The sequence below is a fragment of the Panthera pardus genome, unplaced genomic scaffold (genome assembly GCF_024362965.1).
Source record: "Panthera pardus isolate Hobbes unplaced genomic scaffold, ASM2436296v1 HiC_scaffold_12, whole genome shotgun sequence".
Taxonomy (NCBI): domain Eukaryota; kingdom Metazoa; phylum Chordata; class Mammalia; order Carnivora; family Felidae; genus Panthera; species Panthera pardus.
Window position 1 is genome coordinate 92,367,662 of NW_026526677.1, and position 72,089 is coordinate 92,439,750.

General features: G+C 40.1%; 1 protein-coding gene, 1 long non-coding RNA gene and 1 pseudogene across 2 annotated transcripts; 2 read left to right on the plus strand and 1 right to left on the minus strand.

Annotated features, from left to right (window-relative positions):
- The first annotated feature begins 8,150 nt into the window (after positions 1-8,150).
- LOC128776199 (dnaJ homolog subfamily A member 1-like) lies at positions 8,151-9,661 on the plus strand (annotated as a pseudogene).
- An 11,413-nt stretch (positions 9,662-21,074) lies between these two features.
- On the plus strand, positions 21,075-26,888 carry LOC128776201 (uncharacterized). Its single transcript, XR_008421258.1, has 3 exons — positions 21,075-21,545; positions 21,863-22,054; positions 26,778-26,888. It is a non-coding gene; the product is annotated as an uncharacterized LOC128776201 (long non-coding RNA).
- An 11,344-nt stretch (positions 26,889-38,232) lies between these two features.
- Positions 38,233-40,852, minus strand: PATE3 (prostate and testis expressed 3). The gene is made up of 3 exons (XM_019421329.2): positions 40,804-40,852; positions 38,863-38,985; positions 38,233-38,357 (listed from the first exon to the last, which is right to left on the minus strand). Exons 1-3 carry the CDS (start codon positions 40,850-40,852, stop codon positions 38,233-38,235), a joined length of 297 nt encoding a protein of 98 aa, XP_019276874.1.
- Between the last annotated feature and the right edge of the window lie 31,237 nt (positions 40,853-72,089).

Consider the following 72,089-nt stretch of genomic DNA (forward strand, 5'->3'; position numbering starts at 1 on the left):
GAATATGAAGATAGCTTATAAACTCACAACTCAGACATGTAGTATTTTGTTAAAGGATGTAGATTCTCATCTAGAAACAGAAAGAAGGTCTGTAGCACTTAGGTTTGGGTTCTGTCTTAGATCTAGAACACCAGCTGTTATAGCAGACTTTCCTGGGACCTCAGCTAAAATCCTGAGACAGGCAGCAGGGCAGAGTGTCTGCCTTTGATCCTTGCCACAAAATACTGAAAATTTCATGTTTCCAGGGGTACAGGGCCAGTGCCTGAGAAGGAGGATTTGAACTTTGGCTAGGCACCATTACCAAGGTATTTCGAGTGACAGGGAAAGAGAAGGCGAGTAACCAAATGTATTCAGATGATGTAGATATGAGTATGGAAATGATGTCATTAAGAACAGCTAACATCTGGGGCGCCTGGGTGGCGCAGTCGGTTAAGCGTCCGACTTCAGCCAGGTCACGATCTCGCGGTCCGTGAGTTCGAGCCCCGCGTCAGGCTCTGGGCTGATGGCTCGGAACCTGGAGCCTGTTTCCGATTCTGTGTCTCCCTCTCTCTCTCTGCCCCTCCCCCGTTCATGCTCTGTCTCTCTCTGTCCCAAAAATAAATTAAAAAAAAAAAAGTTGAAAAAAAAAATTAAAAAAAAAAAAAAAAGAACAGCTAACATCTGTGGAGAAATTCTGACGTACCAGTCGCTGTAGCAAGCTCTTTAGGGGTATATTATCTCGTGTAACTATTACCACAGTCCTAAGATAGTATTATCCTGTTTTATAGATGAAGAAATAGGGGCACAGAAGCCACACATCTACTAAATGAGGAGTGGAGTTTGAAGTTAGGAATTATGCCTCAAAAACTCACTCTTGTACCTTCCACTCTCACTATACTCCTTTCTGCTATACATGTCTGATATCATCTCTTAGGTCAGACCCAAGCTCAAATGCCAACAAATAATGTAAATTAGATTTAATTAGTTATATCTGGGAGAAAATATAGAGTAGTGGAGGCTGTAAGAAACCGGGTGACCCTAGTTGGAAAGGACAGCAGGTATTGAGTTCTGGTGGATTGTAGCCATGGGGTATTTCGGGTTCAGTATTGACAAATCCTTGATGCTTAAAAATACCACATGTGTGCTGTAAAATATCTAGAAATCTGGATATTTATGTGAATTCTTCTTGTATTTCTTATTTAAAAAATTTTATTATTATAAAACTACTGTGCCATGCAGACCTAACAAAGCACATCTGGTAGCAAAATGTGAAAGCTGGAAAAGGGAGGCCATTTATTTTTACTTCCTCTAAATCACACATACCCTTCTATGACAGAGTGGACCTGGACATCACAGTCTTATAGGACAGTCATTCTGTATCATGAAGGAATTTTTGCTGAGTTCTCCATTTTTAGTTGTTGGATTGTTAAAGGAGGAGCCAAAGAGAATTTACAAATCCCTTTCCTTTTCCTTTCTTCCCCGAACAATTATCTGGCTTCTAAAACTGTTGTCTTCTACATAATCTCATTTTGAATGTCAATCTTTGAGTATTATCTCCTGACTTTGTTCTGCTCTCCTTGTGAAACAAATACCAATTCACCCATGGGCAATAAAGTTGGCTATTGCAGGAGCCAACAGTAAAATAAATTTTATTCTTTTTTATTCTTTCTCCCAGGCTCAGAAGCCTCAGGACCTGTGTGCAGGACCTCAGTGCCCAGGCGATGTCTATCTACCTTAGCTCCTGTCAAGAAAGCTAAGCTTAAGAGGTTGGCTGGGAAAATGACAGAGTAGAAGGACCATAAGCTTGCCTTGTCCCACAGATACAACTAGATAACACTCTCATCAGCATAAATCACTCAGAAAAATGATCCGAAGACTGGCAGAACAAACTCCAAAATCAAAATTAGGCCACATCAAAGAAGGTAAGAAGGGCAAAGATGCAGTCTGGGAGTGAAATGGATCATGACCATACAAGGTGGGGAGGGAGCTGGTGGCACAGAGAAGGGCAAAAGACAGACGTTCACACTGAAGAGCCCATGAGCAGGGAGGACATTTGCCTTTGAAAGCAAGAGGGGCTGAATTTCATGAGTTTTTATAACCAGCAGGACTTAAAGCTTGGAATCTTAAAAATTGGTGGGCTTGGCTCTGGGAGATCCCAGAGGGTTTTAGGAAATGGAATCCCTATCCTTAAAGAGACAGCATGACAAACAGCCTGTGCAGATACGCTGTAGGACCAGGACTTGGGAAAATGCTGGGAGAAGATGAGAGGGAGAGTGTTTGCTCATCTCAGAGCATGACCTGGAGAGACCCCTCCAGGAACAAAGGAGCTAGCAGCATCATTTCCCTCCCCTGCTGCTCAGCACAAACACACAGCCACCCGCAGGAACCGGCAGGGCTGGGACACTCACTACCTAACTTGCTTACATCAAGCAGTGCTTGCTTCAGCAGATCTGCCCTTCCCAGTCATGCCTGCCTCAGTCTTGGTGCTGTGGGCCCTTCTCATGCAAACCCTGCCAGTACCACATCTAACCTGTGTGTATTGCGGGACCTTAATTCTGGCAGCAGCAGGGGCAGGTCTCATTTTGTAAGCAGACTACCACACACCTTGCTAAAATGCACCCCACCCCTGCTGGGGACCAATAGACAAAGAGAGCCTCTGTAGACAATGGTACTGAAGGAAAAAGAGGCAAAACTCAAAAGCAGAGCCCATGCAACACACATAGGAGACACTCCCTGAAGCCCCAGGCCCTGAGGAACATGGGACACTGCATTGCGGGGCACTACAGGACTTCTTTATAAGGCTGTTATTGTTAAGAGCAAGAGAAGTGGCTGACTTTCGTAACACACAGAAACAGACACAGAAAGTTAGACAAAATGAGACAGAGAAATATGTCCCAAATGAAAGAATAGGAGCAAACCACAGTGAGAGACCTAAGCGAAATGGACATAAGTAATATGCCCGATAAGATAATTTAAAATAATGGTTATAAAGATACTCGACTGGAGAAGAGTGGAAGACATCTGTGAGACCCTTAACACAGATATAAAAAAGAACCAATCAGAGATCAAGAACACAATAAATGAAATTTAAAATACACTTGAGGCTCTCGCTCTCTTAACATAAACAAATAAATAAACTTAACAAAAATTTTTTTATAAAGGGGGCACTTGGGTGACTCAGTCGGTTAAGCATCCAACTCTTGGTTTGGGCTTAGGTCATGATCTCACAGTTTGTGAGTTCAAGCCCCACTTCAGGAAAGCTATCCTAGGTTCTCCTTTTGCTGCTTATGCTTTGCCACCATGGTCACCACCAAAAGCAGTCCACAAGCAGGATTCTTTCTCCCTCTCTCTCTGCCCCCTCCCCTGCTTATGCGCGCACTCTCTCTCTCTCTCTCTCCCTCAAAATAAATGAATAAATAATACACTTGATGGAATAAATAGTAGACTAAATGAAACAGAGGAACAAATTAATGATCTCTAAGACAGAGTAATGGAAAATAACTAAGCTGAGCAAAGAAGAGGAAAGAAAATTATGCAAATTGAGAATACTCTTAGGGAACTCAGTGATTCTATCAAACATAGTAACATTCACATTATAGGGGTCTCAGAAGAAGAAGAGAGAGAAAAGGGAATAGAAAATTTATTTGAAGAAATAATAGCTGAAAACTAATCTGGGAAAGGAAATAAGAGGCACGGAGATTCCCCCCAGAAATTCAATCCAAGGAGGTCTACACCAAGACATATAATAATTAAAATAGCAGAAAGTAATGGCAAAGAAAAACATTTTTAAAGCAGCAAGAGAAAAGAAGTAGTTACATATGGGAAAACCCTATTAGGCTATCAGTAGATTTTTCAGCAGACAGTTTTCAGGCCAAAGGGAGTGGCATAATATATTCAAAAGCACCGAGAGAGAAAAATCTGCAGCCAAGAATACTCTATCCAGCAAGGTTATCATTCAGAGTAGAAAGAAAGATAAAGAGTTTCTCAGACAATAACTATTAGAGTTTGTGACCAATAAACCAGCCCTACAAGAAATATTAAAAGTGACTCTTTGAGTGGAAAGGAAAGACCATAAGAGTATGAAAAGTAGAAACACAAAATCAGTGAAAACAAGTACTTCTCTAAAAATCAGTCAAGAGATTCATAAAATAAAAGGAAGTAAATATCTATAGATATAGGACATATATTTAAAATGTGGGGGGCGCCTGGGTGGCGCAGTCGGTTAAGTGTCCGACTTCAGCCAGGTCACAATCTCGCGGTCCGTGAGTTCGAGCCCCGCGTCAGGCTCTGGGCTGATGGCTCGGAGCCTGGAGCCTGTTTCCAATTCTGTATCTCCCTCTCTCTCTGCCCCTCCCCCGTTCATGCTCTGTCTCTCTCTGTCCCAAAAATAAATAAAAAACGTTGAAAAAAAAATTTAAAAAATAAAAAAATAAAAAAAAAATGTGGGAGGGAGAAGAGTACAGAATGGGTTAAGAGTACAGATGGTTAAGTAACCATCAACTTAATATAAACTGCTATATGCAGAAGAGCTTAAGTACACGCCTAATGGTAACCACAAATCAAAACCCACTAATAGATACGTAAGAATAAAGAGAAAGGAATCCAAGTATATCACTAAAAAAGTCAACTTATCATGAGAAGAGAACAAGGGCGAAAGGATTAGAGAAAATCTATAGGAAAAAATAACAACACTGAACAAGTAACTAAATAGCACTAAGTACATACCTATCAGTAATTAGTTTGAATGTTAATGGACCAAATGGTCCAACCAAAAGACATAGAGTGACAGAATGGATAAACAAAACAAAACAAAACAAAACACAAGACCTGTCTATAGGCTGCTTACAAGAGATTTATTTCAGACCTACAGGCACCTGCATATTGGAAGTGAGGGGTTGGAGAAACATTTTTCATACAAATGGATGTCAAGAGAAAGCCAGAGTAGCAATACTTTTATCAGACAAAATAAACATTAAAACAAAGACTGTAACAAGAGACAAAGAGGGACACTGTATAATAATAAAAGGGACAATCCAACAAGAGAATATAACAATTACAAATATTTATACACCCAACATGAAAGCACCCCAATACATAAAAACAGTTACTAACAAACGAAAGAATAGATAATAATATAATAATAGTAGGAGACTTGAACACTGCACTTACATTGATGGACAGATAATACAAACAGGAAATCAACAAGGAAACAGTGGCTTTGAATGACACACTGGACCAGATAGATTTAACAGGTATATTGAGAACATTCCATCCTAAAACAACAGAATACACATTCTTTCCAAGTGCACACAGAACATTCTCCAGAATAGATCACATATTAGGTCACAAAACAAGCCTTAACAAATTCAAGAAAATCAAAGTCATACTATGCATCTTTTCTGACCACAATGCTCTGAAACTAGAAATTAACCACAAGAAAAAATCTGGAAAGAGCACAAATACACGGAGGTTAAATAACATGCTACTAAACAACGAATGGGTTGGGGCGCCTGGGTGGCGCAGTCGGTTAAGCGTCCGACTTCAGCCAGGTCACGATCTCGCGGTCCGTGGGTTCGAGCCCCGCGTCAGGCTCTGGGCTGATGGCTTGGAGCCTGGAGCCTGTTTCCGATTCTGTGTCTCCCTCTCTCTCTGCCCCTCCCCCGTTCATGCTCTGTCTCTCTCTGTCCCAAAAATAAATAAAAAACGTTGAAAAAAAAATTAAAACAAACAAACAAACAAAAAACAACGAATGGGTTAACCAAGAAATCAAAAGTTACATGGAAACAAGTAAAATCAATGGTCCGAAATTTGGGGGATACAACAAAAGTAGTTCTAAGAAGGAAGTTTATAGGAAGACAAGCGTACCTCAAGAAGCAAAAAAAAAATAAAAATAAAAAATCTCGGATCCAACAAAACATTAAAAAAATTATTCACCATGACCAAGCGGGATTTATACCTGGGATGCAGGGCTGGTTCAATATCCGCAAAACGACATGATTCATCACATCAATAAAAGAAAGGACAAGAACCATATGATCCTCTCAATAGATTCAGAGAAAGCATTTGACAGAATATAGCATCCTTTCTTGATAAAAACCCTCAAGAAAGTAGGGCTAGAAGGAGCATACCTCGAGAAAAGCCATATATGAATGACCCAATGCTAATATCATCCTCAATGGGGAAAAACTGAGAGCTTTCCCCGTAAGATCAGGAACAAGACAGGGATGTCCACTCTCACCACTGTTATTCAACATAGTATTGGAAGTCTTAGCCTCTGCAATCAGACAACACAAAGAAATAAAAGGCACCCAAATTGGCCAGGAGGAGGTCAAACTTTCACTCTTCGCAGATGACATGATACTTTACATGGAAAACCCAAAAGATTCCACCAAAAAACTGCTAGAACTGATTCATGAATTCAGCAAAGTTGCAGGATATAAAATCAACACACGGAAATCGGGTGCATTCCTATACACCAACAATGAAGTGACAGAAAGAGAAACCAAGGAATAGATCCCATTTACAGTTGCACAAAAGACCATAAAATGCCTAGGAATAAATCTAACCAAAGAGGTGAAAAATCTATACACTGAAAACTATAGAAAGCTTATGAAAGAAATTGAAGAAGACACAAAAAAAATGGAAAAAGATTCCATGCTCCTGGATAGGAAGAACAAATGTTGTTAAACTGTCGATACTACCCAAAGCAATCTACATATTCAATGCAATCCCTATCAAAGTAACACCAGCATTCTTCACAGAACTAGAATAAATAATCCTAAAATTTGTATGGAACCAGAAAAGACCCCGAATAGCCAAAGCAATCTTGAAAAAGAAAGCCAAAGCAGGAGGCATCACAATCCCAGACTTCAAGCTGTATTACAAAGCTGTAATCACCAACACAGTATGGTACTGGCACAAGAACAGATACTCAGATCAATGGAACAGAATAGAGAACCCAGAAATGGACCCACAAATGTATGGCTAACTAATCTTTGACAAAGCAGGAAAGAATATCCAATGGAATCAAGACAGTCTCTTCAGCAAGTGGTGCTGGGAAAACTGGACAGCGACATGCAGAAGAATGAACCCGGACCACTTATACTATACACAAAAATAAACTCAAAATGGATGAAAGACCTAAATGTAAGACAGGAAGCCATCAAAATCCTCAAGGATAAAGCAGGCAAAAACCTCTTTGATCTTGGCCGCAGCAACTTCTTACTCAACACGTCTCCGGAAGCAAGGGAAACCAAAGCAAACATGAACTACTGGGACCTCATGAAAATAAAACTCTTCTGCACAGTGAAGGAAACAGTCAGCAAAACTAGAAGGCAACCGACAGAATGGGAGAAGATATTTGCAAATGACATATCAGATAAAGGGTTAGTATCCAAAATCTATAAAGGACTTATCAAACTCAACACCCAAAAAACAAACAATCCAGTGAATAAATGGGCAAAAGACATGAATAGACACTTCTCCAAAGAAGACATCCAGATGGCCAACTGACACATGAAAAAATGTTCATCACTCCTCATCAGGGAAATACAAAGCAAAACCACAATGAGATACTACCTTACACCTGTCAGAATGGCTAACATTAACAACTCAGACAACAACAGATGTTGGCAAGGATGGGGAGAAAGAGGATCCCTTTCACACTGCTGGTTGGAATGCAAGCTGGTGCAGCCAGTCTGGAAAACAGTATGGAGTTTCCTCAAAAAAACTAAAAATATAACTACCCTACGACCCAGCAATTGCACTACTAGGCATTTATCCAAGGGATACAGATGTGCTATTTTGAAGGGACATATGCACCCCTCATGTTTATAGCAGCACTATCAACAATAGCCAAAGTATGAAAAGAGCCCACATGTCCATCAATGGATGAATGGATAAAGAAGATGTGGTATATATATATACAATGGAGTATTACTCGGCAATGAAAAAGAATGAAATCTTGCCATTTGCAACTACGTGGATGGAACTGGAGGGTATTATGCTAAGTGAAATTAGTCAGAGAAAAACAAAAATCATATGACTTCTCTCATATGAGGACTTTAAGAGAAAAAAAAGATGAACATAAGGGAAAGGAAACAAAAATAATATAAAAACAGGCAGGGGGACAAAGCAGAAGAGACTCATAAATATGGAGAACGGGGCTACAAAAGACGACGGCTGCGGCGCGCCGGGCGGAACTTTCCAGAACGGTCGCTGAAAAGCGGAGGAGCGGCGGCTGCCCGAGCTGCGCCCAGCAACGCGCTTCTTCCTGCTCCCCCACACCGGCCTCGGCCCCCTCACCGGCTGTAGAAAATGGTGAAAGAAACTACTTACTATGATGTTTTGGGGGTCAAACCCAATGCCATCCAGGAAGAATTGAAAAAGGCTTACAGGAAATTGGCTTTGAAGTACCACCCTGACAAGAATCCAAATGAAGGAGAGAAGTTTAAACAGACTTCTCAAGCTTATGAAGTGCTCTCTGATGTGAAGAAAAGGGAATTATATGACAAAGGAGGAGAACAGGCAATTAAAGAAGGTGGAGCAGGTGGTAGTTTTGGCTCCCCCATGGACATCTTTGATATGTTTTTTGGAGGAGGAGGAAGGATGCAGAGAGAGAGGAGAGGTAAAAATGTTGTGCATCAGCTCTCTGTAACCTTAGAAGATTTATATAATGGTGCAACAAGAAAACTAGCTCTGCAAAAGAATGTGATTTGCGACAAATGTGAAGGCCAAGATGGTAAGAAAGGAGCGGTAGAATGTTGTCCCAATTGCCGAGGTACTGGAATGCAAATAAGAATTCATCAGATAGGACCTGGAATGGTTCAGCAAATTCAATCTGTGTGCATGGAGTGCCAGGGCCATGGGAAACGGATCAGTCCTAAAGATAGATGTAAAAGCTGCAATGGAAGGAAGATAGTTCAAGAAAAGAAGATTCTAGAAGTTCATATTGACAAAGGCATGAAAGATGGCCAGAAGATAACATTCCATGGTGAAGGAGACCAAGAACCTGGACTGGAACCAGGAGATATTATCATTGTTTTAGATCAGAAGGACCATGCTGTTTTTACTAGGCGAGGAGAGGATCTTTTCATGTGTATGGACATACAGCTGATTGAAGCACTGTGTGGCTTTCAAAAGCCAATCTACTCTAGACAACAGAACCATTGTCATTACCTCTCATCCAGGTCAGATTGTCAAGCATGGAGATATCAAGTGTGTGCTGAATGAAGGCATGCCAATTTATCGTAGACCATACGAAAAGGGTCACCTAATCATCGAATTTAAGGTAAACTTCCCTGAGAATGGCTTTCTCTCTCCTAATAAACTGTCTTTGCTGGAAAAGCGCCTACCTGAGAGGAAGGAAGTAGAAGAGACTGATGAAATGGACCAGGTAGAACTGGTGGACTTTGATCCAAATCAGGAAAGAAGGCGCCATTACAATGGAGAAGCGTATGAGGATGATGAACATCATCCTAGGGGAGGTGTTCAGTGTCAGACCTCTTAATGGGGCCAGTGAAGAACACTGCTGGCATTTTATATGCAGTAGTGAATGAATGAAGGACTATAATCATAGCTCACTACTTGCTATTATTGTTTTTGTTTTAATATTCAACTATAGTAGTGTTTTAAAAGTTAAATGAAGAATAAAAAATATAAAAGCTCAAAAAAAAATATGGAGAACAAACTGAGGGTTATGGGAGGGGTTGTGGGAAGGGGGATGGGCTAAATGGGTAAGGGACACTAAGGAATCTACTCCTGAAATCATTGTTGCACTGTATGCTAACTAATTTGGATGTAAATTTTAAAAATAAAAAATAAAATTAAAAAAATAAAAAATCTCAAATAAACAACATAATTTATACCTAAAGGAGCTAGAAAGAGAAAAAGAAAACCCAAAACTAAAAAAATAATAGTAATAATAGAACAGATCAATGAAACCAGGAGCTGGTTCTTTGAAATGATCAACACAATAGATAAATCTCTAGCCACACTCATCAAACAAGATCCAAATAAGCAAAATCACCAATGACAGAGGAGAAATAACCAACACTACAGAAATACAATTGTAACAGATTATGAAAACCTATATGCCAACAAATTGAACAACTTAGAAGAAATGGATAAGTTCCTAGAAACCTAACAAAACTAAAACAGGAAGAAAGAAAAATTTGAACAGAGCAATTACCAGCAATGAAATTGAATCAGTAATTTTAAAAACTTCCCAAAAAACAAAAGTCCAGGACCAGAGAGCTTCACAGCCAAATTCTATCAAACATTTAAAGAAGAGTTAATACCTGTTCTCAAACTATTCCCCAAAAAAATAGAAGAGGAAGGAAAACTTCCAAATTCATTCTATGAGGCCAGTATCACCCTGACATCAAAACCATATAAAGACACCACAGAAAAAGAGAACTACAGGCCAATATCTCTCATGAATATAGAGGCAAAAATCCTCAACAAAATATTAGCAAACCAAATCCAACAATACATTTAAAAAAATCATACACAATGATAAATAGGATTTATTCCCGGGATACAAGGATGGTTTAATATTTGCAAAACAATCAACAGGATATGTCACATCAATAAGAGAATAAAAACCATATGATTATTTCAATGGTTTCATAAAAAAACATTTGACAAAGTACAACATCCATTCATGATAAAAACCCTATACTAGGTAGGTTTAGAGGGAACATAACTCAACATAATAAAGGCCATATATGAAAAAACCCCAGTGAATATCATACTCAATGGTGAAAACTGATCTTTTCCCCTAAGATCATGAACAAGACAAGGATGCCCACTTTCAACACTTATATTCAACCTAGTACTAGAAATCCTAGTTGCAGCTATGAGACAACATGAAGAAATAAAAGACATCCAAATTGGTAAGGAAGAACTAAAACCATCGCTATTTGCATATGATGTGATACTATGTATAGAAAATGTTAAAAAATCCACCAAAAAACTACTTACTAGAACTGATAAATGAATTCAATAAAGTTGCAGGATACAAAAATCAATGTACAGAAATTTCTTGCATTCCTATACACTACTGATGAAGCAGCAGAAAGTGAAATTAAGAAAATCCCATTTACAGTTGCATCCAAAACAATCATATATCTAGGAATAAACTTAACCAACAAGATGAAAGACCTATACTCTGAAACTATAAAACACTGATGACAGAAATTCATGACAATGCCAAGAAATGGAAAAACATTCCATGCTCATGGATCGGAAGAACAAATAGTGTTAAAATGTCTGTACTAACCAAAGCAATCTGCAGATTTAATGCACTTCCTATCAAAATATCAACAGGATTTTTCACAGAACTAGAATAAACAGTCCTAAAATTTGTATGGAACCATAAAAGACCTCAAGTAGCTAAAGCAGTCTTGAAAAAAAAACAAAACAAAACTGGAGGGATCACAATTTCAGACTTCAAGTTATATTACAAAGTGGTAGTAATTAAAACAGTATAGTACTGGCATAAAAATACTTATATAGATCAATGGGGCAATAGAAAATCCATAAATAAACCCATAATTATATGGTCAGTTAATCTTTGACAAACGAGGAATGAATATACAATGAATAAAAATAGTCTCCTCAACAAATGGTGTTGAGAAAACTGGAAAGTCCCATGGAAAATAATGAAACTAGACCACTTTCTTACACCATACACAAAAATAAACTCAAAATGGATTAAAGACCTAAATGTGAGACCTGAAACCATAAAAATCCGTGAAGAGAGCACAGGCAGTTATTTCTCTGACATTGGCCATAGAAACATTTTTGTAGGTGTGTCTCCTGATGAAAGGGAGATAAAAGCAAAAATAAACTATTGGAACTACATCAAGATAAGAAGCTTCTGCACAGTGAGGGAAATAATCCACAAAACTAAAAGGCAACCTACTGAACGGAAGAAGATATTTGCAAACGGCATATCTGCTAAAGGATTGGTATCCAAAATAAATAAAGAACTGATACAAGTTAATACCCCCAAAATGAATAATCCATTTAAAAAATGGGCAGAAGACATGAACAGACATTTGTCCAAAGAAGATATACAGATGGCCAGTGGACACATGAAAAGATGCTGAGCATCATCCATCATGAGGGAAATGCAAATGAAAACTGCAAAGAGATAATCATCTTACATCTGTTAGAATGGTAAAAATAAAAAAACACAAGTAACAACAAGTGTTTGTGAGGATGTGGAGAAAAAGGAACCCTCTTGCAAACTGGTGCAGCCACTGTGGAAGACAACATATGGAGGTTCCTCAAAATTGAAAATACCCTATGATCCAGTAATTGCACTACTGGGTATTTACCCAAAAAATACAAAAACACTAATTCAAAAGGATATACATACCCCTATGTTTATTGCAGCATTATTTACAATAGCCAAGGTAAGCAAGCAGCCTAAGTATGCATCAATTGATGAATGGATAAGGAGGATGTGTTGTATATATACACACACACACACACACATACACAACATACACATATATACAATGGCATATTATTCAGTCATAAAAGAGAATGGAATCTTGTCATTTGTGATGACATGGATAGAATATAATGCTAAGCAAAAGAAGTCAGAAAAAGACAAATACCATATGATTTCACTCATATGGAATTTAAGAAACAAACATGCAAAGGAAAAAGAGAAACCAAGAAACAGACTCTTAACTATAGAGAACCAACTGATGGTTACCAGAAGGGAGGCGGGTGGAGGGATGGGTGAAATAGGTGAATAGGACTGAAGAGTACACTTACCATGATGAAAAAAATAAAATAAAAAAATAAGATAAAAAAGAAAGCTAAGCTTAAGACTGTGATGTCAACTCTAAGCCTTATATATTCTCCTCCAAGTCAATGTCCTATCTCTTCTCTCTTTCTCCTCAAATTAACAAATTATCAGAGCACTTCATGAGACATCTAAATTTCCATAATAATATTTTACTGTCATAACCATCAGCCATTACTTTCTCCAGTGCTATGCTGTGTGGCCCTCTCCTCTGCCTCCTCTACCTTTTCTCTAACCTCAATAACTACACAGGGAATTTTTTTTCTCTCTCAGATAAGTGGTCAGAAATTGAACATGTCGATATCTGTAACTATTTGTAAGACCAAAAACTCACCCCAGGGCTATTGGTGATGGGTGTTAGGAGGGCACTTGTTGTGATGAGCACTGAGTGTTTTATGTAAGTGATGAATCACCGAATTATACTCCTGAAACCAATATTGCACTGTATGCTGATTAACTAAAATTTACATTTAAAAAAATGTTATTTTCAGGAGAGAAAAAAAGGATTGTCATCAGTCGCTTTGAAATCATAGGCAGCGTCTAATCCAGGTCTCAGAGGCTTTCTCTCACTCTCAGCTGCCCCTCTGCCTCAGGCCTGACCACTTCAGTGGCTTGATCCAGGAGCGATTCAAACATCTCTCTGGGCTTTGAGTCTGTGCTCCTTGTAAATGCCCCTTCAGAGGGCTTCTGCTGCAAGTTTATTTGAGAGTAAAAGGGATTTGTGTTATCATATTCACTTCTATGCCAGTTAAATGCGGTAGCTGATGTTCCACGTTCGCTTCACCTCCACCGGAACTCTTATTCAACTACATCTTAGCCACTTCCTGGAATTCTTTGGCTGTATAGTTGACCCTTGAACAACATAGGTTTGAACTGCACTTATATGCAGACTTTTTAAAATAAGTATTCCTATAGTACTATAAATGTGTTTTGTCTTCCTTATGAGTTTCTTAATAACATTTTCTTTTCTCCAGCTTACTTTATTGTAAGAATACAGTATAATGCTTGTAACATACAAAACGCGTATTGGTCAAGCTTTCAATCAACAGTAGGTTATTAGTAGTTAAGTTTTGGGGAAGTCAAAGTTACATGCATACTTTTGATTGAGCAGGGCGTTGGTGCTGCTAACCTCCACGTTGTTCAAGCGTCAGCTATACTAATCATAATCATAAGCATCTAATGAGCATTTTCTTGTAGTAGACATTATTTACGTGCATCATCAAATTTCATTGTCACAAAATCCCTATGAGGTGAATATAATTATTTTTTAAATTAACCCAGTTATTAGTATGAATTTATACTGTAATTCGTGTAATTATCTTTCTTAATAAGAAAAGGAAGGCACAGAAACATTAGCCAACTTGGGCATGATTGCATCATTAGTAAAAGACAGACCGGGGATTCGAACCCAGGTGGTCTGAAGCATAATGCTCAACTGAGAAGAAGCTGCTGTCATGGTTCATGGCTCAGCTGAGGCATAGAAGTGGGGGGGCTGCACTTCTGTGCCATTCATTTATTCCTAGTAATACCACAGTAAAGGGGTGTATGGAAGTTTGAAACTTTAGAATGTTATGATAGTTGAGAAGGATTGTTTGACAAGGGAAACAAAAATTTTCACCTGTACACAGGCTATGCCTATTCTCATGGTTCAAGGGATGTAACACAAACCAAAGGAAAATCTGTTACCAGTGGGGCCTTCATGGGCACAACCCAATTCCTGACTACGGTTGTCTGTCTTCAGGTTCATACCTTTCTTAAATCCTCCATAGTATAAATCCCCCCCCTTTAGAACAGGTATCCTCAGGTGCCCTACTTCCTGCCATCAGCAGCAGATCTACTTTCTCCACACTAGTATATATCCTGACATATAATAATCTACAGGTTGTTTCCCCCAAAGTGAATTATTCAGGTAGCCATAGGGATTGTATTTAAGGAAAAGATCCTCTGTAATCTAGAGGAGAACAATAGAAGCAGTCCGTGGTCCAGAGGTCTTTACCACTGGCATGCCATTCAAGAGGGGTTTGGGTCTCTGCACCCATGGAACCGGTCCTAGGTGGTGTTTCTGTGCCAAGTTGCTTCCCCTTTAAGACTGCTCATCAGCATGAGGTGTATATTTCCTCCTCAGTCTTCTCATTCAGCAGGAAAATAATGGTATGCATGCACCTGCACACACACATGTATGTACACACATGCACACACATCCTGATGAACAGAAAAATGAGGCCATGGATCTTACTATCTTTTTCAAGCAACAGAGTATCTGGTGCTCGATTGCCAACCAATGGCTACCAAAAGACCTGGCTGAAATCCTGAAACTGCTGTTTTTAGAACCACATTTTAAGACTGGATATTCTTTTTAAAAAATGTTTGTTTATTTTTGAGAGAGAGAGAGAGAGAGAGAGAGAGAGTGGGGGAGGGGCAAAGGGGGGGAGGAACAGCGAGGATCCGAAGCGGGCTCTGTGCTGACAGCAGAGAGTTCAATGCAGGGCTCAAACTCTCACACTGTGAGATCGTGACCTGAGTCAAAGTCAGATGCATAACTGACTTAGCTACCCAGGTGTTCCAAGACTGGATATTCTTGATATTCTCTTTCAAAGAGGGAACACAGAAAGATGGATCATCACTCTCATCTCCCAAATCAAAAAGGTAGATGGAGGAGCTGCTTTTTCAATTTGTGTAAAAATTTGTGACTCACAATGGTTATGGGACGATCGACCTTTCTTATGCAAACAACAGCTTCTAAAGCAGCTGCTTTAAATTTATGGAGCTTGGCTGTCCAAAGAAGAAGCAGTTTTGATTCTTAAATGGTCTCTGTGCCCTAGGGCAGAACGTGTTGTTTGTAGTAACAGGAAAAATTTGTGGTCCAGAAGTCCTCCTCTTTGGCAGCCAGGTAAGCAGAGAAGAAACTATTGTTAACCTCACCCTTGCTGCACCCTGGTTTCAGTGGGAATACACATATTACTTAGAAAAGTCCCTGTCAAGAAAGAAAGGTCAGGGAAGTACAGGCAAGGAGACAAAACAAAGGTGCAGTGGTACCACTGAGTGAGACCCTGGAAGGTGAGCATTGCACAAAGCTTGGTATTTTAGATGCCATAATTGCAGCATTTAAGAATTATGCCCCTCTGTGCTCAGTCTTTCTCTGACTTGGATGCTCTCATGCAGTCAGTCATTGTGGGAAGGGTTGAGGAGTTGAATTTTATCTTTCAAAGACAAAATAGGGGCAAATAGGGAGATCTGGGAGACCCAGGGTCAGGCCTTTGGGAAAGCAAGGGGAGAGTGGTAGAATTGACTCAGCATTCAAAATCCTGGAAGCTGTGCCTGACTCTGGGTTTGGTCTGGGAATAGAGTCCTTCTGATAATCCTGAACCAGGCTCTTTATGCCCTTTCCTAGAAGAAACTACTTGTGCCTAGGACTTTGGGATCTAGAAAAGCACTTGGAGATGCTCAGAAAATCACAATGAGAGGGGAGGTCTGGAGATGGGGGAAGAGATACAAGGAGAACATACCCAGAACGTTTCAGTTGAGATTCATTTAGAGATTTTACACAATCCCTTAGATATTCCTTCAATTTGTGGTCACCCTGCTTTTAGAACTCCAGATCTCCCCTTGTTTTTGGTAAATTGGAATTCATTTAATTTTCTTGCTGCTCACTCATCCGAGAGAAGCCAGTCTGTTCTGAACCGGAGTCTCTGACTTCAAAGGCCATTCTAGAAGAAATTGTTCTTGATCTTCTCTTCCTGCTTACTCCCAGACAAGATGACTCTAAGCCTTAAAGATAGTTAACCTTTAGCAGGTCACTCCTGCACTAACCCCACTGCCAGCTTTGTCTCCTTGCCATGCTAGAGCCTCAGCTGCAGCGCCTGGGCTATGGCCCTCTTTGGACAGGTGACCTCTGAGAGTAGTCTGTTGGCTGATGCATCTGACACCTACTCAGGCTAGGGGGGTGTGTGTGACTCCTGAGATTCCCACACACCCAAATCTTCCATTATCTTACCTCAGTTATGTTCTTGTACTTTGGCATTGGGGGAACATATATGACAGAACATTCTGTTCACTTTTGCTTGGGAAATAGAAATAGTGAATTTCATAGAGTTATGCTGCACAGTGGTGGGTCCAAGTTTTCCCAGTATAACTTTCTAACAAATTTGTGTGAACCTAGGTCAATATTCTCACTCTCCTGCACACCAGGGTTTTCTTGGGTAGATGAGAACAGGCAGAAGTTATACTGCTCCCGAGCAGAATAACTCGGGAGCACTATAACTTCTAGTCCCCCTTCTCCAGACTGACTGGTCAATGTCCTAGCAGCCTGTCGAGGGAAGCACACTAAATAGGTAATGGGTATTAAGGAGGGCACTTGTTATGTTGACACTTGGGTATTATATGTAAGCGATGAATCACTAAATTCTACACCTGAAACCAATATTACACTATATGTTAACGAATTAGAACTTAACTTACATTTTGAAAAAGAAAAAAAAAAAAAAAAAAAAAGCACATGAGCATTTACTGTGACCGCAGTCCTGGAAGTTGGGCAAGAACTGCTGTTAGGGGTGGCTTGCAGCAGCCTTCCATCCCGTACTCATCACTCCAAAACGGGGTGGGCAACTACTGGAACAGGGGGCTGTTAGGCAGTGGGCTGGGGCAATGGAACAGGACTTCAGGGCAAAGCCCTCACTGCCTTAGAGACTGAGATCCTGCTGACTCAGTGTAAGAAAAGCCTCGGGAAATAGGGGCTTTTGAGGAGGAGTCCTCTTGAAGAAGTCCATTGTCACTCCTGGCCTCCCCACAATCCATCCGCTGTCAACTCGGTTAGATGAGTTAAGCTCCAAAGCAGGGCATGTGGTAGGAGCCGAATCGATGGGAAGTGGTGACCCAGAATCCATGTCTGACGCTGAATTCCCGTTTCTTGCTCTGTTAGCACCGATCAGACATGATCCCTGACCTGACAGCTGAGAGCACCCAGATCAGGATCTCCCTCTGTCTTCACACTGCGGGGAAATTGCAATTCAGTCCTGTTTCTTAGGCGTAAAATAAAGACATGGGGCTCTATTGCTTCCATGCCCAACTCCTCCATTTGACCCACTGGGGAAAACGGTACCTTCAAGGCTGCCCACAGCGAGAAAGTCTGAAGGACAGTGAAAGGAGGGAAGTGGGGCTGCTTTGGGTTGAGTATGGGGGGACGGCAAGGGTTTCTGGAGTGAGACCCAGGCATGCAGGGCAGTGATGTGGGGTGGGTCCAGCTACTAGAGGGAGTGCGGTTCTGAGGCAGGCCTGGGTGAAGGGCCAGCCAGGAGAACGAGTCAGCCAGACCCCATGTCCCCTGCTGGCCCGGCAGTGAGGCAGGTTTGCACTGCGTGCAAGGGAAATGGTCATGGAGGAGAAACGTGCCTGGACCTCCGTCACACATGTCCTTTTTTCTGGGTGTGTGGGGCTCAGATGGAGTCCTGTAATAAAGCAAGGCTCCCTCTTGTCGTGGACTCACCTGGGACCAGATGATCCCACCCTCAGGTGTGTTCCCTGCTGAGCAGGGCCAGGGAAAGTGCTTGTCTGAGGTTGGCAGAAATGGTTGAAGGGGATATTGCTCTATGCAGGGAACTTTCTCTGTGTGAGTGGGGTGGTGTTCTGCTTTTATTTTCTTTTTCCCTGTATCCTTTGCCCCTTCGCTGCCCTCCTGCAGAGACAAAGTGAGCCCAACCAGGGGCTGACTACAAAGGAGCCAGATGTGGCCTCAAGTCCATTACCTTCTCCTCTGTCTGCAGAGATAGGACGTGGGTACAGGTTGAGCCTCTGGGAGGGCGGGAGCAACAAAGAGCAGGACAGCGAGTCCTTCAACCACCCATCTAGGAAGGGGCAGCAGGCTGGAAAGGCTTTGAATAGGAGCCAGGGGTGGAGGGGAGAAGGTTCAGACCCTCAGCCCTAGGAGAGGCCCCAGGGGAGGGCTGGGAACCTAGTTCTGGGGGCTCAGATATGGAGGCGGGGAGGAAAGAATGCCCAGACAGCACATCCTCTCTCTCTGTGGGAGGGAGAGGTGGCCACGGGTGTCCAAGGTTTGTCGGAGGCACACACTAAGATCCTGAGGACAGAAGTGTTGAAAGGCTAAGCAGCTAGCCAAAGCTTCTGGCTGAGTCTGGAAGGCAACTCAGGTGTTAGCCCATTTAAAGGGATTTACCAGGGCACCGGCTCCTGAATCTCCCACCATTTCTGGGCCTCACATTCAACAGGGAAGACAGGTACACTGATAAAGTCACAATTTTCACAATGAGAAACCAGAATCTCATACATATCATGTACAACCCTTCTCGGATTATAAAGAGAAAGAAACAGCATGATATAGTGGAAGGATATGCTCACCGCGTCCAACCTTGTTCCCTGGGGAATAATACTTCATCTCTAAGTGTACTTGGGCTTCAAGCACACTTGCAGATGAGGTCAATTATTTCTAAGCTATGTGGTTGTTCAGAGAAGTCAAAGAAATCAAGAATGTTTGCCACCAAGTAGGGTCTTACTGACCATTATCATATGTGAATTTATTAAGTCCTAATAACTACAGCTGATATACCTCTGACAGCCCTTGATTTCACCTGTGAGGTCCCAGATCCCAGAGAAATGAGTAACTTGTTTAAGGTCACGTAGCAGGTAGGTAGCACCCTTGGGCCTCCATCCCAGATGTACAGGGAGTACCCTCCTGGCGAAGATTATGTGAGGGATCGTACTTGGGAATAGCATGTGTCTGGCTCTGGGAATAAGTCCACTCAGATAAGTGGGCCCCACACTCACTCTGTCCCCAAGACAGGGGAATCTGCCGTTGCCATCGCCTGTCTTCTCTGTGGTGATCACCAACCACAGGTCATCCCGCAACTTGGTACTAGGAGCTTTTCACCGTTCCCTCGTGTCTCAGGTTAACCACACCAACGATGCATTCACTTTTTCATCAGATAGTCTTGCCTATCTGATAATTGCAAAGCACCAAGTGCTGAGGAGAAAGCAGCAAACACAACACAGGGAAATCTTGCATTCAGGGCGCTTTCGTTCTTGAGAGGGGAAAGAGGCAAGAAAACATAAATAAGGAAAGTCTTAGAATGACAAAGCAGCTTGAGCATGCCGGAGAAAACGGGAAAGGGACGTGGCAAGCGTGGAAAGGGAGTTTTGCACGTATGTACAAATATTTCCTATTTACATGGGTGTACATTGGAAAGCCTCGGTGATAAAGTGACACTTAGTAGATGAAGGAGGGAGGCACAAATGTGTGGCACCATCTGGAGGAAGTGAGGCAAAGGCAGGGGACTGATGGGAAAGCTCATTTCCAGCCCTCCCTGCTCCCTTCCCCCCTCTGTCACCTTTCTAGTGATTAATCCAAATATGTCTTCCTCTCTCCCCATAATCCCCAGTGTACGTCTCCCCACTGGAATCGTTTCCGGTCTTTGTCTCCCTTGAACAAATTAGTGAATAAAGCTGAAGGGAAATTGATCATCTTCACCTCTGCATCCCCCTTTCTTGTGCTGCCCCATCCATCTCTCAGAGGGGTGTTAACGCTGGGCGGTCAGACCACATCTGGGGTATCCTGGTGGCAGTGACGACTCGCTTTGGGAGGGAGGGAGGGAGTACCGCTGGAGGTCATGCTGAGGCCAGTGTCTGGATGGTTATGGTACCTGAAAGGGACTGAGCCACTCCCTCGCAAGGCTCAGGGCCCCCAGATTTGCTACATGTGAAAGGCTGTCCTGGAACGTGGGCTTAGACATGCTCCGTGTAGGCCAACGAATAGAACAAGCGAAGTGAAGAGGTACTAGGGAGAGAGATTCTACACCAACGTTAATCAGTTCCTTATACTAGATCTACCAAAGTGAAGTGAGCTGTCTGGGTGGGCTGAGTTCCAAGTATCTGGAGAAATGCAAATGCAGACAGGATGTACCGTCTCCTGGGAACGTTGTAGAGAGGATTCAGGTGGCTTGATCTGAAATCATGTGATCTAGTGGGATGCCTGAGGGCAAGTGATGGGAATAAATAAAGCTGGGACATCTCACTGGGACCATCTTAGGAATGGGCCCCGGGATGTTCCAGTTGCTTCTGCTGGGCATATTCACAGTGCTCTTCATGGATGAAGGTAAAACCTGTGAGGGAGGCAGTGATGGGTGGTGAGAGGCTATATGGGGAGGAAACCGAGGTGGTTTCTCAACTTGACTTTTGAGCTACTGTAAAATGGCTGATAGAGAATTTTTCTTCTTCTCCTCATAGGAGACAGAGTCCTGACATCAAAAGGTATGGTGTAGTTGGTTTGCAGTTTTTGGATAAATAATGGCACAATGAGAGGGGACATTCCTGATTTTTTCACAGATTTTCTACCCTCCCTGACTATATTCCACTCTCTGCACTCAGTGCTCTAATGTCTTCTTTATGCCCCCAGACTTCGGTGAAGGGGAGAGGAGTCTTGAATCCTTGGAGTCATAGCTGTCACCCACTCAGGGGAGTAAGGACCCCTGGCAGAAGTTGGGAAGGGTGTCAGCTTCCTTCTTTGACATCTATACCTCACCAGTGTAAATGTTGACAGGAGAGGTAGCAGAATTACTTTCCCTAGAGCTCTGCTTTAAATCTTTTCTCTCTTTAGGGATTCGGTTTTGCTATCACTGTGACTTCTTTGATGGATTCAAATGCCTCACTCACTTGAAAAAGTGCTGGAAGTTCAATCTAATGATATATAACAGGAGTTGTACCATAGATCACTATTACTATAATGATAAAATTACAGGTAAGTAAGAGGTAGAGAGAGACACAAGACAATTACCAGTGGTGCCCACCTTCCTTGAGGTCAAGGTGTGGAGGGAACAGGGACCATGAGAGAGGCTGGGAAAATGGAATTCTCCATACCCCAACCTCGGGTGGAGCCTGTGTGGGAGGCAGATGTCTTTTGCCTGATCCTGTCTAGAGAGACCGAGATGAGATGCAGGCACAGTTTGGGGCTCATCCGTGGCTACAGAAAACCAATGAGATTTTTGAGAGCCATCATTGCCAGGGAAACAGTGTGATTAAGTAAGGCAATTACCTTTATTTTTCTTCTCTCTTTAGGGAGATATCTGTACCGATATACAAAACTGTCTTGTAATCCTTGTGAAGAGGGAATGTTCCAAGTATACCATGACTTACTGAGAGAAACATTTTGCTGCAATCATGCTGACTTGTGTAATAATGGCAACATAAATATGGATACTACAGTGAAATTTGGAAAAGGGATAGATTTGATGGTTGAAAAGTCATGAGGTAAATCAAGATAAACATGTGCTTAAGATTTTTAAACTATATGGGAATACACATCTTCTTAAATAATACTCTCCCCCTGAACTAGAAAAAGAGATAATATAGGGGCTGGCTTAGTCAGAAGAACATGGGGCTCTGGATTTTGGGTTATGAGTTCAAACCCACGTTGTGTGTAGAGATTACATAAACAAACAAACAAACAAACAAACAAAAAAGAGAGAGAAAAAAAGAGATAGTATAAATGGAAACAGACCATAAAGTAGAAAAGATACACACAAACACACGCACCATAAAACAACATGACTGCACTGACTAAACATATCAGCCAAATTAATTTAAAAAAAGATTTTAGTTTGGTAAACAGAGCAAAATCCAACTCTATGATGTTTCAGAAATATGGCCAAATAGTCAGCGTTGGTGGTATAGTGGTGAGCATAGCTGCCTTCCAGAAATATGGCCAAATCAAAGCAATTAAAAATGTGCAAATATAAATGCATGGGAAAATATATATTAAAAATTAATATGGATCATGAGCCTATATTTTATGCTCCAGATCATCAAAAGAGAGAATATATACTTCATGTTATTAAAGCCACTAATCTACAATAAAGATATAAATTATTAAAATTGAGGCAGCCAATACCACAGCCATGACTTTTGGTAACAACTCTTCTATAGAAATTATAGGAGTTATGATGAGAAAAAGAATGCATGCTAATCACCAGATCATGTGGGTAAATAATTAGCAAGGAGATTAAACACATATATAATACCATTATTAAGGTGGATCTTATAAACCTACATCTAATCCTGAACTCAGATAATAGAGTGCCCATGGAACATTCACAAAGATTGGTCACATATATTAGCCCTTTGGAGGATAGAGTTGATTTACATATGAACTGTAAAAGGCTATATTTTTCTCAGTAGATGCTTGGACTTTTGGCCAGGATAAAAATACATTTATGTTGTTCTCTTTAAAGTCTGAAACTCCCCCGGTGACTCCCAGTGTCATTTTATTTGCTGATATAAATAAACTGTTTCCCAACATGGCTTGATCACATGGTCAGAGAGGCATTATAACCACACCCCACCCTACCAACCACATGCACCCTCATTAAGAACTTCTGTTTAAAGTACTCCTGAAGCTGAGATCCCTCACATAAATTGTGATTGTTCAATCCAGTGACAGAGGGCAATCTGTATGTATGTAAATGATGAGTCCTGGGAGCTTGCACATGGAATGTCTCCCAGATTTCCCTAAAGTTTGTCTGCCCTCTCTTTTTTTTTGCTGCACTGTATCCTTTGTCTTTAAATAAAATCTGTATTCAGTATGCTAAGTATGTTCTTAGAGAATATGTATGTTCTATGAAGTCTGATGAGTTCTTTCAAATATCTAAACTTGGGAAATCCTTGCAAGTCCTCAAAGAAATACTCAAATTCCAAGAAATAGAAATAATATAACAATATTCACTTACCACACGCAATAAAGTGGAAGCTGAAAACAAGACCAAAAATGTGTCACCGCCTGGAAATATAGAAACATGTTATTAAGCAACTCTTATATTGAAAGGAAAATCCAGGACGCACGCACAAAAATGCAGAATTTCTTAACAGAAAACATGATATATCCAAAACTATGGAATACAGCAGTAGCATTTATCAGAGGAAAATTCATAGCATTAAACACACATAAAATTTTAAAAGTAAGAAATTAATTAAACATGCAACTCAAAGTAGCAGACCAAGAACAAAGTAAATAGAAAAGAGAAAGAACCATCAATAAGTAAAAACAGAAATCTAAGAGGTGGTGTATTTGTTACATATGGCTGTGTTACTTTCTGTGCTTTGTGCCATAGACTTAGTGGCTTAAACACACACATTATCTCACAGTTTCTATAGGTCAGAAGTCCAGACATAGCTTAGCTGGGTCCTCAGCTCAGAATCTCACAAGGCTGCAGTCAAGGGGTAGACCAGGCCATGTTCTCATTTGAAGACTTAATTTAGGAAGAAGCTACTTCTAAACTCTTGGCCTGTTGATAGAATTCATCTCTTTGTAGTGTGTCTGGGCTGCAGGGCTGGTTCAATATTCACAAATGAATCGATGTGATGCATCACATTAATAGAAGAAAGGATAAGAACTATATGATCCTGTCAATAGATGCAGAAAGAGCATTTGACAAAATACAGCATCCTTCATAAAAACCCTCAAGAAAGTCAGGATAGAAGGAACATACCTTAACATCATAAAAGCCATATATGAAAAGCCCACAGCTAGTATCATCCTTAATGGAGAAAAACTGAGAGCTTTCCCCCTGAGATCAGGAACACAACAGGGATGTCCACTCTCACCACTGTTGTTTAATATGGTGTTGGAAGTCCTAGCCTCAGCAATCAGACAACAAAATGAAATAAAAGGCATCCAAATTGGCAAAGAAGTCAAACTTTCACTTTTCGCAGATGACATGATGCTCTACATGGAAAACCTGAAAGACTCCACCAAAAAGCTGCTAGAACTGACACATGAACTCAGCAGAGTCGCAGGATACAAAATCAATGTACAGAAATGGGTTGCATTTCTATACACCAATAATGAAGCAACTGAAAGAAAATCCATCCCATTTATGATTGCACCAAGAACCATAAAATACCTAGGAATAAACCTGACCAAAGATGTAAAAGATCTGTATGCTGAAAACTATAGAAAACTTATGAAAGAAATTGAAGAAGATACAATGAAATGGAAAAACACTCCATGCTCATGGATTGGAAGAATAAATATTGTTCAAATGTCAATACTACCCAAAGCAATCTACACATTCAATGCAATCCCAATAAAAATTGCACCTGCATTCTTCTCAAAGCTAGAACAAACAATCCCAAAATTTGTATGGAACCAGAAAAGACCCCGAAAAGCCAAAGTAATGTTGAAAAAGAAAACCAAAGCGGGAGGCATCACAATCCCAGACTTTAGCCTGTACTATAAAGCTGTAATCATCAAGACAGTATGGTATTGGCACAAAAACAGACACATAGACCAATGGAATAGAAGAGAGAGCCCAGAACTGGACCCACAAATGTATGGCCAACTAACCTTTTACAAACAGGAAAGAATATCCAATGGAATAAAGACACTCTCTTTAGCAAATGGTGCTGGGAGAACTGGACAGCAACATGCAGAAGAATGAAACTAGACCCCTTTCTTACACCGTACACAAAAATAAATTCAAAATGGATGAAAGACCTAAGTGTGAGAAGGAAACCATAAAAACCTAGAGGAGAAAACAGGCAACAACCTCTTTGACCTCAGGCACAGCAATTTCTTGCTCAACAAGTCTCTGAAGGCAAGGGAAATAAAAGCAAAAATGAACTATTGAGACCTCATCAAGATAAAAAGCTTCTGCACTGCAAAGGAAACAATCAACAAAACTAAAAGACAACTGATGGAATGGGAGAAGATATTTGCAAATGACATATCGGATAAAGGGTTAGTATCCAAAATCTATAAAGAATTTACCAAATTCAACACCCATAAAACAAATAATCCAGCAAAGAAATGGGCAGAAGACATGAATAGACACTTTCCAAAGAAGACATCCAGATGGCTCACAGACACACAAAAGATGCTCAACATCACTCATTATCAAGAAATACAAATCAAAACCGCCTTGAGATATCACCTCAAACCAGTCAGAGTGGCTAAAATTAACAACTCAGGAAGCAACAGATGCTGGCGAGGATGTGGAGAAATGGGAATCCTCTTGCACTGTTGGTGGGAATGCAAGCTGGTGCAGCCACTCTGAAAAACAGTATGGAGGTTCCTCAAAAAATTAAAAATAGAACTACCCTATGACCCAGTGATAGCACTACTAGGAATTTATCCAAAGGATACTGGAGTGCTGATTCATAGGGGCACATGTACCCCAATGTTTATAGCAGTGCTTTCAACAATAGCCAAATTATGGAAAGAGCCTAAATGTCCATCAACTGATGAATGGATGGAGAAGATGTGGTTTACATATACAATGGGATACTACTTGGCAATGAGAAAGAATAAAATCCTGCCATTTTCAACAACGTGGATGGAACTGGAGGGTATTATGCTAAGTGAAATAAGTCAGTGAGAGAAAGACAGATATCATATGTTTTCACTCATATATGGAACTTGAGAAACTTAACAGAAGACCATGAGTGGGGGGAAGTGTGGGGAGGGGGGGAAGTTACAGAGAGAGAGGGAGGCAAACCATAAGAGACTCTTAAATACAGAGAACAAATTGAGGGTTGATGGGGGGTGGGGTCGGGGAGAGGGGAAAATGGGTGATGGGCATTGAGGAGGGCACTTGTTGGTTTGAGTGCTGTGTGTTGTATGTAAACAATGAATCACAGGAATCTATCCCCAAAACCAAGAGCACATTGTGAACACTGTATCTTAGCCAACTTGACAATAAATTATATTTTAAAAAAAAGAAGAATTTATCTCTTTGTAGTAGTAGAACTGAGGTTCTGGTTTTCTTTCTGGCTATTGCTTAGGGCCTCTTTCAGTTCCAAGAGGCCATTCACAGTTCTCTGCAACACGGTTATTCCCATAGTCAATTTACAATATGACTGCTTCTTCAAGGCCAGTGGGAAGGTCTCTCTCCTAATTGCTAAGATTAAATCTATATTATATAATGAAACATAATAATATGTATAATATTCCATCACCTTTGGTAATTCTATTGGTTAGAAGCAAGACACAAGTTCTGCTTACGCTCAAGGGGAGAGGGCTATTCAAGGCTGTGACTCACTGGATACATCCCATTCCTTAGGATATGTCTGCCACAGGTAGAAAACAGGAAGTAAGTACAACAAATGAGTTAAAAATTTTATCTAAATAAGCAAATCACAAGTTAACCTGTTACTTAAAGAAGAAGACTGCACAGGACGCCTGGGTGGCTCAGTCGGTTGAGCATCTGACTTCGGCTCAGGTCATGATCTCATGGTTTGTGAGTTCGAGCCCCTCATCAGGCTCTGTGCTAACAGCTCAGAGCCTGGAGCCTGCTTCAGATTCTGTGTCCCCCCCACCCCCACCCCACCCCTGCTTGTGCTCTTCTCTGTCTTTCAAAAATGAATAAACATTAAAAAAATTAAAAAAAAGAAGACTGCACAAATACAAATATTAGAGATTGCAAAGGAGAAATAAACATCCAAAACAAGGAAATTTTTAAAAATATGTAAGTTTCATGGGGCACTTTGGTGGTTCAGTCGTTGAAGTGTCTGACTTCAGCTCAGATCATGATCTCACTTTGTGGGTTCGAGCCCCATGTCGGGCTCTCTGCTGACAGCTCAGAGCCTGAAGCCTGCTTCAGATCCTGTGTCTTCCTCTCTTTCTGTCTCTCCCCCATTCATGCTCTATCTCTCTCAAAAACAAATAAACATTAAACAAAATTTAAAAAAAATTAAGTTTCGAAACTAATTTGTATAATCCTATGCAAATGAATATAAACATCTAGTTGAAATAAGTAATTTTCTAGGAAAATAGATTTTTACCAAACTGACCCAAGCAGAATTAGAAAATCTACACAAACTGATTTCTATTTAAAAAAAAATAGATAAAATTATAAAAGAGCTCTTGTCATTTCCCAAAAAAGCACTAGATCCACATGGTTTCACAGAAGAATTCCAAAAAAATCTTTAAAAAGTAGATGATCCCAATGCTATTTAAACTATGTCAGAGTATAGTGACACCTGGTTGGCCTCCTGGGTGGCTCAGTCAGTTGACTCTTGGTTTCAACTCAGGTCATGATCTCATGGTTCATGAGATCAAGCCCTGTGTTGGGCTCTGCACTGCGCATGCGGTCTGCTTGGGATTCTCTCTCTGCCCGTCTCCCCTGCTTACATGTGCTCTCTTTCAAAATAAATAAATAAATAAATAAATAAATAAACAAACAAACAAACAATTTAGAAAGAACTATTTCAGAGTATAGATAAGGAAAGGAGACTTATTCCTTCTATTAAACAAAATAATGTTAATCTCCAAATCCAAATGAGATTATGAAATAGCCTTATAAAAATCTCACTTATAAACATCAATTTAAAAATCTATGACAAAGTATTAGCAAGCAGATCTCAATGGCAGATAAAAGGATAATATAGAATGAATTATTTCATCTTTGTTGAGTAACAAGCCATTCATTCAAAGACTGAGTGGCTTAAAACAATAAACAATTATTTTCCTGTGTTTGAGGAATTCAGATAATCCCAATGTGCTCAGCTGAGTAGCTCTGCTAATCTCAGTGAACTAGACTCCTATGTCTAGGGGGTATCTGGAAATTTTTTGATTTAGTCACCCTTGGCTAGGGTGACTCAGCTCTGCTCTACATGCTCATTTCCCCCTAGGACTAATCCACTAGCTTAGACACGCCTTATTCATGACAATGGCAGAAGCATAAAGAGCAAGATCCAAGCCCATTTTGAACCTCTGCTTCCATTAAGTTTGCTAACATCCCCAATGGCCAAAGCAAGTTACAAGGCCATGCCTAGAGTCAGGAAACTGGGCAGGTAATCCCACCGGCAGTGGGAGGACGTTGAGAACTTGCAGGTTAAAGGACAGAGACATAAAGGAGAGATGACTAATTAGGTCCAGATGATGCAATTTACCACACATTATGGCCAGGGGAGTCTTATTCTAGGGATACAAGAGTGGTTCCATGTTAAAAATATCAATGAATACAATATTATAGTAACAAAAAAATCAGATGATCATCCCAAAAGATAACAAGAAGTCGTTTCACAAAATTCAACACCTGTTCATACATTAAAAAAAAAACCCTCAAAATTGATATTGATGAATGTCTTTAACATGATAAAGTGATATATACCTGAGTCTGAAGGCCAGTAGTTTATTTGATGGGGGAAATATTAGATGGTTTCATGCTAAAATAAGAAGTAAGGAGGGGCACCTGGGTGGCTCAGTCAGTTAAGCTAGGACTCTTGATTTTGGCTTAGGTCATGGTCTCATGGTTGTGAGATTGAGCTCCTGTCAGGCTCCCCACTGGGTGTGGAGCCTGCTTAAGATTCTCTCTCTTCCTTGCCCTCTTCCCCTCCCTCAGTCACATGTGTGCATACACGCTCTCTGCCTCTACAGTTAGTGAATGTAATATTAAAAAATTACTCAATGTAATTAGGCAAGAGAAAGCAATTAGAGGCCTTAGAATTTGAAAAGAAGAGGCAAAAGTGTTTTCTTTTGCAAATGCAAGGTGTATACCTGATGAAACCAAAAGAACCAATAGGCAGACTGCTACTGCTAGCCTTTCAAATGTTGAAATCAACTACGAAGGTCTGTAATGAAAACAGCAGGGTATGAATACATAAACAGATGAAGGGGACAACTTTTGAAAAGATGTCCTTGAAAATTTAAATGGCAGTTGAAGAAAAAAAATTTTTTTACTGAGGTAGTGCTTTCTCTGTTCCTTCCTATATCATAACCCTCAAATGTAACTACACTTCTGAATTCTATCATGGTATTTCTGTCCTGTTTTTAAACTTCATATGAGTGCAACTGTATAGATGAAATGAACTGTACTCTTTTGTGCCTGGCTTCTTTTGCTCACCATTATGCCTTTGGGAGTTATCCGTAATGTTGCATATAGCAATAGTTCAGTCTTTATATTGCTGTGTAGTGTTACACTATATAAATATACCACATTTTATATTTTCTGCTGTTGATGGACAATTGCGTTGTTTCTAGTTATCACCAGTAAAGCAGCCGTGAACCTCTTCCTACCACTCCCCTCTCTTCCTCCTGCTCTTCCCTTTATGGCAACCCCTTCATTTGGAAAATCGTGCTGATTAAAAAAAATTGATTCTATGTGGGTTATTGTTCAAAGGAAACAAAACAGCTGCCTCAAGTGCTCTCAAGGCACAAGAAACAATGATTACAGCCATTTCCTAATATGATGTAGGACTAACATGGTTGGGAATGGTCAAAGGGCTCAAGAAGGTTAGGGTTTTAAGTGAAATGCTTTCTTGAAAAGTAGCAGCCAATGAAACTATTAAATAGTTCTTTACAGTTTTTAAAGATTAAAATGCAAACATTTTAGTCACAATGAGGCCTATCATAGGGGAATTGAAAGGGAAATGTGACGACCCACCCCCCCCCACCCCCAAATTACACATCGGCTCTCCAGTGAGCTACTTTCCATTAAAGAATGAAATACTTTCTGGGGAAATTGGACAGGCTAAACAGCCTGTCCAATTGCCCACAGTGACATACAGGAAGAAGACAAGTCTTTATAATCAGAGGGATTAGAGCTGTAATTATGCCTCCAGATTGTGTGGTTTATGCTAATTCTGTCATCCCTCTTGGCCTGTTTCCTCCCTGAACATTCTTATAGACATCTTTTGATGGACCAGTCACTCTTTTCGCTACATAGGGTAGACCTGCTAAATCATAGGATGTACCTAATAATGAGGTTGAGAAGATAACCATATATTTCAAAGTACCAATTTACAGTCTCATCAGCAACATTTTTCAGATGCTTATTGACCGTATGGGTATTCTTTTTAGTAAATGATCTGTTTAAGTCTTTAGCCTATTTTTTTGTTTGGTAGTTTTTCATTATCAAACTGATCTGCAAGAATACTTTTTTTAATGTTTAATTTTATTGAGATATAATTGATACATAACATTGTATAAATTTAATGTATACAATGTGTCAATTTGATACATCGATATATTACAATATAATTGCCACTGAAACATTAGCTAACACTTTTATTATGTCACAGTATTATCATTTCTTTTTTGTGGTAGGAACAATTAAGTAAGATCTAGTCACTTAGCAACATTGAAGTTTATAATACAGTATTGTCAGTAATCACTGTTTCGTGCGTTAGAACTCTTGGACTTATTTATCTACTGGTTGCAAGTTTGTACCCTTAAACAACACTTCCTTAATTCCTCCATGCCCTAGACCTTGGTAACCACCCTTCTACTCTCTGTTCTTACTAGTTTGGCTTTTTTAGATTCCACATATAGGCTTTCTCTATCTAATTTATCTCAAATGCTATAAAATTTCATCCCTGTTGTCACCAAGTGGCAGAATTTCCTTCTTTATCATGGCTGAACAATATTCCCATGGTGGGGGGTGGGTATCACATCTTTATTTATCCATTAGTCTGTTGTTGAGTATAAGTTGTTTTCACAGCTTGACTACTATAAATAATGCTGCAATAAACGTGGGAGTGCTTATATCTCTTTGATATACTGTTTTCATTTCCTTTGGATGCGTAACCACGAGTGGAATTTCTGGACCATATGTAGTTCTATCTTTAAATTTTTGAGGAACCTCCATGCTGTTTTCCATGCTAGCTTTACCAATTTACATTCCCACCAACAGTGTCCAAGAGTTCCTTTTTTTCTCTACATTCTCAACAATATGTATCTCTATTTTTCTTGATGACAGCCATTTTAACAGGTGTGAGGTGATATCTCATTATGGTTTGAATTTGCATTTCTTTGATGATTAGTAATGTTGAGTATCTTTTCATGTACCTGTTGACCATTGGAAGTCTTCTTTGGAAAAATGCCTATTTCGTTCTTTTGCCCGTTTTTAATTGGATTTTCTTTTCCTTTCCTTTCTCTCTCCCTCCCTCTCTTCCTTTCTTTTTTTCTTCCTTCCTTCCTTCCTTCCTTCCTTCCTTCCTTCCTTCCTTCCTCCCTCCCTCCCTCTCTCTCTCCCTTCTTTCTCTATTTCTTTCTCTATTTCTTTCTCTTTCTTTCTTTCTTTCTTTCTTTCTTTCTTTCTTTCTTTCCTCCTTTCTCCCTCTCTCTTTCCCTTTCTCTCTCTCTCTCTCTCTCTCTCTTTCTTTTCTTCCTTTGGATTCATAGAGAGAGTGATGTGTTTTGAGCCCAAACATGCCAATTTGAATCACCCCAGTGCTGTTACTTACTATCTCACCAAATGGCCCTAAACTACTCTCAATATCTCAGAACCCCAGTTTCCTTATTTATGAAACAAAAATGATAGCATCTTCTTTACTGAGTTGTTGCAAGAAAGAAATTAGATCTTATATTAATTGCCTGGCATGTATTAGGTGCTCAATAAATGCCATAAGTTGTTTTAGTGTTACTGGATTGTATGAATTCTTTATACATTTTGGATATTAACCCATTATCTGATATATGGCTTGGAAACATTGTCTCCTATTTTGCAAGTTATCTTTTCATTTTATTTTTTGTGTTTTGGCTGTGTAGAAGCTTTTAATTTGATTGAAACCCACTTGCTGAATTTTACTTTTGTTGTTTGTGCTTTTGGTGTGATACCTAAAAAAATCTTTGCCAAGACCAATGTTAAGAAGTTTCTTTCCTATGTTTTCCTCTAGGAGTTTACAGTATTAGGTCTTTTGTTTAAGTCTTTAATACATTTCAAATTAATTTTTGTGAATGATGTAAGATAGGGGTCCAATCACTTTCTTTCTTTCTTTCTTTCTTTCTTTCTTTCTTTCTTTCTTTCTTTTTCTTTTTTTCATCTGGTTATCCACTTTCCCCAACATTATTTGTTGAAGAGACTATCCTTTTTTCATTGAGTGTTCTTGACTCCCTTGTTAAATATCAATTGACCATAAATGCTAGAGTTTAGTTCTGGGCTCTCTGTTCTGTTCTATTGGTCTATCCTTCTATTTTTATGCCAGTACCATACTGCTTTAATTTTTACAGCTTTGTGGTATAGTTTGATATCAAGAATTGTGATGCCTCTAGCTTTGTTCCTTTTTCTCATGACTGGTTTTCTACTCAGGGTCTTTTGTAGTTTCATACAAATTTTAGTATTGATTTTCTATTTCTGTAAAAAATGCTGTTGGAATTTTGATAGGAATTGTGTTGAATCTATAAATGGCTTTGGATATATGGATAGATATTTTAACAATATTAATTCTTCCAATTTATGAACATGGGATATCTTTCCATTTGTTTGTATTTTCTTCAATTTCTTTCATCAATGTCTTGTAGTTTTCATTGTACAGGTTTTTCAGTTCCTTCCTTAAATTTATTCCTTAGATTTATTCCTAAATACTTTTTTGTTTGTTTGAATGCTATTTTGAAGGAGATAGTTGTTTTTATTTCTTTTTCAGATGTTTTGTACAGATGCAACTAATTTCTCTGTGCTGATTTTATATCCACCAATTCTCCTGAATTTGTTGCTTAGTTCCAGTAGCTTTTGGGTTACATCTTCAGAGTTGTTCATATTATCTGCAAATAATGGCAATTTTGCTTCTTCCTTTCTCATCTTTTATTTATTTTTCTTGCCTAATTACTATGATTAGGACTTCCAGTATATCTTGAATAAGAGTGGTGAGAGTGAGCACGTTTGTCATCTTCCTGATCTTAGAGGAAAAGCTTTCAACTTTTCATTGTATGTATAATGTTAACTGTGGGCTTGTTATATACAGTTTTTATTATGTTGAGGTATGTTTCCCCTATAACCATTTTTTTGATGATTTTATTCTCATGAAATGTTGTTATATTTTGTCAAATGCTTTTTTGCATCTATTGAGATGATGATATGATTTTAATTTTTTATTCTACCAATGTGGTATATCAGATTTATTGATGTGCATATGTTGAGCCATCCTCAGATCCCAGACATAAATCCCCTTTGGTCACGGTGATTAATCCTTTCAATATGTCGTTGAATTTGCTAATATTTTGTTGAGATGTTTATATTTACCAGGGATATTAGTCTATAGTTTTTTAATAATGTTTTTATCTGGCTTTGGGATCAGGGTAATGTTGGCCTTGTAAAATGAATTTAGAAATGTTCCCTCCTTTTAATTTTTTGAAAGAGTATGAACATTGATGTTAATTCTTCTTTAAAATTTTTTTTAATGTTTATTTATTTTTGACAGAGAGAGAGACAGAGCATGAGCAGGGGAGGGGCAGAGACAAAGGGGGACACAGAATCCGAAGCAGACTCCAGACTCTGAGGTGTCAGCACAGAGTCCGACGTGGGGCTCGAACTCACGGACTGTGAGATCACAACCTGAGCTGAAGTCGGACGCTCAACCAACTGAGCCACCCAGGCACCCTTTTTTAATAAAAAGAAAAAAAAATTTTAATGTTTATTTATTTTTGACAGAGAGAGAGAGACAGAGCATGAGCAGGGGAGGGGCAGAGAGAGAGGGGGACACAGAATCCGAAGCAGGCTCCAGGCTCTGAGCTTTCAGCACAAAACCTGATGCAGGCCTCGAATCCATGAACTGCGAGAATGTTAATTCTTCTTTAAATGTTTGATAGAATTTGCTGGTGAAGCCATCTGATCCAGGAGTTTTCTGTGTTGGAAGGATTTTGATTAGTGACTCAATCTCCTTACTCATCATTGGTCTATTCAGATTTTCATTTCTCCCTGATTCAGTCTTGGTAGGTTGTATGTTTCTAGCAATTGATCCATTTCTCCTAGGTTAATCAATTAGTTGACATATGATTGTTCTTAGTAGTCTCTTATAATTCTTATTTTGTGTTATCAGTGTAATGTCTCCTCTTCCATTTTTGATTTTATAATTTGAATCTTCTCTCTCTCTCTCTAGTTAGCCTAGCTAATGGTTTATCAATTTTTTTTTATTTTTTTGAAAAACCAGATCTTAGTTTTGTTGATTTTTAAAATTGTTTTTCTTGTCTTTGTTTTATTTATTTCTATTCAGATATTTACTATTTCCTTGCTTCTGCTAGCTGTGGGCTTATTTTGTTTTGTTTTTCTAGTTCTTTCAGGTATAAAGTTAAGTTGTTTATTTGATATATATTTTCTGAATATATGCATTTGTTGCTATAACTTCCCTCTCAGAACTGCTTTTGTAGCATATCATAGGTTTTGGTATGTTGTGTTTCGATTTTTTTAAATTTTATTTTTAAAATTTACATCTAAGTTAGCACATAGTGCAACAATGATTTCAGGAGTAGATTCCTTAGTGCCCCTTACCCCTTTAGCCCATTCCCCCTTCCCACACCCCCTCCAGCAACCCTCAGTTTGTTCTCCATATTTATGAGTCTCTTCTGTTTTGTCCCCCTCCCTGTTTTTATATTATTTTTGTTTCCTTTCCCTTATGTTCATCTGTTTTGTCCCTTAAAGTCCTCATATGAGTGAAGTCATATGATATTTGTCTTTCTCTGACTAATTTCACTTAGCATAATACCCTCCAGTTCCATCCACATAGTTGCAAATGGCAAGATTTCATTCTTTTTGATTGCTGAGTAATACTCCACTGTATGTATACCACATGTTCTTTATCCATTCATCCATCAATGGACATTTGGGCTCTTTCCATACTTTGGCTGTTGTTGATAGTGCTGCTATAAACATTGGAGTGCATGTGTCCCTTCAAAACAGCACACCTGTATCCCTTGGATAAATACCTAGTAATGCAATTGCTGGGTCGTAGGGTAGTTCTATTTTTAGCTTTTTGAGGAACTCCATACTGTTTTACAGAGTGGCTGCACCAGCTTGCATTCCCATGTGTTTCCATTTTTGCTTCCCTCCCACTCTCCCTATACACACACACACACACACACACACACACACACACATATATATATACATATATATGTATGTATATATCTTATTTTTTCTTTTGATTTCTTCTTTGAACCATTGGTTGTTCTGGAGTGTGTTATTTAACTTCCACATGTTTGTAGATTTCTCAGTTTCTTCTTGTTATTGATTTCTGGTTTCATAGCCTTGTGGGCAGAAGATACTTGGTATGATTTCAATCTTTTTAAATTTGCTAGGACTTGTTTTGTGTTCTGTTATATGGTCTATCCTGGGGAATGTTACATGTGCACTTGAGAAGAATGTGTATTCTGTCCCTGTTGGATAGAATGTTCTACAAATGTCCATTAGGTCCATTTGGTCTAAGGTATGCTTCAAGTCCATTGATTTTCATTGATTGAACTCATTGATTTTCTGTCTGGATGATCTATCCATTGCTGAAAGTGGAGTATTGAAGTTTCCTGCTACTATTGTGTCATTGTCTATTTCTTCTTTAATCTGTTAGTGTTTGCTTAATACATTTAGGTGCTCCAATGTTAAGTTTGCATATATTTATAATTATCATATCTTTTTGATGAATTAGCTCCTTTATCATTATGTATTGACCTTCTTTTCCTCTTATTACTATTTTTGGCTTAAAATCTGTTTTGTGTGATATAAGTGTAGCTACCTGCTTTATTTTGGTTTCCGCTTGTATGGAATATCATTTTTCCATGCTTTCACTTTGAGCCTATGTGTGTCCTTAAAACTGAAGGGAACCTCCTATAGGCAGCATACAGTTGGATCTTGTTTTATCCATTCAGCCACTCTGTGCCCTTTTTTGACCGGGGAATTCAATCCATTTACATTTAGAGTTGTTATGGATATGTAAGGACTTACTAATGCTATCTTATTGATTGTTTTCTGGTTGTTTTGTGTCTATGTTGTTTCTTTCTTCGCTCTGTCTCTGCCTGTCTTTGCAAATTGATATTTTCCATGGTCGTTTGCTCTTTCTCCCCTTTGTTTAGCTTTTATGCATCTACTCTAGGTTTTTGCTTTGTGCTTACCATGAGTCTTATTGAAGTTACAATAATTGTAGTTACATCATTTTTGCACCTAAGTCTGATGGTGGAGATCAAGTGTTAAGTAGATTAAATAGTCCAGTTTAAGCTGATGGTAATTTCCTTTGATTGTCTACAAAAGCTTCCCCCCTTTTATTTTGAGGTTATTATTTATCTCTTATATTGTGTATTTATTAATAATTACAGGAGCTACAATTATACTAATGGTTTCCCTTTTGCCCTTTGTACTATATAGTTAGGTGGTTAACACACCATCCTATTAGAATTTTCTAGGTCTGACTGTACATGAAGCTAAAGCAGTGTATTGTGTATTTTTGTATGTTTTCATGCCATTGATTAGCATCTTTTCATTTCAGCTTAAATAACTCCTTTCAGCATTTCTTGCAAGTCAGGTCTAGTGGTAATAAAGTCCCTCAGTGAGAGCCAAAGCATGGGAGACTCTTAAAAACTGAGAACAAACTGAGGGTTGATGGGGGGTGGGAGGGAGGGGAGGGTGGGTGATGGGCATTAAAGAGGGCATCTTTTGGGATGAGCACTGGTTGTTGTATGGAAATCAATTTGACAGTAAATTTCGTATATTAAAAAAAAATAATAAAGTCCCTCAGCTTTTTGTAAGAATTATTTTTGCATTCTGGATACAAGTTCTATGGAGGATATAAGTATTGCAAATATCTTCCAAGTCTTTAACTTGCCTTTTTACTCTCTTAATGATACATTCTAGTGAACAGACATTGTTAATTTTAATGTGGTCTAATTCATCAATTTTTAAAAATGATTTTGCTTTTTAGGTCATGTTTAAGTAACCTTTGCCTATTCCAAAGTTATAAATGCATGCTATGCTTTCTTCTAGTTTTATTGGGTACTTTTCCTATTCAATTTATAATCCAGTTTGAATTGGTTCCTTTTGCATATTGTAACATAGAGGTAAGCAGCAGAGAAAGATTAGGAGAGGAAAGAGAAGAAAGGACAGTTGTGATGTATCTGGACTACATACTAACAGACCTACAAGTGGCCATGTGTGAGCTATGAATATCACAGTGGCAGGAATTTCCTTATTTTCTCCCTCATACTAACGTTGTATGCGGGTGTACTTTGCAGGTGCCAAGAAAATCATGACTGAGTTTGAAGTGAACACTGTCCACTTGGAAAATAAGATTGTGTCTGTAGAGGAAAATCTCAAGTGTCCACCATCCATTTTGCTGCTATTTCTGCTTAATTATAGTAATGATAAAAATGGGAGTTTAAGACAAAAGTATTTGTGAATTTTCAGCTGAAGTGCTTCTAGTCCATCTCAACTATCTTAGCTGATCATAGGGTTTGGGAACAGTCTTGTTTTAAATTTCGCTGTACAGAGCCTCTTGGGACAGGATTCTTGAGTACAGAAATGTCAATCCCTGTCATGGGAGAGGTCTGTTGTTCAGAATCATTATCCTCTGACTGAGATAGAAACCGAGCTGGAGGTGCCAGGAAGGGTGACACTGAATTAAAGAGACAGCTGGGGTACTTACAAGACAGACAAGGCAAAAAAGCAAGGGCAGGCAGGGTATGAAGGGTGAGAAACATCAACACTTCAGAGTGAGGCCTCGGGAGGGCAAATATCTTAGATTTCGATGTTACAATAATTGTATCTGCAACATTTATGAACGTAAGTCCGATTGTGGAAATCAAATGTCAAGTCTCTGCAGAATTTCTGACACACCATATATGATAACTGCAGAATGTTATCTGTAATAAGAAAGAACATAGAAAATAAGTCAGTGATCTAAGTTTTCTAAAGACAAGTCAAACCTGGCACTATTCCTGCCCATGGAAATTTAATTAAGCATCAGGGTGGGTTTAGGGATGGCTTCACAGCGTATCCGTACCATGAGGACTGAGGCAGGGAGATGTAGAAACCACCGGCCCCCTTCATGTTCGTTTGCCTGAGGTCCCTACAACTCTATATAGCTGTTTCATTTCCTTTCCTGGTAGATTAGCAACTAGTGCTTTAGTGTCTTCAGAGTTAGAATCTGGTCCATTTCGTTGGGAATATAGGGTCCCCGTCTTCTTCCTCCTGTCTCATTTGCCCCAATCCTCTTCTGTCTGCATGCACAGGGACCTGAGCTCAGAGGCATTCTGCTCGTCGGTTCCTCTCCTAGACGGGCCGTAGTCTGAGATACAAAATCGCTGAAGTGCTCTCCTAAGAATTTTCTAAGATTTTCACGGTACCTCTACTGGCCCTCTACCTTACCCTGGAAGATCTTTAAAGACATGCACGACTCAAACGTCTGAGCAATACAGGAACCAAAGCCTCTTCTACAGCGATCTGTCCGTGTGCGAAGGTGGCACGTTACACACTTCAGAGGTGTCACTGCTGGAGAGTGTAGAGCTGGTGTCAGACCAGGGACACTTTGGAAGGAGCTGGAATTATCTAGACCTGATTGTGGAGGGTGGAGGAGTAAGGGTGACGGCGGGGGGTGGGGGGGCGGTGGATGAGGAGCTGGTGGTGGGTAGAATAGCAGGTAGTAAGCAGTTGGAGCTCTCACCAACTTCGTATCACAGAGAAATGCGATTGTGAGTATAAAAGGATTCTTCGGATCCCTATTTTAGCCGTTTTAACCTACTCAGAGCAAAGATTTAGCCCCCATGACTTTGGTTTTTCCAGCTTTAAAACGGTTCTATTAATGATGGCCTAGTCAACTTGGCAGCACTGTGGATAGGTGGGAGTGTAATAATGCGGGTGAATGCTTTAAACTATTTTACCCAAGGGGTGCCTGGGTGGCTCAGTCGGTTGAGCATCCGACTTCCGCTCAGGTCATGATCTCTCAGTTCGTGGGTTCGAGCCCCATGTCGGGCCATGTGCTGACAGAGCCTGGAGCCTGTTTCAGATTCTGTGTTTCCCTCTCTCTCTGCCCCTCTCTCGCCCACACTCTGTCTCTGTCTCTGTCTCTCTCTCAAAAATAAACAAACATTTTTAAAAAAGAAAAAAATATTTTACCCAAGCTAGGTTATTAACATTCGCCGCTTAGATATTATGAGGTAATATACTCTGTAATTTTGAACTTTGAATTGAATGTATGTAAAGTCCTCATGAATTACAACATATTAGTAACACTTCCCATGGTATTGTGGGGTGAGCTAATCAGAAATACAGGTTTAATAAAACAAACAAAAAACCTCTCCCTGGTGCACCTAGGTGAGAAAGGAAAGTAGCATTTATTGAGCATCTGATTTGGGCCATGCTTTCTCACTTTGCATCTGATTTAATCATCACAAGAGCCTCGTGAGTAAGTATTTCCCCATTTCTCAGATGAGTAACCAAAGGTACAGAGATTTTAAAACAGCAATTTTTAAAAAATTTTTAGTGAGAAATAATTGTTCTTGTTTTATTTATTTTTTTAATATAATTTATTGACAAATTGGTTTCCATACAACACCCAGTGCTCATCCCAACAAGTGACCTCCTCAACGCCCATCACCCACTTTCCCTTCTCCCCCACCCCCCATCAACCCACAGTTTGTTCTCAGTATCCAAGAGTCTCTTATGATTTGCCTCCCTCCCTCTCATAACTTTTTTTTCCCCTTCCCCTCCCCCATGGTCTTCTGTTAAGTTTCTCAAGATCCACTTACCAGTGAAAACATATGGTGTCTGTCTTTCTCTGACTGACTTATTTCACTTAGCATAATACCTTCCTGTTCCATCCATGTTAAGACAGCAATTTAAAAATTCTGATTCTAGAGCATCCAGTATTTCCTCTCCTATAATCACTTGTTTTCATATAAACTCCCTGATAAGGGTATCAAAAGTCATTGTCTAAAACAAACTACAAAATTATTCATTATAGACTGACCAGCTGTCACAGCAAATGGGATACAGATTTATGAATGGAAAGGATGACTTAAGGAAAATCTTGCTAGGATTTTAGATTATGGGGAATGGTAGGGACAGAATGGGGAAAGAGTAGGAAGGGGCAGCCATAGAGGCTTGAGCCCCTGGTGAGGAATGGCAGAATGTTGAAAAGGTCAGAAAAGTTGGCCCGTAAGGCAGAAGGAGCATTCTGAAGAATGGCTTCCCCTCCCTTGTAAACGTGGTCAAGGCTCAGCCCTCCATGGATACCTCCTGTACACGTAGAGTTTCTAAGGGCTCCTGAGATCCTGCCTCTGGAGCCCACTTCTCAGGTCTGTGACTCACCTACAATGAAGCAGAAAAGGAAGGAGACTATCAAGAAGTGTTTGTCCATCCTGAACCAGAAGTCTTCTGTACAGGAGGAAAAGAAGCCAGGAACTGCAAGAACAGCTCTTTAGGCTATAGGGAGGAAACCTTCTTCTTCACAGGGCAGGAATTATTCATGCCTAAGGGAAACCAATCACACAAGCTTTTCTCTGGAAGCTCAAGTTCATTCTCTCTCTACCCCATAGCAAAGCATAAAGATAATTAGTAAATTTGGGGGTTTACATTAAGCTAACTTGGTTTTTTAATTATAATCTTTAGCACAGCAATTATTGTTATAGTTACTACATTATCATTCTTATTCTAATTTTACAGAGAGGGAAACTGGGGCTTGGTGAGGTCCAGTATCTTACCCATGATTACATATCTAGTGGAGGCCACACTTTCAACCACCTTGATTCAATGCCTCTTGGAGATTTATTCATACAATCAACGAATAAGTATTATTGAGAACTTTGGTGTTCCAGGTACAGTTCTGTGTGTGCACGTAGAGCAATGTATAAGTAAGAAAAGATCACGTAGCTCCTCACCCGATGGGGAAGAAACAGGAGAATGAAAGAGAAAAAGATGTATGATCTATGACCCAGCTGGGCCTTCAGCCTAGAACTTCTGATTCTCAGCCCAGAACGACTTCACCTTAGCAGAAATCTGTCCTCCACAGTCAGGGACTATTTACTCTGTAGGGCTGGGAGATTCTTGCTAGAATTACCACACAACATGATCTTTACCAAATTTATATTGTGAACTGGCTCGTTTTTCTATGATTTAGGTATCTATCTCTACAAAAGTTAACTCAGTTAAGGCTCACCATGGGTAAAGCACTGGGAAACCATGACTAACCCTGGCATCCCAAGTCTGCTTAACCTGTGTCAGTGAGCTGATGGCACCTTGGCAAGAGGTATTGGGAATCTTCCATGCAGAGCTAATTTAAGGACATATTCTTGCTTGTAGGAACAATATGTTCATTAAAACATATCAAGTATGACATTTTTAGATATCAGGTGAAGATTGGGTGACATGAAGTCTTACGTCAAATGCCGCAAAAGTTACAATGTTCTTTTTCTATGACCAGAGTGTGGAGCCGATCATTGCCCAAGAAGAGAAACATGAGGGAATTCGTTTCTTCGAAAAGAATTGATTCTAGAATGAAAAGCCAGATTGTGAAGTCTTGAGTCTAGTTTTCTATTCTGCCATATTTCAGGAGGGCATCTTAGAAACTGGATGGCATTTTTTTCAGGACTTTTCAAAGGCTTATCAAGAAGGCAAAGCCCTGAGCCTTTGGTGCTTGGGTTTACAAGGCTATCAGGGCATTTCATCTGTCACCTATTTTCTCTGATTTATCTGTTTAAAGAGAATGACTCTAAAACCATAGCAAATGAAGTAAAGAACATTCCAGGTTAAACTGCAGTTGGTTTTCAGTGTCTACTCTTCTTTCAAGGTTCCCCTTGGCAGATGCTTTCTGAAAGGCCCATTGAGTTTTGAATCTCCTTTCTGCTGGATTATTTCTAGTTAAGATTGTGAAGTTTTGCAATTCTACCCAAACATTGGGTACCTGACTTACTCCTCATCCTCCCCCAGAACCTTACCCATCAAGTTTTTTCTTGGAAACAATTTCCTTCTTCATTTAGCACGGCATAGGAAAGAATAAGTATTAGAACCTACTAGAGGCTGTGTGGTACGATGGAAAAAGTGGATTTTCCTGGGAGTCTGAGACTTTTGGTTGATTACTATGTAATTCATGGCATCTTTAGCAAGCCATTTATCTGTGATTTTTAGACTTCAACAATTCTATGGTCCTTTACGACTTTAACATTCCATGGTTTCATAATGTAAATCATGAATATGGATACTAAGATCTGTTATTCTGACCTAGCATTTTGCCTGGCACATGGTGATGTGCTGAGCGTATGACGGCTAAATCTCACATGATACCACTATCCACAATCCCACTGATACAGAGTCCCAGATTAATGTGCCCCATGGCAAGAAGGCCATCTACTCAGCCTAGATGCCATTTGTCCTGCTCTGATGAGACAGCAGAACATTGTGTCCTCATATTCATTCTTGGCTTCAGGGTTGGTAACTGAAATCTTGGTGATACCACAGATGAGCAACCCTCTTAATCTGGCTTCTAAATGCTGCCCTTTTGTTTTTTGGAGGGAACGGACATAGAGTCAGAAGTCAGGCTGCTTTGTTCCTTGGCTTCCAGGGGAAGTAATGGCTTTTCAGAGTGTATACAGAGTATGAAATAATGATCTTTAAAAAGTGTGATGGCGAGGAGCCTGTTTGCAGGGCCTAGGGAAATCACCCTCTTCTTCCAATTGCTGGTAATAAGAGAGGTGAAGGAGAGAAGAACAAAACCAGCATTTATTGAGTGCTTGCTACGTGCCACACATGGGGCCAGCCACTTCTACTCGCATCGTTTCATGGAGCCCTCACAACACCCTGGTGGTGAAGCGTCCATGAAGCAGCCCGGCTGAGGTTCAAGCATAGATCAGTGTCACTAACATTCTCTTTGTTCACAATATTGCTGTTAATATAATGTTTTAGATGAAAAGTCCTGATGGTAATGAAAAGTTTCAAAACACCCTTTCAGGACTGTTTATGGACTGAATTTATGCAGGTGTGGTAACAGATTTTTGTTAGCACCTTATCTTGGTTCCTGAGCAAAATTTATTAATATGGGGTTTAGTGGCCTCTTAGTTTCATGAGGTCCATGAACCTTGCTAGAAAATTTTAAATTTTTCACTAACCTCTTGTCAGGGAGCAAGAATTGCTGTCCCCTTCAAGATCCTTCTAGCCAGACTAAGAATCAAATTGACATGAGACAGATTAACAGGAGAAAATCAAATTTAATAGCATATCTATGGCGGATCCACACAGACATAGAATATATATATATATATATATATATATATATATATATATATATCTCCCCAAACTAAGGAAAAGGGGGCAAGGGTCTGGGACCTCAGAGGATAGGAATGCAATTTATGGGAAGATTTTAAAAAAGAGTAAGTATTTGGTAAACAAGTATTTGCTGGGCCACTCCGAAACAGTGGGACATGGAGAACTAGGTTCCTCCCATCTACCATACCTAGCTCTTACCATGTTGGAGTTTTATCTATGGGTGATAGCTCTCTTCCTGGAGCAGGTCCTCCATCTAAATTCTTTCAAGAGGTTGAGGGGTGCTTTTCCTGAATCTGCTGGCTTTTGATTGATTGCTTTTTAACTCAAAATAATTTTCATGCCAAAGTGGTCCATCTTGGGGCATCCCGCTCTTGGCTACACTCTAAAGGATATCAATCACTCCCTTCCATATTCAATGTTGGCAACAAACTACAAAACGTTAGCAGTGCCTAAGATTTTGTTCCTAATAGAAGTAAGTGAAAAAACAGGAATCAGATGTCTTCATTTGCATCTTTGAACTTACTAGGACACAAAGGTCACGGTGGTTTTATGTATGTGTGTGTGTGTGTGTGTGTGTGTGTGTGTGTGTGAGTGTGTGTGTGTGTAAATGTTCTTGTGAATGCAGATAGAGTAAAAGTGCATCTCACTTCTGTCTGTCCAGAAACTATATCTTAGAATTTGGAATTTTTCCTAATAAGAAAGCTCAGTTGGAAAGATTTGGCGTGTTTCTAAACGTAGTTGTGCCATTTTACAAAACCCTTTTCTTGGGGCTTCTGCACATTTTCTTACCAGCCTGCTGAATAAATAGAAGCTCCACTTATATTGGATAAACTTTGGTGAACCATGTCGGCACTGATTCGTGGACTGCAACGAAGGAAAAAACTCTGTCATCCATTTTCCTTGTCCAACAGTTCCTATTTCTTTAAAACCTTGAAGCAGCCATTGAGGAATTGGCACTTCTGCCACACCCCTTCATTTTACAATGGGACGAAACTAAAGCCACCTTCAGTGTTGCCAAGCTTCCCATTTCCTTCTGGTTTTGCTTGCTCTGCGCATGCTGAAGCCATCGAAGAATTCTTACATCATGAGTCTCCCCTGGGAAGTGTAAAAGTCAACGAACGACTTTTTGTCAATAGGTAAAAAAGGTGGTTTTATCATGCAGAACTTTGAGGGAAGCAATGTCTCTTTCTGCAGACAGAACGGAACTCCTACAATGCTGGGTGGGCGTCTGGTTTTCCTCACCTCCTAGCTACTCACTTGTTTTGTGACAGACATGCACTGACAAAAGACTATTCAGACAACTCTAAAAGAAATTCTGTCATCAGCCAAAAGAGCCATCGACTTTATCCAAAGTAATTTTCTAAATCATCACATTTTAAAAATGCCTTTGCGGGGAATAAGAAAATCTTCTCTGTCACCACCGAAGTTCTCTGGCTTTCAAAGGGACAAACTTTAGTACCGATTTTGATAAGTTTTATTTGTTTGTTTACTTTTTAAAGAAAAAGCAAAACCACTCTTGAAACAATTTGAAAAAGAGGACTTTATTCATGGTCTGGCTCACCTAAAAGATACTTTTAGCCATCTGAATGAGATAAAAATTTGCACTCAAGGTTCTGTATTTATCGTTAAGGTGTTACAGAAAAATTAAAGATTTCTTGGCTGAATTGCCGATATTAAAGAAGAAGGTAGAGGTCAATATCCTTGCAAATTTATGTTCTTTTCCCCCAACTTTATTCAGATATAATTTACATGTAGCTTTGTGTAACTTAGCAACTTTCAAGAAATGTAGCACAAGGCTGTAACTTGTAATCGCAATGCCGTGCGTTCAATTCCTCGAACTTACTCATTTTCTAACTGTCAGTTTGTACTCATTGGCCAACATCTCCCTCTCACCCTCTTGCAAATGTTTAAGTGCTGTGGGAAAAGCTTTAGCAGGATGGAATTGAAATACAAAATTTGTTGTCAATTTATTTGGCTCTTTTCGTGTGCTTCATTAGTAAACAGATTGAACATCTGTTCAAATCTTTTGTCCCTTTCATTAATATTTTCCCAGAGTTATTGATACATGCTTGACATATAACATTGTGTAAGTTCAAATTATTAATAATGTTTATTATTATTGTTTTTAAAATCTGTAGAATAAGTAGTTTTATTCTGTTTTATTCCATATTTTGTTAGGAAATGGTCCCTCTATTTCGATTTTCTGGAAGAGATGGTAGAGAATCTGTATAATTTCTTCCTTAAGTTTTTGGCAGAATTCACCAGTGAACCTATGGAGGGTACGGGGCGAGGCGGGGGGGGCTCTCTATTTTGGGAGGTTATTAACTATTTAAATTTTTTTAATTAAAAATTTTTTTAGATTTACATCCAAGTTATTTAACGTATAGTGTAATAATGATTTCTAGAATAGAATCTCATGATTCATCACTTACATGTAATACCTAGTGCTCATCCCAACAAGTGCCCTCCTTAATGCCCCTTGCCCATTTTAGCCCTTCTCCCCTCCCGGCACCCCACCAGCAGCCCTCAGTTTGTTCTCTGTAGTTAAGAATCTCTTATGGTTTGGGGCGCCTGGGTGGCGCAGTCGGTTAAGCGTCCGACTTCAGCCAGGTCACGATCTCGCGGTCCATGAGTTCGAGCCCCGCGTCAGGCTCTGGGCTGATGGCCTGGAGCCTGTTTCTGATTCTGTGTCTCCCTCTCTCTCTGCCCCTCCCCCGTTCATGCTCTGTCTCTCTCTGTCCCAAAAATAAATAAAAAACGTTGAAAAAAAAATTTAAAAAAAATTAAAAAAAAGAATCTCTTATGGTTTGCCTCCCTCTCTGTTTTTGTCTTATTTTTCCTTCCCTTCCTCTATGTTCATCTGTTGTGTATCTTAAATTCCACATATAAGTGAAGCCATATGATATTTATCTATCTCTGACTTATTTTGCTAAGCATAGTATGCTCTACTTCCATTCACATTGTTGCAGTTGCAAGACTTCGTCCTTTTTAATCGCCGAGTAATATTCCATTGTATATGTATGTACCACATCTTTATCCATTCACCAGTCAACGGACATTTGGGCTCTTTCCATACTTTGGCTATTGTTGATAGATGCTGTACACACTGGGGTGCTTGTGCCCCATTGAAACAACACAGTTGTATCCTTTGGATAAATGCCTAGTAGTGCAATTGCTGGGTCGTAGGGTAGTTCTATTTTTAATTTTTTGAGGAACCTCCATACTATTTTCCTGAGTGGCTGCACCAGTTTGAGGAATGCAAGTAAGGTTTGACATTAGAGGAAGGAATCAATTTAATTGTCCCCATTCATGGAAGAAGAGAAACAAAACTTCAATGATAAAAACCGAATATCAATTTATAATAAAATTATCATCAAATAACAATAGAAGAGAACTTTTAAAATTTGATAGAGTGTCTATTAACATCCACGTAATGGTGAATTATCAAATCAGAAGTCCTTCCAACAAACTGTGCAAGAACAATTGGATAGCCCTATGGCGAAAGATGTAACTTTGCCTTTACACCATACAGAAATATTAACTTTACATGGATCATATATGATATATATAAACTAAAATGATAAATCTTCTAGAAGAAAATTTAAGAGAAGATATTCACCACATTCAAGTAGGCAGACTTCTATAATGAAACATGGAAACACAAATCATAAAAGAAAAAGATTATAAATTTAACTTCATCAAAATTCAAGTCTTCTGATTTCTAAAAATCACTACTAAGAAAATACAACAGTAGGCTACAATTGAGAATATACTTCATATGTCTCACGAATATACCATTTCATGTGACTAGTGAGGCCTTTTGAGCTTTTGAACCCTGCCCCTTTACTGAGTTATCAAGTCTGAGTTGACTCACTCCCAAATGTGAATATCAGCCTAGAAAATACATCACAAGGCTTCCTTGGACTGGGCTTCAGTTTTCATTAGCACTCAGTAGCAGATCCATAGCTGCTTTTCAAAAAAGCTAGAGGTGTGTCAAGGAGGTGAGAAGTCGCAATCTCCAAGTGGACGTTACCTCTTTGTTGCCAGAAGCTCCAACGTCTGACTATCATCAGCCACAGTGTCTATAGTTCAGAAAAGTCATTACGGTTGAAGGGCTCAGAGGTAGAGAGTGGGCCACAGCTTTTCCCCTAAGGGAAAAAGTCCAGGTTGTTTACCACACACACACACACACACACACACACTTCTGGGGTTACCACAGCTGCAGGGAGATTGTTAGTCTGTGGTCGGGAGGGTGGCGCATGCAGGGAGGAGGTGAGGCTAGTGTGTAGGGCATGGCTGGAGCAGTGGGAAGTTTTTTCCTCCTCCTCCGCACCTTCTGTCACTATTGGTACGGCCCCCCTCACTCCTACATAACTCCCCCACTCTGGGGCTCTCTCCTTTCCCATCAGGTGCTGCTGTGGCTTTGCGCTGCAGTCCTCTGTGCTTTCAGCCAGTATATTCATGATCTGCTGTGTAGCCAATTTCCTAAACCTTAGTGGCTTAGAACAACAAAATATATTATTTTGAAGTTTCTGTTGGTCAGGAATCAGTGTGGCTTAGCTGGGTCCTTTGCTTCCGAGTGTTTCACGGACATAATGAAGGTATCGTTGAAGCTGTAGTGATCTTGTGGCTCAACTGGGGGAGGAGTCACTTTCAAGTTCACTCACACAGTGTTGACAGATTGAGCTGTTCAACTGGTTGTCGGCTTCAAATGAGAAACACAGCCCTGGATAACACCTTGATTTTAGCCTTGTGAGATCTTAAGCAGAGAATCCAGTCACACTGTGCCCAGACTTCTGGCCTACAGAAACTGTGAGATAATAAATCTGTGTTGTTTTAAGCCACTGTGTGTATGGTAATTTGTTATGCAACAATAGAAAAGTAATAACAAACAAACAGCTAGGAGAAGAAGTTTCCCGTACCTCCCCAACCCCTTGGGGTGAGAACACCTGCTACTGGATCCCCAGACGTCTTCTCTCTCTCTTAACACGATCCTGTGGGAGCCCTTGTCCTTCATCTTCCAGAAAGCCATATCTCTGTCACCATCGTACCCTCATCTCCCAAACTGTCAGGAACAGCAAAGGGTCTGGGATTTTACTCTACCTGCGAGCTAATAATCTGGCCTGTTCTTGTTTTATAGATGCTGGTAGAAGAAACAAAACTCCTGGATCAGAGACAGAAGACTTCATTCTCATGGCAAAAGCAGGAGCCAGACTCCATGTTGCTTTGCATCAATTCTCAAGTTCTCTGAGTCCCACAGGCAGCATAGCTGAGGCCCAGGTAGATGCTACTCACTGTGGGTTTGCGTTACAGCTAGGGAACACTGAGAGGAATTGACCACTTATATACTAAGTGGAAGCACAACTGCTCTTTGTCCTGGTGGAGATGTTACCTCATTCTTCAATATTTTTCACTGTGAACACAACCCAGGCGATGGCCTGGGAAAAGAGAGTGGTCAAGGCCTTGCATCTTGGCATACTCAACGAGAATACACTGTGGTGCTCAGGCCCGTGGTCCACCATCTCTACTAACAAAAGTTGAAGAATATAAGCATATATAGTGGAATATTGACCTAAGAGAAAGAGAAAGTGAAAAGGTAGAAATTTTAAAATTTAAAAGAAATGAAGAGATTTATAGATTTTAAAAGGTTAAAATTTATTTATTTATTTATTTATTTATTTATTTATTTATTTATTTATTTTGAGAGAGAGAGAAGGAGTGAGGAAGGGAAGAACAGAGAGAAAGGGAGAGAGAGAGAATCCCAAGCAGGCTCCACACTGCCAGTGCAGAGCCCAGCACGGGGCTCAAACTCACAAACCATGAGATTATGACCTGAGCTAAAATCCAGAGTCAGACGCTTAACTGACTGCACTACCCAGGTGCTCCTAAAAGGTTAGAATTTTTTAAATAAACAAAAAGACTCAATATACAGATAAAGAAGCTCCTGAAAAAAGACAACCAAGGAAAAAGAAAAGAATACTAAAAATTAATAATCATAATAAAACACTTTTCTAAAATGATTTTAAAAGACTCGAAACTTTACATTGCAACAGCACACTGTGCCTGATGCTGTCAACTTAGAATGATCAACATCAGGACATATTCTTGTAAAATTACCAAACTTACGAAAAAAGAAAAAAAATCCTTTGAGTTTTTAGACCAATGTCCATAATTTATAAGGGACAGAAAATTGGTTTATCATTAGACTTTTGTAACGGCAGTGATGTATTTATGATATGTAAGGAAAGAAAATGTGAACCAAAGATTTTGAATGTAGCAAAATTCACCTTCAAAGGTAAAGAACATAAAGTGTTTGGACATACAGGAATTTGAGAATTATTATTCCTATAAGCCATTTCTAAAGAATCCAGTGAAAAAATGCTTCTGATAAAGAAAATGACTGGAGATATGGATTACTCAACTTTTTTGAATAAGAAATTCTTTATTAGTAAGAAGTCACAATCAAAGAGTTTAAAATATGAATCAATGTTAGAGGACAGGAATATATATGTATGAATCTATAGCTCCACATTTACACCACACAAATCTAGTTCTATAGATGAATGTAAATAGCTTAAAGTAACTGGCCTGTAGTAAGCTCCACTAGTTTGATGGGCTTATTGTTAAACGGGCTTATTGTTAAAATATGCACTCTTATATATTTTAAGCGGAATGCGAAAGGGATCCGACCTGAACCAAAGTCGGATGCTTAACCAACTGAGCCACCCAGCCTCCCCAAAGTTCTATTTCCTAACGCAGATGATGAAGCAAGGTATGCAGAGTTTCAGTATATGGGATGACTTCAATGAGATTGCATCATCACCGTGGACCAGGAGTTGAAGAGGAGATCACTGTCTTTTACTAATTATTATTAGCGGGAAAGAAATAGTCCAAATCCAGATAGTAATATGTCATTCATCAGTATCTATGACTGGCAGAGCTGGCTTAAAGTTTTTTTACTCCTTTACTAAATTCAGTTTAAAATGGGCTTGTATTTAGTATTGCGAACGTACAGAATAGTGGCCAGAGGAGCCATCTACAAGCTGATGGTGTTGAGAAAGTACTATACTTGAGCTATAATAGCAAGCTTTTCAAATCAATATTTTTATGTAATAGCCTCCTAATTATTTTTTGGTAAAATTTCAGCCTTATCCTCATGTCCTAGATATTTTAAGATGTATAAATTCAGTTTCAGCTGAATAGGATGTGACTCACTTAGCCTACAAGGTATATTTGATGTGTTACTAAATTCACTTCAAAAAACTTCTTCATTCTTTTTTTTTTTTCTGCCTGCATAATATTCTATTGTGTGGATATATCACAATTTATGTAGCTATTCCCAACTGGTCCATAAACTTTCTCTTCTTTCTTCCCCCAGCTTTATTGTTTGTTTTATATAACAAACATAAGTATATATATTTAAAATGTACAATGTGATAATTTGATATTCATACATTGTGAAATGATCACCATAGTCAGGTTAATTACACATCCATCACGCCACATAATTACCGTTGTATTTGTGTGTGTGCGCATGTGCATGTGCCTGTGTGGCGAGAGTGCTTATGATCTACTCTCTTAGTAACTCTCAAGTACACAGTACAGCACTGTTAACTATAGTCACCATGCTGTACATTACTAGATCCCCAGAACATCTTCATCTCGTACCTGAAAGCATGTACCCTTGGATCAGCCTCCCCATTCTGCCACCCCAAGCCCCTGGTAACGACCATTCTACTTTCTGTTTCTATGAGTTTGACTTTTTTTTTTTTTTAAAGATTTTGCATATAAATGAGATCAGTATAAATTGTTTTCAATCTTGCAGTTATCAAGCCATAAATAACCGTGTGTATTCACTTTTTCACAGATGTGCAAGGCTAATTCCACAAAATGACTTGGGTAAGATCCCTAGATCTTTATAATTTCGATAGCCATTGTCTAATTCCGCCCCCCCCCCCCCCGACTGATGTATTAACTTACCCTCTAGTAGTGATGTATGAGTGATGAGTAGTGCTGCTTTCCAACCTCACCAATTTAGGGGTGTGATTAGATTCTGATGATTGCCTAGATCTACCCATAAAGTCAAATCGTATCTGAGTTTAGCTTCAGCTCACATTTCTCAAATTATGAGTAAAGCTCAGCACATTTTATATGCGTAAGACCATTTAAATTCCTTTTTCTGTGAACTAATGCTGTTATTAACTATCTACCTTTCTTCTTGAATTCTTAATAGCTTTCTAACCGATTTTTAGGATTTCTTTGTAAAATAGGAAGATGCAGTCCTCAGTCTGCATTATGAGTTGCAAATATTTTGTAACTGGTTGTTTATTTGTTATTCGGACCTTGCTTATGAGTTAGTGGTTGGTTCCTAACCCCACCTCCTGCTTCAGAAGATTTTTTAAAATGTAGCCAAACATATAAAATTTTTTTATGGTTGTATATTTTTAGCCATATATTGAAAGACATCTCCCCCTCCAAGACTATAAAAACTCCCCTGCTGTTTATTTGTTATTTTGACACATTAATGTTTATTTCTTTAAACCATCTAGGTGGTCAAAGGGTCCTAGATACTGAAACTGGTTTTCATTGATTTTCTTTGTTAATCTGCATGACTAGCACAACATTTCACTTTGAAATGTAAAAATACTTGCCACCTACTATTTTGGGATCCTAGCTGGAATATAGAAAGAGCCTCATTTTCACATCCTTATTATACTTAAAAAACAAAAATGAGGGGCGCCTGGGTGACTCAGTCGGTTGGGCGGCTGACTTCAGCTCAGGTCATGATCTCGCGGTCCGTGAGTTCGAGCCCCGCGTCGGGCTCTGTGCTGACAGCCTGGAGCCTGTTTCGGATTCTGTGTCTTCCTCTCTCTGACCCTCCCCCATTCATGCTCTGTCTCTCTCTGTCTCAAAAATAAATAAACGTTAAAAAAAAATTAAAAAAAAAAAAAACAAAAACAAAAATGAATCTGATCAACCTGGTTCCTATGTAATAATGGGCTGAAAGGACTCAAGAGCGGATGTGGGAAGATCATTATTTGTTTGTTCCATAGATATTTGGGGGGTGTTTCCTATATTCTGAGCCTCCAGATGCTGGGTATCCAGTGGTAAATAAAACAAAGTCTTGGCTCTGTGCTACTGGAAGAATCAAACAAGTGACCAAATAGATATGTAAGTTCAGGTAGTGAGAATTGCTATTAAAAAGAGAAACAGGGAAAAGGTTGAAGAAGGGATGTTAACATTTCCTAATGTCAACCAGGAAATGCTGCCCTGAGAGGGTGACATTTGAATGAGCAAGGGGAATGTGGTAGGAAATGAAATGGGAGAATGGCCTTTGCTCAGCCTGGGGAAGACTTGCTATGGGAGGACCTTTGGATTTTCTTCAAAGCGTGATGAAAAGTCATTGGACGGTTTTGAGCAGGAGTGCGGCATCGATGGCCTATAAAAGGGCTCTCTGACCACTTTATAGAGAACAGACTATAATAGGGGAAGATTACAACCAGGCAGGCCAAAAAATAAGGTTATTGCTTAGACCAGGCAGGAGATGAAGCTGAAGGTTATGGTAGTGGCAGTGGATAGAGAAAAATAAACCCATATGAGGGAGAAGTTAGTAGGTAGAATGGATAAGACTTGCTATTTGATTCTCTTTGAGGACAGGGCACAGGTATCTATAAAGAATGATTCCTGGGTTTATTGAGACCCTAAACACTGCAGTAGGAGCAGGTTTAGTGAATCAGAAAGATTATGATTTCATTTTGAGACAGCCTGAGATTGATACTTTGTGAGCCACCTAAAATTCAATGGTTATTTGTAGACGTGAATCTAGAAGTCAGAATAGGGGTCTGAGGTAGAGATATAAAATGGCTTGTCATAAGCATATGGAGCCTACCTTAAGCTTTAAGAATGGATCCAGTTCTCACCCAGTCTCAGTGAATCAGAACTCAACTTGTTCCCAGCTGCTCACTTATTCAAGCCAACTCAGACAGCTTGTTCTGAATCTGACTTTCTGTCTTCAAAGTCCATTCTAGAAGAGATTGTTATTAACTTCCCATCTTTTTGAACACCCAAAGCCAAATGTAAGCCTTATTGAAAGTTAACCCTTGACAAAACACTCCTGATACCGTCCTCACAGCCGGGCTCTTGCCCTTGAATGCTAAGACCACAGCTATAGCCACTACTTCCTTGTCTTTCCTAGCCAGATGCCCTTTCTTGTGTATGACTCCTTATGATGGAAATTTCTGATGCCTACCCTAGCAAAAGGGTCAAGGCTGCTTGTCTGAAATTGTAAGCAACACACAGGGAGTTAGTGCTTGATAGTTTCCAGGGTCTCAACAAATATGAGCTTCCCTTTCTTCACAAACTGTAATATAATCCTAATACTGATCGTGTGAGATATGAAAATTATTCTCAACGTCAGTAACTCACCCAAAAATTACATAGCTGGCAAATAGCAATGTCAGGATTTGAGCCCATATACTGGCAAACTTGAGTCTGGGATTAAAGGATGTGTCCTTTCCACAATTCAATATTGGTGCTGAAGAGGAGTATATGCTTTCATATCTTTCCTAACTCCGGGGAAAATGGCTCTTTTCACTGACCTCTTGCAAGTGCACAGTAACAAGCAAGAAATTCCATCCTGCAAGCTTGGGACCAAGTGGTGTCAGCAGCAAGACCCGTGCAATGTCCCCTTGGGCCCCTCCCTTCACCCATATGCCATCATCTCCAGCAGACTGTGTCTCTCTGTACTTGAGTTTCTGGCACACTCATGTCTCTGCAGCCACATGACCTGCTCTCTTCACGCTGTGACAGGCTGTTTGACATCTCTGTACTCTGACATTTGCTGTTCCTTTGGGTGCCTGTCCCTACTCACTTTTTCCAGCTCACACATTGCTAGCCCTCCAAGTCCTGTTCAGCACCCCCTTCTTCACGGGAGCCTTCTCCGGGCAGGCAGTCAAATTTGAAGGACTTTCATCTAGATGTCCATAGCCAACTGCGCTCCATGTCCTTTTCGATGTCTTTACTGAGGCCATTGATTGACGTCCTGGTTGCGTAAGCATCTTTTCTTCCTGTGATACTGGCATGTGGTATATGCTTAGAAATTATTTAATTAGAATACCAATCAATCAGTTAATAACACCCGAAGGCAAACTAGACAAATTTTATTTTTGCTCACCTTCTTCCTGAAGCTCCTTTTCCTCCACCACAAAAGCAGTACTCCAATACCCCCCACACATACAGACTATACCTGGAGTCTGCCTTGGTCTACATGAGACAAAGACAAATCTGAGATTATTCTGAGGAGAGTAACCAGATTAGTGAAGAGAGATACAAAGAGCCAGGTGTCCAAATACCGTCTTGAAATACCCGAAATGTTAAAATGTAGGAGAGAAATTTGACTCTACTTGCAAAGCACAAGGCTTAGGTATGCAACAATGAATAGAAATTATATACATGTATATTATATATTATAGTATAGTATATCTTGTATTATAGATTATAATATATATTGTAGATATATATTATATAATATATAAAATACATATAATATATCTTAAAATATATATAATAATAAATTATAAATATAATAATGTATAATATAAAATTTATGTTATATATATAATATAGTCTATATAATTCCATATTATATTATGGATCATATATAATATGTACCGTTGATCTCATCATTGAGGAGAATTTTGAAATAGATGCCGTAGGGGTAGTGAAACTTCAGTTGGTGGCTTTGTTCTGGGAACACTGAGGTGCTGTATGTCCCTGAAATTTTATGATTATATGATTTGGATGAGTAGCGCAAGGACAGATGACTGGAGATCAACCAGCACCTTTCACAGAAAGCTGTACGTGATAAAAGTCTCAGGATGTTTGTTGTGTTTCTGCTGTGCATTGTCTTTCTGGTCTGCTCAAATAATGGTAAGTCATGGAGACATGGGGAGAGCTGATTGTTGATTAAGAGATGGGCAGATGCTGAGGAAGGGGAAATTTCCACAACTGGCTCTTTGGGTGTTGGCAGATGTATATGAGATTATGAAAAAGAAGATTTTTCTTTTTTCTTTTTCCCAAGGTGAATTTAAGGACCATCTGACATGTACAATTATGGCTCGTCCACAATCTCTGGTAAACAGATCATTTATGATGTGTTTAGGAACAAACCTCCTCTCAGTCTTCAGAGAGGGCTGTAATCCATTCTTATTCTACAATCCTAGGAGCTCTATCTTCTCCCAGACCAAGTTAGTCCATTTCTTGGAGTAAGGAAGCTGAAATCTCCTTCTTTGCTTTCCTTTCCCCATTACTGGACAAAATCATCAGGTTAAATAACTTGTTCATTACTTGCGTCCATAGATAAATTTTATAGGAACTCTGATATTTTGATCATATACAATTGATTCACAAGATTATCAAAGGAGTCAAATGCCAGAGAAAGATCAGGAACCACTAGACAATAGTAAGTCCCCGTAGAGAAACTCACAGGCCTGGAGAATCTTCTCCAGACTACATCTTTTAATTACCTCCTTCTCTGTCTCGCAGACTCTGCAACAGCATGTTATAAATGTAAAAAATATCATCTTGGGTTATGCTATGACACCATGAAGATCTGCATCCTAAAGCACCAACAGTCCTGTGCTATTGAGAACCTTTACTTCCTTACGAGAAAAGGTAATGTGGAGTAGAGAGTGTCTGAGAAATAGCCACCTGTGCATGGGTGAGTGGTCATTTAGAGGGGATGGCAAAGACTTTTCCTTAAGACAAAATTGGGTAAAGGAGAAGTTGATGTCTCCTATCAGTTAGGGAAATACAATCCATTCTCTGGGTCAGTCATTGGTAGATTCAGCCTTATAGCTGATTGGGGCTTAGCAAAAGGTTAGTGAGGCTCTGTAGAGAAAATACTCCTGGGAATATGATAGAAGGACATGGAGCCATTACAATTGTGTTCTCTCTCTTTCATCTCTTCAGGGAGAAGTATGTATTATTATTCCAAACTGTCATGTTTGACCAACTGTGAGGACATCAACTTCTTGAGTTTTGAGAAAAGAAGAGAGCTCATCTGTTGCAGACATAATAACTATTGCAACCTCCCTGAGGGAGTTTAATTCTATATCTCTCCTGGACTTGGGGTCATTCTTCAACTCACCATCCCCTAGTCTCTTCCCCCAGACCTGTATTTTGCTTTCCTCTTCCAACCACTGGTAGAGAGTGAGAGAGAAAGCCAGCTAGTGAGGTCACAAGGAGAGAGTGGAGGGTAGCTGAGTCTCATTAACGATGGAAGACTAAACTAGACTGAAGTTTTGCAAATCCCTGTTGCTCACATCTGGCAGTTTGGATTTCCTTATGATGGAAATAGGGTTGCCACAAATACAGTTGGGTTTGGAACTGGTTATTTATTATCTCCTATATGGTAATGCAAAGGATTGGGTCAAAATAGTCACAAACTTGTACCAAGAACTCTCTGGCCATACTTTATGCTCATCTATATCCACTCCTCTGGTTGGAATTGAGATTCTCTTCGGATTAGCCCTGACACCTTCTGGCGCTCTCCTTTTGCCCATGGGTTATGGAGATCAAAGAAAAAATAGCTCTGGCTTCCCAATTTGTGGTCAACATGAGCCATATCTTTCTTTGGTAGGGCTCTTAGAGGAGGGAAATCTCAGGCAGACAGAAAGCTGGACAGGCATAAGGATGAGGCATCAAAGAAAGGGCATTTCAGTTTGTGGAAACTAAAATTTGAGAGACAATTTGGTGTGGGTGAAATTGGCTTAAATTATCAGGGCCCTGGATGGCCAGGTGACCAGCTAGCACCAGATTGAAAAAGGTGATTTAATTGGGAATGGAGACCTTCTGCAAGAATGGTCAGTCAGTCTCTCCTTATGAAAATGAGGAAAGGGGTGCCTGGGTTGCTGAGTCAGTTAAGCATCTGACTCTTGATTTTGGCCCCAGATAAGGACTCGCAGTTTGTGAGTTCTAACCCCGAGTCGGGCTCTGTGCTGACAGCATGGATCCTGCTTGGGATTCTCTCTCTCCCTGTCTCTCTGTCCCTCCCCGCTCATTCTCTCTCTCTCTCTCTCTCTCTCTCTTTCTCCTTCTCTCTCTCAAAATAAATAAAAAAAAAAAGAATGAGGAAAAAATTGAGAAAAATAAAGCAGGTGGCACAGTAGTTGAAGACAATAGAAATGAACAGAGATGCCATGAGGTAGTGTTGTAGTTACAAAGTGTCCTATATAAGATGACATTATGAGTAAACTGATGGTATGAGATAGCAGAAGTTAATAGTGGTGGGAAGAGAGGCAGGCAGACAGAGTGAAACAAACAGGCAGAGAGAAATGGAGTAGCACTGACGGTGGAATGTGACCAAGGTGATGAAGCTTTCTTGGGTACAGAATAATCCTGGCATTTCTCTCCTTATAAGGCCTACTGCAGTTCCTGGTCCTGGATTTCCATGAGCTTTTTTCTCCTTTATTAGGCCTTGTAAAATTCTTTTTTTTTTTTTTAATGTTTATAATTATTTTTGAGACAGAGAGAGACAGAGCATGAGTGGGGGAGGGGCAGATCGAGAGGGAGACACAGAAATTGAAGCAGGCTCCAGGCTCTGAGCTGTCAGCACAGAGCCCGACGTGGGGCTTGAACTCCTCAACCGCGAGATCATGACCTGAGTCGAAGTCGGACGCTCAACCGACTGAGCCACCCAGGCGCCCCAGGCCTTGTAAAATTCTTAACAATAAACCAACTACCCCTCTACTTGAGTAGTTTGGTGCATTCTGTCTGTGTCTGAGAATATGATCCTTTCTGAGGAATTCTCAGTTGGGATTTTACAGAGCCAGGATGAAGCAAGACATGAAGAGAACCTATTCAAAATGGACAGATTGGAAAAGCCAGTGTAATGTGGATATTTTGAGTTACGGAAAGAACATATTTTTATTCCTAGTTGCACAGGGGCTTGCTCACCTATGGAATCATGGGGATGGGAGACATCAGTCTAGGGGGGAAAAAGAGAGAGACAGAGATCATTGTTTTGCTTCTGCCTCCCAGCTGCATTGAGTGTTGGCTTATGACAACTGATAGCTATTTGCTCTGCAGACTTGCCCTCTGCCAAATAGGAGCTGCTTTGCCCAGATGTTCAGCTCCCAACTTGAGCATAGACCACAACCAACAAATGGCAGACTCCTTGCATCGCGATGGGTTGGAGCCTGTGGTGCAATTTGTGCTGCAGAGCTTTTCCAGGGGATCTGACCGAAGCCAGTCTCCCAGCTGAGACCATGTAGTTGTTAACATCCCGCCCCCCCGCCGACCTCCCTTGCTTCTGTTTTTCCCCCCTCCAATTGTAAGAAGACCATATATTTTCCACCATCACTGTGAATGATGCTCTAAAACGAGAAGTTGGGTTAGAAACTGAAGTTACATTCTGGTACCTATGAGTGACGGTGTGTATAAGATATAAATGGATTCATCCTCATGAATGAGGAGAATCTTTCTTATTTGGCTTCCCAGCTAAAAGTGCTTCAAGCTTGGATATTACCGCTTGGTTCACCCCATCTTCGGATTTTCTTCTTAGTCCCATTTTTCATCTTGAACAAATGAACACAATAAGACCTAGGTGAAAATTTCTTTATCCACACGATACCACCCCAACTATCAATCTTCCAATGCACATGCTCTTTTTTCATATATGCATGTAGTTGTGCAGGAGTTTTTTCTTCACATACCTTTTAAAAGACAATAATTTGACTACTAATCTAAGTGTTAACTTGGAGTCAACTGCTAAGTAATTCATAGAACCTTACACATTAGACCAAAATAAATGTCACATGTATTAAAGATTTAAATGCCATAAACAAAAAACCTGGGGCTCCTGGATGGCTCAGTCAGTTGAGCATCTGACTCTTGATTGTGGCTCAGGTCATGATCTCACAGTTGTAGGATTGAGCCCTGCGTAGGGTCCGTGCTGAGCATGGAGACTTCTTGGGATTCTCTCTCCCTCTCTCTCCACCCCTCCTCTCCTCAAAATAAATGAATGAATGAATAAATAAATAAATAAATATTTAAAAAGAAACAAAAAACCTTTTAAATATTGTTGTGGCTATTATTGCTTAACCTCTTACAGTGTGCTAGACACATGTTAAGTACTTTTCATGTATGATCTCATTTAATCTTCGGAACTTCCTATGAGGTAGCTATTATTGTAAGACATTTTAGTGGAGGAGAAACCTGAAGAACAGACTGGTTGCCCAGATGCTAATTGGGTAATTGACAAGTACAGTAATTTGACAAGTGTTACACAGCTTTCCAGTTAATATTGCTGCATTAAAAAATTATTGTATTGACTGGTACTATGGATCACAATTTAGAAAGTACAGAGTGGGGATAGCTCGTCTCTGCTCCATGATGTCTGGGACCTCAGGTGGGAAGATTCAGAGTCTGGAGGTGATTCTAGAGCTGAAGACGGGAATCACTATGAGGTGTCTTCACTCACATGTCTTTGCAGTTGATGCTGGTTTAAGGTGCGATGTCACCTGTGGCTGTTGGTCAGAATACCTTCATATGGACTTTCTTGGGCTCCTTCACAGCATGGAGCCTCCGGACTTCTTACCCAGAAGCTTAGGGCTCCAAAGGCAAGTGTATATTCTAACAAAGTGAAAGTTGCGTCACATATTATGGGCTAGCTTTGGAAGTCATGCATTATTACTTCTGCTACATTCTTTTGGTTACAAGTGAGTCACAAGCCTGGCCAAGCTCCACTTTTTGATTGGAGAGTAGCAAAGAGAGATTGTGGTAGGGGAGATATTGTGGCAGCCATCTTTGAAAAATACAATTTGTTACAACTAGTTAGTGGCACAGTTGGAATTGGATCCAATTTCTACACAATCCCAAAGCACTCTCTTTTTCTAAACTCACTATTATATTAACAATATTTATATAATTTAGTGATAGAGGAAGCTTTTGAATCATAACATCGATCACAAATAGGATAAGATTGATAGATCTGACCACATATGAAAGTGGTGTGTGTGTGTGTGTGTGTGTTTGTGTGTGCACACGCACGCACATACATCAAAGGGCCAATCCGGAACAATTGGCAACACCAAGAGTCCACAATTCCTTAAACGGACATGGTGAAGCTTTGTCAATCGTATAGATATTCATATATTATATTATTCAGCCACAGAAAAGAAAGAAACCTTGCCATTTACAACAACATAGATGGAACTTGAGGGCATTATGCTAAGTGAAATAAGTCGGACAGAGAAAGACAAATACCATATGATCTCACTTACATGTGGAATCTAAAAACAAAGAAAAACAATAAAAACAATCAAGCAAGCTCATAGATACGGAGAACAAGAAAACAGATTGGTGGTTGCCAGAGGTGGGGGGTAGGGGATGGATGAAATGGGTGAAGGAAGTCAAAAGATACAGATTTCAGTTATAAAATAAATAAGAGATATAATTACAGCATGGTGATTGTAGTTAATAATACTGTTTTGCATACTTGAATTGCTAAGACAGTAAATCTTAAAGGTTCCCATCACAAGGAAAAAATTTGTAAATGTGTGTGATGATGGATATTAATTAGATACATCGTGGTGATCATTTTGCAATCTATACAAATATCGAATCACAATGTTTTACACATGAAATTAATATTTCTATGTCAATTATACCCCAATTCTTAAAAAAATATCACAAGAAAACAATTCTAATTTGGAGGAAAGAATGAAACGAGATAAAAAAAATTCGCATGAGGAAACAAGCTCTGTGGCAGTGTTGATAATAAAAGTCAAAAAGTAGAAACAATCAGGATTGCCTAAATCAAATGTGATACATTGGTATACCGAAACACCATGCATCCATAGAAGTGATATAATATAAATACAAATATATGGATTTCAAAACATGTTAGAATATGTTCATTAAAATAGGGGGTTTTAAAATAGTGCAGTTTAGTGTGATCCCATTTTCACTTCATGTCTATTATCTATCTACCTCTCTCTCAATCAACTTTTTTATTCAACTAATTTTAATAGTGAAAAATGGTGGTATTTTAATGTATTATCTAGTTTTAAGCATTGAGTGATATATTTTTCTGGCATAAGTTTATTTTCTTTTCCTATAGAAGTAAAGCCATGGAAAAAGTTTCAGAGAATCAATATATAAAAAGACTGCAACAACCCAGATGTTGGAATTAACAGGCAAAGAATTTAAAATTCCTATTATAAATATTCTCAAGAACTTACAGAAAAAGAGAGACATGAGGGAATCTCAACAGAGAGGTGCAAAATATAATAAAGAACTATTTGACAAAAAATCTCAGACAATACTAATGTTGTAGGTAATTTATATTTTTGTCCCTTTCTCCTTTTTGATTTTTAAAAATGAACATAAAATTATTTTTAGTAGCTTAAAAACTAAATGAAGGACATAAATAATTTAAATGAGATAACACTGGGGGTGCCTGGGTGGCTCAGTTGGTTAAGCATCCAACTCTTGACTTCAGCTCAGGTCATGATTTCACAGTTTGTGAGATTGAGCTCCATGTGGGACTTTGTGCTGACAGGGCAGAGCCTGCTCTCAAAATAAATGAATAAACTTAAAAAAAAAATAGGACAACACTATATTATTCAGTAAATCAAACATATCGAAGTAGAAGATTGGTTAACTTTCTCTTCCGTTATGATACTGCTGGCAATTTGCTAGGCTAGGTAAAAACAGATAACAAGATCATCACTCATGTTGCCTGCATAGCAAAGATACTGATGAAAGAACAGTCAATAATATAAACCCTTGAACTACCAAAATTTTTCCTCAATTCCATTTATCCTTGTGTAGGTATATAAAAGCCAACTCACAACAACTTGTGTTACTATAAAAACAGAAAGGACCCCCAAAAATAAAATCACAAAGAGGGAGAAAATAGCAACCAACACCACAGAAATAGAAACATTGTTAGAGAATATTATGCAAAACTATATGCCAACAAATTGGGAAATCTGGAAGAAATGGACTAGAAAAGTGTAAATTACCAAAACAGAAACAGGAAGAAATAGAAAACTGGAAGAGACCAATAACCAGAGAAGAAATGGAATCAATTACCAAAACTCCCAACAAACAGAAGTCCTGGACCAGATGGCTTCACAGGTGAATTCTACCAAGCATTTAAAGAAGAGTTAATATATATTCTTCTCAAACAATTCCAAAAAATAGAAAAGGAAGGAAAACATCCAAATATATCCTGTGAGGCCAGTATTGCCCTGATACCAAAACCAGGTAAAGACATGACTAAAAAAGAGAACGGTAGGCCAATATTCCTGATGAACACAGATGCAAAAATTCCCAATACAATACTAGCAAACCACATCCAACAATACATTAAAAAATGATTCACCATGATCAAGTGGGATTTATCCCTGGATAGCAAGGGTGGTTCAATATTCTAAAATCAATCAATGTGATACACCACATACAGATAAAATATTTGACCAAGTACAACATCTATTCATGATAAAAAACCCCTACCAAAGTAGGTTTAGAGAGAACATACCGCATCATTATAAAGGCCATATGTGAAAAACCCACAGCTAATATCATCCTTAAATGGGGAAAACCTGAGAGCTTTTCCTCTACAGTCAGGATAGAGACAGGGATGCCCACTCTCAATACTGTTATTTAACATAATACCAGAAGGCCTAACAACAAAAATCAGACAATAAAAAGAAATAAAAGGCATCCAAATTGGCAAAGAAATAAAACTTACACTGTTTACAGATGACATGATACTATATGCTAAAAACCCAAAAGATTCCACCAAAAAAACTGCTAGAACCAATACATGAATTCAGAAAAAGTTGCAGGATACAGAATCAATGTACAGAAATCAATTGCATTTCTTTTTTTTTTTTTTTTAATTTATTTTTTTTTGGGACAGAGAGAGACAGAGCATGAACGGGGGAGGGGCAGAGAGAGAGGGAGACACAGAATGGGAAACAGGCTCCAGGCTCCGAGCCATCAGCCCAGAGCCTGACGCGGGGCTTGAACTCACAGACCGCGAGATCGTGACCTGGCTGAAGTCGGACGCTCAACCGACTGCGCCACCCAGGCGCCCCAGAAATCAATTGCATTTCTATACAACAAAAGTGAAGAAGCAGAAAAAGAAATCAAGAAATCAATCCCATTTACAATTGCACCAAAAACCATAAGATACCTGGGAAGAAACCTAACCTAAGAGGTAAAAGATCTGTACACTGAAAATTACAGAACACGTATGAAAGAAATTGAAGGTGACACAAAGAAATGGAAAAACATTCCTCATGGATCGGAAGAATAAATATTGTTAAAATGTCGATACTTGGGATTCTCTCTCTTAATCTGGAGGAAAGAATGAAACAAGCAATGAAGAATGAAACAAAGCAATGTGCAGATTTAACTCAACCCCTATCAAAATCCCACCAGAGTTAGAACAAACAATTCTAAAATTTGTATGGAAGCACAAAAAAACCCAAATAGCCAAGGCAATCCCGGAAAAAGAAAAGCAAAGCTGGAGTCATCATGATTCCAGACTTCAAGCTATATTGCAAAGCAATAGTCATCAAGATGTTAGGTACTGGCACAAAAACAGACACATAGATCAATAGAATAGAATAGAAAACCCAGAAATGGACCCACAACTTCATGGTCAACTCATCTTTGACAAAGCAGGAAAGAATGTCCAGTGGGAAAAAGGCAGTCTCTTCAACAAATGGTGTTGGGAAAACTGAACAACCACATGCAAAAGAATGAAATTGGACCACTTTCTTACACCATACACAAAAATAAATTCAAAATGGATGAAAGACCTAGACTGTGAGACATTAAACCATCAAAATCTTAGAGGAGACCACAGGCAGCAATCTCTTTGATCTCTGCCAGAGCAACTTGTTACTAGACACGTTGCTGGAGGCAAGGGAAACAAAACAAAAGCAAAAATGAACTATTGAGATTTCATCAAGATAAAAAGCTTCTGCACAGCAAAACTCAAAGGCAACCCACAGAATGGGAGAAGATATTTGCAAATGATATATTGAATAAAGGGTTATTACCCAAACTATATAAAGAACTTTTAAAACTCAACACCCCAAAAAACAAATAATCCAGTTAAGAAATGGGCAGAAGACATGAATAGACCTCTTTCCAAAGAAGACGTCCAGATGGCTAACAGACACATGAAAAGATGCTCAACATCACTCATCCTTAGAGAAATATAAATCAAAACCATGATGAGAGACCACCTCACACCTGTCAGAATGGCTAAAATTAACAACACAAGAAACAAGAGGTGTTGGCAAGGATTCACCCCCTTTAATCTCTCAGCATCCATTCTTCACCTGGGTGGAAACTTGACAGTCCCAGCACCAGGAATATAAAAATTCCCATTACCTTATCCTTGGGAGGTGATAGCAATTCAACCATACTATCACCAAAAAAAAAAAAAAAAGTGAAATAGCAACCACCAAGGCTCTTTCTAGTGAGGGGGGGAGGGCAAGGGAGATCATTGAAATGATGAAGCAATCTGAAATATAGCTGCCACAACTCCCACTCCTGTAACTGAGATGGTTGGTCGTCACAGCTGCATTCCCGCACTTGTATTCTCTGTTCTCTCACTTCTGCTGGCCTATCAACTGGATAGGCTTCCCGACCTGGTGGCATACCCCAGCCCTCATTTCTGTAAGATCTGAATCCTTGCTGGATTTGTCTTTGTTGTCTTTTCTATTCAACAAGACTATTGAGCAAGGGAATAATTAAAGATCTTCTAGTGAATCCCGATTTTCAAACCTAATTTTTCTTGCCCCCATTGTGTAGGCACAACTTAAACTCCCCCCTTGTGATCAGAATAAGTCACCAGAGTCAGTACAGTGACCTTTTTCTCTGCCTGTTGGGAAGAAGGAATGGAGACACTTTGCTATCCCGCTCCCACTCCACTTCTCCTCTCTTCCTCTGACCATAGGCATCATAGGCTAATGGGGGATGAGACATTCCTCTTATGCCATAAGAGAATATTCTGATATGTGTCCTCCAGGTTCCATTACAAATTAAACATGAAGGAATTTGGGAAACCCTTTCTCAGAATAATTCTTTGGTTGATGAGGTTACTGTTATGTAGTATTATCTGTTGAAAAATGTCACACCATGGGCGCCTGCTTGGCTCAGTCAGTAGGGCATGGGACTCTTGATTTTGGGGTTGTGAGTTCCAATCCCACATTCATTGAGCAGGGAGCAAACTAAAAAAATAAATAAATAAAAAGTAAAATGTCAGGTCATGCATATTACTATATTATTTTAGTTTTCCCTTATTTCTACCAAATCTTGCTTTATTCCTACATAGGGAGTATCCAGGGAGAATGGGTCAGGCTGGTTTCTGCAGGAGGCAAAGGAGAAAAATCACATGAAAGATCAAATAGACCTTTCCTTGGTTCCACTTCCTCTAGTCTCAGAGCCTACAGTAATGTTTCACTGTTCAAAGCCTCAGAAGTCTTCTCCAATGAGTCCTGAATGCCCCAACTATGTTCCTATGTTCCCTATTTGCACTGTCTTTGCAGTAATTTACCAAACTGCAGTATATAAGCAAAGATATTTTTGGTTTTCTTGTACCAGGTGTCCAGAAGTGAAATGTACTTTCTCTAAGACCATCTACAAAACCAAGTTTCTATTCTAGGGCTCTTGGAGATTGGCCATCTACCCTGAGGCATCGGCTACATTGAAACCCCAGGCAGTGTCTAATGCCAGACTCAGTGTCTCTCTCTCACACTTGGCTGCCCTTGTGGTTCAGTGATTTCAACCAGCAGCAACTCAAAGTATTCCTCTCCAAGTTCTGGTTCTGTACTTTTGTAAACTCCTCCTTCAAAGGGCTCCTCTTGCAAATACATTGGAGATAAAAGGAGATTAGTCTTAAATTCACTCCTAATTCAGATTAATCCTATACCTGGTTCTCGGTGTGATCTCATTTCCACAATAGGCCCTGGTTCATTTGATACTGGTCACTCTCTGGGACTCCTCGGCTGCTGTCCTTCTTGACTTAATAACTTATTATAATTTTTACATTTAAAAGGTAATGAGCACTTTCTTGTGCCGAGTGCTGATCTATGCCATTGACGCACATTATCTCATTTTATTCTTACTACAACCTTATGAATACATGAGGTTAAGTTCCATTCTTAGGGTCACAAATGTAGTAAAGCTGTCATTTGAAACCAGAAGCCATGGGAGCGTTATGTTAAGCTGATATGGTGCTGCTACCATGAAATGGGCCTCAATAAAGGAGTTAATGTAGGAAGGCCTAGTTCCTTTATTCCCAACATACCACCTTGCAGAATTACATGGACATATCAGACTTTACTGAGTGGCTGGCATAGGTGTAGCAAAAATGCAAACTACACACTAAATACGACCATTTCCATAGTCCAATGGAAAGAGAAGGAAAGTGCAATCTATCTTAGTTGGCCTTCTCACAGACATGACCCAGGTCCTAGCTTTCTTCTGTCTACCTAAATAAAGAGGTGAATAGAAGCAAGCTTACCTTGCCAGAAATTGAGTTCATTCAGTAATAGCAGAGAAATTACAATTGGGGAAACACATGCTGTAGCAAGCTACGGGTGAGTCCATTCAGGATTTGGGGTGGGCTATACTTATGGTCAAGGAATGCAAAGAGGGGGGAGTCCAGCCAGCGTTCACGAAGTAATTTCAGTGGCTTGAGTATAGCGAGAGCTTTATGGCAGATGTTCAGTGGTCATGAGATAAGGCTCCATTGTCTTTAAATTGGGCTTTTATGGGAAATCAGTCTTTCATTTTTTTAAGTTCCGTTCTTTCTGAGGGAGCATGATTAGATTCTCCATGTCATAGTCTCTAATTCCATTTAGATTGAAATCGGTCCCTCTGTCCCTCTGAGTCTTTCTTCAAAACACTATCTAGCCCCTGACCCCTAATGGTCTCTTTTGTTCTTAGAAGTATCCCCAGCACCTAAAGCAACTCCTCAATATCTAGCACGTGGCAAGCATCCAACATATGTGTCGAAGGAATGAATCCAACAAGGAGGTTGGCCTGCTCCTTCCCCACCAGTCTGATACTGGTACTTGGTAACCCGTAGAATTTTGTTTCCACAGCAATGAATTGGTTGACATTGTGGTGAGCTTCAAGATGTGTATTTTAGGAGGGCAATCTGGGTGAGCTTCAGCTCTCTGAATCCAGTGGAAAGTCATTGGGTGGTTCAGCTCTTCAGGTCCTATTCCCTTGAAGATCTTCCAAGCAATGCAAGGTGAGGCAATGCCCCCTCCATCATAGGGAATCCAGTTGGAGACCATCTTGTCCCACATGCAAACATTAATTTACAAAGATATTCTACTAAATAGATTATAATCTCATGTGATTCCATCAATTCTGAGGATAAAATTTTCATTAATATGCTCAGTTTTACTTGGAACTCCTTATTCATCCTCCTGTTTCAAACCTTGATGAGCAGCTCAGGCGCATAAAAATGAGGCCACAGATGCTCTGTTTTTAAGCAATAAAAATGACAATTTGATAGCCCATGATTGGCTGTAAAAGCCCGAACTGGAGTTTTGGATCTACTACTTTGCTCTTGGAAAACTACCATTTTATTTTTTTGTTTAATTTTTTTTTTAACGTTTATTTATTTTTGAGACAGGGAGAGACAGAGCATGAACGGGGGAGGGCCAGAGAGAGGGAGACACAGAATCTGAAACAGGCTCCGGGCTCTGAGCTGTCAGCATAGAGCCCGACGCGGGGCTTGAACTCATGGACCGCAAGATCATGACCTGAGCCAAAGTCGGCCGCTTAACCGACTGAGCCACCCAGGCGTCCCGAAAACTACCATTTTAAATAGGGGATTTCTACACTGTTGTCTATGTGTGAAGAGAGATAGCAAAAGTTTTAAATTTTATTATATCCCATGGGGTGCCTGGGTGGCTCAGTTGGCTGAGCATCTGACTTCGGCTCAGGTCATGATCTCATGGCTCACGAGTTCGAGCCTTGCATCAGGCTCTGTGCTGACAGTTTGGAGCCTGGAACCTGCTTCGGATTCTGTGTCTTCCTCTCTCTGTGTGCCCCCCTCCCCCCCCCCCCCGCTTGTGCTCTGTCTCTGTCTCTCTCTCTCCCAAAATAAACATTAAATTAAAAAATTGTTTTAATTTTATTACATCCCCAAATGAACCAGGAGTTAGAGAGGTGGTCATGTTGGTGTTGGCATATATGCAGGGGGATGGGGTGGCAGAGTAGGTTGTTCATCTAATTACATAAATTTTGTGAACCACAATGTAATAGTTTCTATGTCATTCCTCTATCTGGTACATTAAAAACATCCCAAGAAGTGCTTCATTTAAATTCATATAAGGATGTGTTTAGATAAGTAGATAACGAGTGTTATCTAAATGATAAGAGGCTTCTGGTCTTAAATGGCCTCTATGCAACTGGAGGGAGAAGCCACTAATCCAGGATGAACGTGTAGTTGATAGTAACAGAAACCTTCATGCCTGGTTATAGGTGAAAGAACTATCTTAGGCAGTTCTACTATCTCTCAATCAAGATTGGGGGGGAAGAGTGATGTCACTGAATGAGAAAGCAAAGGCACTGCTAGGAAGAAAAGGTGAAAAAAGGAGAGGCGAGAGATTGCCAGAGGCAGCAAAGGCATAGCATAAGGAGACCCTGGGGAGGCGGGGGCAGGGCGGGGGTGGCAAGCAGTAGAAATCTTGATGGCAAGCTCTGGGCAGTAACAGGGAACTTCCTGATTAGGGAGTGACACCCTTCTCTTCCCTCCCTCTGCGGCTGAAGCTGTCTATTACTCTCTTGCTGAGGTCCTGAATCCCTTCACTAACTGTAGTATGAGTGAGGGAGTTTATGACTTCCCATCTACTAGATGGCGATGTGAGAGTTCGCATGATCGGGGGTCTTTAGGAAATAACTAATTGATAAAGTTCCTATTCACAGTGTGTTAAAGCTTGGGAAATTTTTCCTTAGCTAGACGTGTGTGGAAAAGAGATTGTCTCCCCCAAATCCTGACACTCACTGTAGGCTATCTCCTCCCCTCTCCCCTCAGATACCTCCTTTTTCCCGCCCCTGGGAACCAAGAAAAGATAACCTATTCCCAGAAGTTTGGAACATGTAGAAGGGCCTCTGTAGGCGCCAACAAAGCTCCAAGAGTTGGTGGCTGTACAGATGAAGAAGAGACACAAAGAGAACCTCTATAGACATTTAACTTGAGCTTCTTGGGATTTCTATGCATTCTCTGGATGTTTCCCCAGACTGTGGCCATCAAGAGTTGCAGAGTGGGGCCCGTCTTGCACAGGCTCCGTATCAGAACTCAGTGAATATCTGTGCTGTTTGCCCATCAAGGAAAATCAGTATGCCCTGAACCTGAGTCTCCACCTTCAAAGTCTATTCTGGAAGAAACAGTTCTTGTGCCCACTTCAACACACAAGTCTAATCCAAGCCTTTGTGGTAGTTAACCTTCATCAGGACATTCCTGCAGCTACCCTCATGGCCAGGTTCTTCCTCATCCCATGCCAGAGGGGCACCTGCAGGCTCTAGCCTGCTGTTCTCTATGGACAGATGACCATCTTGAGACTGGCTCCTGCTGGCTGAAGGCTGTGACATTTACTCTGGCTAAGAGGTCTGGGCTACTATGGAAAGTAACACAAAGTGTTCCATGTTCTTAATTCTCATCTCAGCCCTATCACAGGGCTTTCTATTCTGGTAGCCCTGGTGAACACCCACTTGGCTCACTTCTAGTCTGGGAACATAGAGAATACGGATCCGACATGTCATGTTTGGGGTGACAATCTCCATTCTTCCCGATGCACTTTCAGAGAAAATTTAAATGGCCTTGACGTGGGTGTTCTCACTCTCCTGGGCTCCACAGGTGGGTTTTCCTGGGTAGGCAAGAACAGGTGCAAGTTACAGCTAGAGGGCAGTATAACTTCCAGTCCCTCTTCTCCAGCTTGACTTGTCAATGTCCCAGCAGCCTGTACAGGGAAGCATATTTACTGCACACGTACTGTGACAAAAGTCCTGGAAGTTGGTCGAGAACTGCTGTTAGGGGTGGCTTGCAGCAGCCTTCCATCCCGTACTCATCACTCCAAAACGGGGTGGGCAACAACTGGAACAGGGGGCTGTTAGGCAGTGGGCTGGGGCAATGGAACAGGACTTCAGGGCAAAGCCCTCACTGCCTTAGAGACTGAGATCCTGCTGACTCAGTGTAAGAAAAGCCTCGGGAAATAGGGGCTTTTGAGGAGGAGTCCTCTTGAAGAAGTCCATTGTCACTCCTGGCCTCCCCACAATCCATCCGCTGTCAACTCGGTTAGATGAGTTAAGCTCCAAAGCAGGGCATGTGGTAGGAGCCGAATCGATGGGAAGTGGTGACCCAGAATCCATGTCTGACCCTGAATTCCCGTTTCTTGCTCTGTTAGCACCAATCAGACATTTTCCCTGACCTGACAGCTGAGAGCACCCAGATCAGGATCTCCCTCTGTCTTCACACTGCGGTGAAATTGCATTTCAGTCCCGTTTCTTAGGCGTAAAATAAAGACATGGGGCTCTGTTGCTTCCATGCCCAACTCCTCCATTTGACCCACTGGGGAAAATGGTACCTTCAAGGCTGCCCACAGTGAGAAAGTCTGAAGGACAGTGAAAGGAGGGAAGTGGGGCTGCTTTGGGTTGAGTATGGGGGGACGGCAAGGGTTTCTGGAGTGAGACCCAGGCATGCAGGGCAGTGATGTGGGGTGGGTCCAGCTACTAGAGGGAGTGCGGTTCTGAGGCAGGCCTGGGTGAAGGGCCAGCCAGGAGAACGAGTCAGCCAGACCCCATGTCCCCTGCTGGCCTGGCAGTGAGACAGGTTTGCACTGCGTGCAAGGGAAATGGTCATGGAGGAGAAACGTGCCTGGACCTCCGTCACACATGTCCTTTTTTCTGGGTGTGTGGGGCTCAGATGGAGTCCTGTAATAAAGCAAGGCTCCCTCTTGTCGTGGACTCACCTGGGACCAGATGATCCCACCCTCAGGTGTGTTCCCTGCTGAGCAGGGCCAGGGAAAGTGCTTGTCTGAGGTTGGCAGAAATGGTTGAAGGGGATATTGCTCTATGCAGGGAACTTTCTCTGTGTGAGTGGGGGTGGTGTTCTGCTTTTATTTTCTTTTTCCCTGTATCCTTTGCCTTTTCGCTGCCCTCCTGCAGGGACAAAGTGAGCCCAACCAGGGGCTGACTACAAAGGAGCCAAATGTGGTCTCAAGTCCATTACCTTCTCCTCTGTCTGCAGAGATAGGACATGGGTACAGGTTGAGCCTCTGGGCAGGGCA

Coding starts and splice junctions, on each gene's coding strand:
- PATE3 (XM_019421329.2), bottom strand. CDS start 40,852: ATGGACAAACACTTCTTGATAGTCTCCTTCCTTTTCTGCTTCATTGTA. Junction 38,986..40,803: donor CCTTTTCTGCTTCATTGTAG/GTGAGTCACAGA, acceptor TACACTCTCCAG/CAGTGACACCTCTGAAGTGT. Junction 38,358..38,862: donor GTCTTTAAAGATCTTCCAGG/GTAAGGTAGAGG, acceptor TTCTTATTACAG/ATAACATTCTGCAGTTATCA.